Raw genomic sequence first — 72,089 nt, forward strand, 5'->3', positions numbered from 1 at the left:
TAAAGGAAATGAAGTTATGATATACTTCATTAAGTTCTGATATATATATATATATCCACATATACACCTTCTTTATACAATTTCCTGAAAACCTCTGTCATGTAAAGTATGGATAGAGTTTGTAATATCCAATGAATTTTGGGAAGAAAAGAATTTTGGCATAAACCCGATATCTTGCTGATCAGGCAAAGATACCAATAAGTAACCTTTTCTACTAGTAAATGGACGAATTCCCCACTGGTCATCACCCTGGTCGTAATAGGACCTTATGCTGGACTGCCACTCAGCCACTTATGCATTTGATGGACTCCCACTGAGCCACTTACACTATCATGGACGCCCACTGAGCCCATGTTGCTTATGCCGACTCAATAGATGGACTTACTTCCCGAACGTTGGGTAAGTAATCAATTCATTTACCAAAACTGCAACCGTGTTGCGAATATAAAATACACCACAGAGCCGGATCCCTCAGGTTTTGAGCGAGTATTTAAATCCCCTTAAAAAGGAAGATCTTAAATATAAAAATGAGTTTTGGGATCCGCTCTAACTTTTAAAAATCATTTTGAAGACTCGAAAACACTTTAAAGAGTGTTTGGAGTAAAGCTGATTTAATGAAGTAAATCAGTCCCCAGAATATTTAGAAAATGTCTGAATATTATTATTTAAATAATATTCCCATAAAGAATAATCTTTATAAAAATAATTGAAGTAGAAGTATTAAAACTTATACTTGAAACGAGTATTAAATAACCAAAGATATACTTATACGAAAGTATTATCTTTATTTGAATAATCGAAAATAAGTTTGATTATTGACACCTTATTCTTTAATAAAATAAAGAATATATTGCAGTAATAAGCGGAGTCATAATACCTCGAATGAATATTATAAATAATATTCATAAAATAAAGGAGTCATACATCCTCAAATGAATATCCAAGTAATATCCAATAATAATATAAAAGAGTCATAAGCCATCGAATGAATATTCAAATAATATTCATTTAATAAAATAAAGAAATCATAAGCCCTCGAATGAATATTCATAATAATATTCATTAAATAAAATAAAGAAGTCATAAACCCTCGAATGAATATTCATAATAATATTCATTAAATAAAATAAAGAAGTCATAAGCCCTCGAATGAATATTCATAATAATATTCATTAAATAAAATAAGTTATCGAATAAACCTTATTCGATTAATAGTTTTGAAAACTATAACCATATATATATATATAAATATATATGTATATGGTCCCACATTTTTGGTTGATAGAGAATCAAAGCGGATTTACCAAAGAATCACGAAATGCTATGGTTCTTGCATATGATTTCTTTATTCAGAAGTCATTCGTGAGATAATGTACCTCCTTTTCCTAGTTATAACAGAAAAAGTACAGCTGGTTGGATCCAGCCTATTCTTGAAATAAACAACTCGCACACACTCCCTTTCCAAAAAAAACCAATACCCCAAGCACTACACTTAGATTTATTAGATTTGTTGCTAAAATATCGGTATTAAACCCGAAACTCCCATATATACAAAATCTACTCGGGATCCTCGACTCCCGGTTTAGAAAATATTTTCACCTTTGGGTCCCTATACTAAGGGTATATGCAAATTACCGCTATCCTCTAGCATAGGTATTATCAACTGAATCAACAGATATATATGGAAAGAATACGAAACAGGCATGCATATATATATATACCATAGCAGCATGCTTCAATATATTGCAACATTTGCTAATTAACCAACATGCATCTATCGCAAGATAATGCAAATACATAGATACATCACAACAACAGTATCACGGATAGAAAACTTGCTTGAGCGACTTGGGGTGATAAAAGGCTCGGGACGAGTCTGGTAACCTATAAACAACAAGTAAGTTGGAATTAAACCAAAGTCACTTGTAAATCTATACTTTAACTAACTTAGACTCTAACGCTTGTTTTGCGCTTACTGACTCGCTTAAGTCACTCGGGTACCCTCGGCTCCACCATTTTTAATAATTTAACCTTTACGAGTTTTAAGGCGATTCCTTCGCGAGTGTCTTACCAACTTCCTAACACACTTACCATAAATGTTTCATGCATTAATTAACCCTTTTTGGTCTTTAACCTTTGTTTCAAAGTAAGGCGAGGGGAAAAGTTTCGTTCGCGAAACGCCGTTACTTGAAACGGTCGTTTCTCCTAAACCGTGCATCGGAATCGAACGAACTACATATAAAAACGAAGCTCGTAACATGAGCTATATAAATATGGCAATGGTCATAATCTAGCAGGGGTTTCTCGGGTCCTAATGTTATGCACAAAAACAGTCTAAAGAAAATCGGACGTTACGACGGCTATGTTTACGCGATTTCCCAATTTTAAACCATTCAAAACCAACCCAATTCAACCTCAAATCCAACATACAACCAACATCCATCCTTATCACATCATAAAAACCCCAACCAATTCAATTTTAACATTCATACTTATGCCTAAGCTTAACTTTAACCATACTTAAGTTCTTTTAATCAAAACAACAACATTTACCATTCCATTTCAATACCAATTCAATCCCAAACTCTAAATCACCAACATCAAGCTACAATATCATCCTACTAATCAAAATCATCTTAAAATACATAGGAATCTAGGGTTTGGAGATGGTATACCTTCCTTGAAGTGGTGGGAGGAGCTAGGAAGCCTTAAGAAGCTTTGAGAAGTCTTAGGAATGCTTGGATCTTCAAGGAAAACAAGAAAAATTTCAAGTTAAAAACTTGAAAACACTATTCATAGTCTTCTTCTTTGATTAAATGAAGAAGATGGAGAAGGAATTGATGGCTTAAACTCATGATATAGCCCTAACTAAGCATGAAGATGATTAGGGAATTAACTCACCAATTTAGGAAGCTTGGATCTTTGATTTTTGAATTTCCTTGCCTTTTGAATAGTAAAAAGCCGAGAGCTCTCAAGAACAAAGCCTTGGTTTCTTTTTGATTTTGATGAAGAATGAATTTACTTGTCTTGGTTGATTTTTTTTTGTGTTTGATTTAGTCAATTACCTTGTTGCCCTTGAATTTGTGTGGTTAAAAAGCCACCACACCTCCTTCCTTCCCATGTCATGCCTATGTCATGTTGTGATGTCATCTTTCCCTCTTTGTCCTCCTCTCATTGGTTGGGTGACATCACTCCCTCTAATCCCTTTGCTTAACTTCCTAATCGTTTGCCTAATGACCGCTGATCTGTTATACGGTTCGCTTAACTTTCGTTTTCGTTTATCGTTTGAAGGATCATACCCGGGATCTTATTACTTAGGTTCCCTTAACCTTTCTCAATACATTATATTCCTTTTTATGATCCTCTATTATAATCCTTTAATTTAAATCCTTTTTATCTTGTTACCTTATACTCAATTCTCTCCGTATCTAGTGGATTTCCGGGAAAAATCCAAGTGTTCGGAAATTGGATTCTGACGATCTTTATATACACTTATATACCACATAGAGTACTAATAATATCCCAGAATATCCATAACAGAACCCCTACATAGTGTGACATGAAAAGTTTTCTCATTCAGCTAAAACACTATTCACAAGGGTTACAAAAAGTTGAAAATTTTGGGGGTTATTACAGACGCCCTCTAAACCCGGGTTAGAAGTTTGGGGTCCACAACACGCACGCATACCATATTTAAATATGTGTATAAAATATTATATGCATTGACCCTTCTTTACACAACCACGGATCATAACATGTTAAAGTATAAAAACAAGCCACCACCTTAACTTTTATTACATCGTACCAAAACCCAATTAGTTCAACTTACAACTGATAATGATATTGTCCTTACAATCTTGCATAACTCATCTACAATGTAAAACTTCTACTAGCTCGATCCAACTTAACCTGGAATCTCAGCTCGCACACTGGACTGGAAATCCTCGTTACCAACAATTTTCTTTTCAACTGTTGAAAACATAGAAATGTTTGCAAGAGTGAGCTAACTTGCTCAGCAAGTTATAATAACAATAATTGAGGTTAAACAATAACCACTTGAAATGATTCAGAAGAATCAAGTTTCTGAATAAGCAATGATTATAATTGGATATTCACTTTTCATTTTAAAAACCAAGGTTAGGCTGCTGATCAGTCACGCACTAACCCTGAGCAAGGCTCCCAGCTTTGCTCTATATACTGGATCCAAGGCACGCATTGGCCTATTATGACCACGAATCTGGCCGGACCACGAATCTGGTCCACATTTATAAAACCATCCAATTCTAAAACAATTAAATATGATAACCAATATAAATCAATAAGTTGAATCATAAACAACATTTATCTTGAAGCATAGGGTGATGCACAATACCATGAAGGTATAACAAGGAATTCAAAAAGATTGGCTTTCAACCAAGAAAAGAATCAGAAAGTAGAAGACCAAGGTGTAAGGTCCCGTAAGAGGGCTATTTTAAGCTAGAAGGGGGGTTGAATAGCTTAATTACCAATTTAAAAATTGTTGTGGCGTTTTAAAAATATTTTATCCCTTTTTCAAACTTTACCGAGTGGTTATGCAGTTTATATGTGCGGAAAATAAAGTGCAAGGAAAGAAAATACCATACCGTGATTTTATCCTGGTTCGCGATGGCGCAACCTCTAATAGATTCACTCACCCCTACTCCAGTCCCCGAGCTCCTCTACCGGACTCGAAATTTTCCCTTATAATAAACTCGCTCCTTTAGTAGGCGGAGAAGCCTTTACACCATTTACAAGTATTTGTCTTGGTGCGTAACACAAAGGTCATCACCTCAAAATAAATGTATTACCTACACAACTTATCTTAGAAAATAACTCCCCGCTATTTCTTCAAAGTTGTTGTAGAGCCTTTGTGTGAACTTGGATTCCTTAGCTTTTGCCGTTCTTGGATCTTAGTGATCTAGTATTGGGTCTTTCCTCTTCTTCACGATGTGAAGACTACTACCTCCCTGTTAGTACGTCTAGGACTTGAGTCTTAGAACGAGAATCACCTCACGTCACTTCACCTCACTACAAAACTAATAAGACAATCCACGAAACAAACACAAGTAGGAAAAGATTTGTTTTGAACTAGTATGTTACTGTACTAGCCCACAAGTAGTATAATATCCAAATAAGAATATTAAAACTAATTAGTTATACTTGACTTAGAATAATACAAGATGGTCAAGTATATTTATAATTACTCCTTTATAGATTTAATAAAGTTGTGGAGTAATATGAGAAGTCCCTTTTTATATTAAGCACTTATGTCTTATGACTTCTTGAGTATTCTTCTTCTTTCGATTAAGTATTTATGGATCGAAGAATACTTTACTTACAACCTCGGAGTTGTAATTTTACCTTTAAGTTATTAACTTAAGGTTTTAAGGTATACTTATATATTGACGATTATAAGGTCAAAGTATACTCTTTTAACTTCAAGCACGTTTATAAGATTTATGATTCTTAGCCAAGATCCAATTAAATAAGTGCAAATAATTGGCTTAAGATTGTGCTTTCGAAGTTTGGACGAATAATTACGAGTATTTTATAGATATCGTAGTATAACCCCACGGAACACTGAAAGATGTTAGAAGGGGCTTATACGATATGACTCGTAATTGTTTATATATACGATATGTGTTAGCCAAGATCCAATTAAATAGCGTAAATTAATTGGCTAACTCGTGGATTTGATTCGTCCTTAATTTTAATGGATGATTACGAAGTGTTTATAGATCGAGTTATAATCCCCCAGAACACTAAAGATGTTAGAATGGATTAAAACTTTGCTTTGTAATAATTTATGTGCACAAAATGGTTAGCCAAGATCCAATTAAATAAAGTGCAAGTAATTGGCTAACTCGTGAACTTAATCTGTTTTAATATTTGACAAATTACGAAGTGTTTATAGATCGAGTTATAATCCCCAGGAACACTAGAGATGTTAGAAGGGGTTAAAACTTTATTTCATAATATTTTATGTGCACGGACAATGTTATCCAAGATACAATAATAAAAATAATTGGCTAACTCGTGAATTTGGGTCAAATATAATCTCCCCTTTGGAGATAAAGTACTTTTGTTTATAGATCTTCTTTTTGAGATGATTTATGTGAAGATCAAGTACTTATTCGAATTCTGAGTTCGAATCTTAGTTCTCTTGAGAACTTTGTTTATAAGAGATCTTGTATTAGAGCTTAAGATGAAGTAGAGAAATTAAGTACAAAGCTCAAATAAAAAGAACTCAAATAAGAAGCTAAAACTAACCACTTTTGAAAAACGGTCGGAAAAGTTTGCCGAAAAAATTTGCCGGAGGTTCGGCCGGATTTTGGCACTTTGGTCGAACTTGGGCAGCCCTTCGGGAGGTCGGGAAGTGGTAGTGGATGAGCTCACTTGGTGAGATAAAGTTTGGTTGGGTGAAGCTAAGCTTGGGTTTCAAAAACCTTGTATATATGTAAGTATATAGAAGAGAGATAAGGTTTTTGAGAAGAAGTGTGTGTATAGAATTTGAAAGAGATGAAGAGAAGCACTTCTTGAAAAAATCCCGGCAACTTTGTGGCTCTTTAGCTTGAAGAAAATGGGTTGGGTTGGTCAACTTTAGTCAATGGTAACTAGGTCAAACGTGGTCAACTGTGGGACCAGCTGCCTCGATTTTTATGCCCGGACAAAAATTTTCTGAATGCTACGAAACTTATAAAATACCTTTTAAACGATCCATACTAAATTTCAAGTCATTCTAGCATGTTGAAATATTTTATCTAAAAATAAAACTGTTTTGTCAACCTTTCTTCTGAATAAAAATATCGTTGGTCTTGAAATAAAGGAGATGGATCTTTTGAAAAAAGTTTTGACTTGTATAAATACTTAAAATATATTTCCTAATATATAAAATATATTTGGATGATAGGAAATGTGTTTGAGTATTTTTGAATATTTTTCTCCGAGAAATGCTGATTTTACGAAACGGGAGAAAATTATTGTAAGTATTCATAAATGAGTTGCAGAACTGGATATTAATATTCCAACCTTGAATATTAATATTTTTTGAATAAAAACTCTTTTAATATATGTAGAGATATATTTTGGAGTGAAGAGTTAAATATTTTTGATATAGCACGAGACCTCTAAAGAATATTTCTGCAATATTCCTTATTCGAGCTTTTTGCTATATTCCTGTTGTAACACAGATCTAAGAAATATCATATCTTGATGTTTCTTCTTTGATCATATTGCCTTAGAGATATATTCCATAAAGATATAGTTTTGATATTTTGCAAAAATGGAATATCTCTTTTATCTGTTTAAAAGACATGATTTTGCTAGTTTGACTTTTTGACTCTGATTTGGATCAATTAAATTCATGTCCTAATGGAGAGGATCTACATGTTCTTAATTTTATGTTTAATCGTACAAATACCAAAATAAATAATATATCGAAGATATCCTTTCAATCTTCCTCTTTTTGGTATTTGCCAAACAAACATAAAATTAATAGTGTGTGCTTCCCCTTGGTGTATGCATGAATTTTTGAAAAATATTTTGCACATAAAGCATTTATGTACTTAGAGATTAATTCTCTTTCTTGAGATCCTGCAAAATACTTTATTAGATGCATCATACAATAATAGAAGCACAGTTAGATCCTTGTTTATAAAAAAGATAACAATTTTCTAAAAATTGGAAGTTAGGGGTCCAAATCTCTTATACTTGTTCAAATTGATCATAATTTCTCTTCCCCTTTTGTTTGGTATATGCCAAAAAGAGTGTATATTTATGAGGAAGAGTTGTATCTAAAAGTATTGACTAGGTAAGCATGACAATTTGATCATAGATCTAGTCAAGTACATATATTTTGATCAAGTAGGAATTAGATGCAAGATATTGCTGATCTGTTTTTGCATGTATTGAAAGAAAACAGTTGATGCAATACTGTTGAGATATAGTCAGTTTAGCAAATCAAAATAGAAGAACTGTTTTAAGCATGCATGGTTTAATTTAAAATATAGGATGTAATGTTTAATAGCCAATACTAATTATATCTATTAGTAGTTGATCCCTTTTCAATTTGATTTCCAAAGATTGTAGTCAAAACAGTTTTTATAAGAATAATTTCATGATCATGTGAGTTAGCCGCCTGTTTGAACTTATATTTAAATATCAGTTAATTAAGATTTAGCAAGTTCATTTCATTTTGATAGATTGCATGTAACTTTAGACAACTTGTACTAAGCCAATTTTATTATTAATTTTTTTAGTCTGGAGTATATCTTGATGCATAAGAACAAGGCCTTAGTGTTTTACAATCTAGAATACATAATTCTGCAATCACAAATTACAAGAACTGTCACTAATACAATCTAGTCTTTTGGTACAAAATCTAATACTAATACAATCTTTGTCTATTTCTAGGTCTAAGTAATAGACTACATAATTTGAGATCTAATACAGACTAGTTGATGACATTACATTTAATAAGGTCTAATACAAACTAAAATTATATCTTGAATGGATCCAATTTAACAACAGCAGCTAAGCACAGATTTTACAAAGTTGACCAACTAATACAATCTAGTATGACTGATTGACTAACCAGAGACTATACTTAACACATCAGACTAATAGTGAAATTGAGAACAAGGTGCACATACCTTTAGAATGGTAACTGGGATGGTTTGTGCATTGAGTAGTGTGAATAATATAGATAAAATATATAAAGGAAAATGTTCTTCTCACCTTTTATACCTTTAAAGTGAGCTTTCCTTGAATGCATTGTACTGGAATTTATCAAATTCTATATATTGGTAGATTCTCAGAGATGTATATTTCCTGTAAATTAGTTTGACATAGAAAGCAATTGCCAGTAATTTACATAACTGTTAGCTGTATCAGAATAAAGTACTGGAGTATCTGCAAGAACATAAATGTTCTTTTCAATTAATGTGGTTTACTGTTTGAATACAAGTGATTATATATCAGATCTAAATCCTACACGAGAAATAGATTTCACTAACTTATATTTTTATACCAAAAAACATAAAAATGTTTAAAGTCAGATTTGACTTTGATCCTGCATAGAATGGTTAGTGAGTTTAAGAGTAAACTTGTAGTATAATAATGATAGAGTATGCAACACCAGAAGTAATAGAATGCAGAGTATATTACATAGAACAAAAGTATTCGTATCAATCAGTGTGGTTCACTGATTAAATAGAACAAACTTCTGCACCTATGTTAAGAGATTACAAAGCCTAAGGAGTGCATACACTCCAACAAATCCAAACACAGTTAAACAACAATTCAAGATTACAACCAACACAAAGTCTGATAAGTTACAAATACATCAGATAATAGCAAAATAGGTACATAACAGCAAGTACCAGCACAACATCACAGAGCAGACTTCATCACATAGCAGAATCAGGTAAGTAAACCAATCACATTTCCAGCAGCATCACATATATGAATCAAATCAGGCAAATTATCAATCAGTTGACCTTTAGCACCCACATTAACATCTTCTAACTCATGAATCATAGCAGTGTTATCATGCATAGGGACTTGAAAGGAAGAGACAATGTCATGATCATTCATGCAAGGAGTTCCTAGAGTAGATGCAACCAAATGCTCTAAATATAAAATCCTATATTTGCAAGAGGCAGTGAGACTCTCTAATTCTCCTACTTTTTCTTTAATCTCATTATTTTCTTCCTTAACCCTCTTAAGTTCAAGTTTTAGTTCATGAAACATGATTTTGACAGACTCAACTTAGACGGAAACACATCTTCCTCTCTAATAAATTGAGGAATAACTGTGGGAGTTGCCTCTTGAGGCTCACAGTGCATCAGGGGCACTTGTGGCCTAATGTGTTCATTAGTGATTTGAGAATCAGCAAGATTAGAAAATGTTTCTGGCATGTTAATGTTGCAAAGTGCAAAGAATGATGAGATTAGCAAACCATAAGGCATATAATCTACAAGATGTGCATTGATCATGTTTAGAAGAATAACATAAGATATACTGAAGTGGATTTTATTTGTGCATAAAAGATACATGATTTTCATATCAAAGAAATCAAAGTACTTAGTTTGATTTGGTTTTGGCATAACATTTGTCCTAATGATTAGAGTAAGATGCTGAAAAGTGCCAGTGAAGTGTTTGAAATGAATACCGCAATTAACATCACAGAGACCATCAGGAATGTCAGATTTACAAAAAGTGCCAAGCATTAGTTCAAATTCAGATTTGTTAAAAACAAACAGAGAGAAGATATCCTCACAAGGAAACTCACACAAATGCAAAGGTAAATGCAGTGCCCTATTAATGCTTTTGTTATCAACACAAATGACCTTTTTGTTGACTGATGTAGTGAAATGCAGTATGCCATCTACCCCTTTTATGATATTCATGTTACAATAGAACTTTCCCATGAGGTGTGTGCAGTAGTGCTTACCTAAGTTATGTTGGGAACCACGGACTTAGGGTGTTACTACGTTTTACGATAAAGATTACGAAAAGAGGATTACCTTGTTAATGGTTGATTCCACGCTCTTCTATTGTATTCCCAAATTCCCTTGAGCGAAGTGTGGCCTCCGTCTTCTCAAGTTATCCTCTCTTCTTGCTCCTTGGTGGCTACAATATGTTTTCACACAATTGCCAAGCAAGAAGAGAATAAGAATATATATAGGCTACAATAGGGACCATGGATAATTAGATTGGGCCTTCTAATTACATCTTGAGCCTAGCCCAATGTAATTAAATATTAATTCAATCCACTAAAGAATTAATATTTGCACTACCTTTCCTAATACCGTAATTTAATTAATTCGGTTCCAATATTATTTGCTTATTAAATTCCCCATGTTTAAAATATCATATGTCCATTAATTAAATAAATTACTGATAATTTATTTAATTAATATCTTTTATCCTTGATCATCCACTAAACCTTTATTTAATTATGCCAGAATAAATTCCACCTGCAGGGTTTCACATAATTAAATCTTTTTGAGCTTTCAAGGGGACATCATTAACCCGAATATTATCAGGACATGGATTCCTTCAATAAATAATATCCACCATGTATATAATTCCATCACCCAAAATATAATGATATAATTCAAAAGAATTATTTCATATATAAATCAAAGCATGTAAATAATATACACGTGTCAATTACTATTTCCGGATTAAGAACCTAAGCATTAATAATAACATAGAATCTTAGTTCTCCTTCTTAATCAGTATTAAGGGAACAATTCTAAATTTGATCCTGTTCAATATACACAAAGTATACTAGTATTATTTATTAGTCAATATAAACTAATCTAAATAATACTACAGCCATACCAGTGGATTGTCCAACACCACCTGTGCTGTGAACCTTATTATATTATATAACCGTATTTAACAATCTAATATTTTGTATCCCATTTGATACTAGATTGTTCACAATATATAATATTAGACAACATGTAAACATTCAAATGATTCTCAAATAAACTGGCCAGAAATAAATGTACATACTTCAAATAAATATTTTCAGTATACACTAACAATCTCCCACTTATACTCAAAATATTCTTTGTGTACATAAGTGTTTATTTAATCCACTATTACATAAAAATCTATGTGTCCATCCATCTGACTCCTATCGCTTCCACATGCTTGTCAAAAACCTTGGTTGGCAAGCTCTTTGTGAAAGGATCTGCTCGGTTGTCTTCTGATGATATGTGAGCCACAACTATATCCCCTCGCTTTACGATTTCTCGTATGAGATGATACTTACGTTCAATATGTTTAGCTGCTTTGTGGTCTCGCGGTTCCTTTGAATTTGCCACATCACCAGTGTTATCATGTTAGATATATTTGATAATGTCATGGCTAATATGTTTTATGTTTAGCTTTCAGAATCTTACGTGAACAGGATAAATCAGTACTTAACTGTTGATCAGTACTTATACTGGAAGTCAGGACTTAAGGATATCAGTACTTATATTATCAGGAGATAATCATCAGAAGATAGATATCAGATCTTATGTGCTGAAGGACAATCAGATAAGGACAGTAGCTGATTAAAAGAAAGAAGATCGAGATAAACATAAGAAGAGATATGCATGAAGAAGGAATTCCGTGAAGAATGGAATACTTGGAAGAAAAGATATCTGATTGATATATTTTAGGAAGCAGAATTATATTCCATATCAATTAGCCATTATCTTGTAACTGTGTAGTATATAAACACAGACATAGGGTTTACACTATAAGTGTTATCATTATTAGAAAAGATTATTCATTGTAACCCTTGCAGCTCTCGTGATATTTGTTCATCACTGAGAGGTACAGTTCCATACTGTAACAGAGTTTATTGTTTCAATAAAGTTTGTTTTCTGTTACTTAAGTTCTTAAAGTTCGATTTGAGTGTACTATACACTGTATTCACCCCCTCTACAGTGTGTGTGTGACCTAACAATTGGTATCAGAGCCTATCTGTTAACATACATACAGTTAAAGATCCAAACACAATCATGTCGAACACAGAAACTCCAACTAAGCCTACCACAACTGAGGAACCACCAAAGACACAAATTCAGAGTCGGTATGAGACCATCAGAGTTCCCATACTGAGACCATCCGAATATCCCATATGGAAGGTAAGGATGACCATGTTCCTAGAAGCAACAGATCCAGAATACCTTGATAGAATCAAGGAAGGTCCTCACAAACCAACCAAACTCGCTGTTGCAGTTGCAGGTGAAGCAGCAAAGACCGTACCAAAGGAGAAGAGTGATTATACTGCTGAGGACATAGCATCAATTGCTAAGGATGCTAAGGTACGACACTTACTGCATAGTGCCATTGATAATGTAATGTCAAACAGGGTAATCAACTGCAAGACTGCTAAGGAGATATGGGATGCTCTAGAAACAAGGTGTCAGGGAACTGACACAATTAAGAAGAACAGGAAGACAATACTCACTCAAGAGTATGAACACTTTGACTCAAAGACTAATGAGTCATTGAATGATTTATATGATAGATTTGTCAAACTTTTGAATGATTTGTCATTGGTTGATAAAGAGTATGATCTTGAAGATTCAAACCTTAAGTTCCTGTTAGCTCTTCCTGAATGCTGGGATTTGAAGGCAACGACAATAAGAGACAACTACAATCTTGATGAAACAACTCTTGACGAAATCTATGGAATGCTCAAGACTCATGAGCTGGAGATGGAACAAAGAAGCAAGAGGAAAGGAGGAAAGTCAAGGACAGTTGCTCTTAAGGCTGAAGAAGAATTCCCCAAAGCAGCTTCCTCAAAGAAAGACAAGGGTAAAGCTCTTTTCATAAAGTCTGATACTGAGTCATCAAGTTCTGAGAGTGATGATGACTCAGATTCTGAAAGCTTGCCTGAGACTGATGCTGATGAGGAGATGATGAAGCTGTGTGCTCTTATGGTGAAAGGAATCACAAAGATTGCATACAGGAAGTTCAGGAAGGGAAAGAAATTTTCCAGGAATGATGATATTAATGAGTTAAGAAGATATCTTAAAACCATGTTTGTTAGCTATAGAGATCAAACTTTAACATGTGAAAGATTAACTTCTGAAAATCTTGCATTTAAGAAAATGAATGATTTCTTAGAAAAAGAGTTAGTCATGTTCCATCAAACTCAGAAGGATAGAGATGATGCTTTTTATGTTAGGAATGAAGTGCTAAAATTAAATGAATCTCTAAAAACTGAGTTAGAAAAGGAAAGAGAGATTATCAGGACTTGGACTAACTCTGGCAAAATAACTCAAAATCTGCTAAGTAGTGGAAACTGGAAAGAGGGCTTAGGTTATGGAGAAGATAAGAATGATAAAGGAACTGAAGAAATTAAGCCTGTTGTTAAGCAAAAGCCAAAGTTTAAACCTGTTAAGTTTGTAACTGTAAAGTCTGAAAATGAGAAATCAGAAGTTAAAAAGGAATTAACTTCTGACAAACTAAAACAGGAAAAGACAGCTGAAGTGAACATAGGCTTAATGACAAAGGAGCAGCTTAAGCATAAGCTGAAAGATGTCAAGAATGCAAACAAGGTAAAATCACCTAGGAAAAATAGGAATGGAAAGGAAGGTGTGAATAAAAGCAATGATTATAAACCTGTTCCTGATGCTCCTAGGAAAACATGTCATAACTGTGGAAGTTCTAACCATCTGGCTTCTTTTTGCAGGAAGAATAAGAATATTAACTCCTTACCTTCAAAATCAGGAGTTAAGAGTCAGTCTGTTAGATACAAACCACAAAATCCTTGTTTTCATTGTGGTAGTTTATGGCATTCCATTTATACTATGATTATTATCAAATAAAACCTTCTTTGAAGAAAGTTTCCATTTTTCCTTCTAGTGTAAATTCTGATTCAAAGTCTGATAGTGTAAGTTCTGATAAGAAAAATGTTAACATAAACTCTGATGCTAAATCCGCTGCAAATGTTAACAAACTTAATAAGGCCAAAGGATCCAAGCAAGTCTGGGTCCTTAAAACTAATAATTAGTGGTCTTTGTGATTGCAGGGCAACAGGAAAAATATTCTAGTTCTGGACAGTGGATGTTCAGGATATATGACTGGAAATAAGGCCCTGCTATCAGACTTTGTGGAGAAAGCTGGCCCAAGTGTTTCTTATGGAGATGGCAACATTGGAAAAACATTGGGATATGGCAATATCAATCTTGGAAATGTCATAATTAAACAAGTAACTCTGGTCTCAGGACTTAAACACAACCTACTGAGTATAAGTCAAATCTGTGACAGAGGTTATCATGTTGATTTTTTTGAAGAACACTGTGAAATTGTGAGTAAATCTAAAGGCAAAGTTGTTCTGAAAGGATACAGATGTGGTAACATTTATGAAGCTAAGCTTTCAACAAGTACTGATGGTTCTGCAATCTGTCTGTTAAGTAGAGCATCAATTGAAGAAAGCTGGAATTGGCATAAGAAACTCTCTCATTTAAATTTCAACAATATAAATGAACTGGTCAAGAAAGATCTTGTGAGAGGATTGCCAAACACAGTATTTTCTCCTGATGGTCTTTGTGATTCATGTCAGAAAGCCAAACAAAGAAAATCTTCATTCAAGAGCAAGACTGAATCATCAATTCTTGAGCCTTATCATCTTATACATGTTGATCTATTTGGTCCAGTAAATATCATGTCTATTGCAAAGAAGAAGTATGCGTTGGTCATAGTGGATGTCACCAGATACACATGGGTGTATTTCTTACACACAAAAAGTGAAACTGCATCTATCTTGATTGATCATGTCAAACAGCTGGATAAAATGGTCAAAGATTCTGTGAAAATTTTAAGGAGTGATAATGGCACTGAGTTCAAGAATTTGATAATGGAAGAGTTCTGCAAAAGCCATGGAATAAAGCAGGAATTTTCTGCTCCTGGAACTCCACAGCAAAATGGAGTTGTTGAAAGGAAGAATAGAACTCTCATTGAAGCTGCACGTACAATGCTTGAAGAAGCAAAGCTTCCAACCTATTTCTGGGCTGAAGCTGTGCAGACTGCTTGTTTTACTTAAAATGCAACACTCATTAACAAGCATGGAAAAACACCATATGAGATGGTGAAGAAAAAGAAGCCAAATCTGAAATATTTTCATGTATTTGGATGCAAGTGTTTTGTTCTCAAGACTCATCCTGAACAACTATCGAAGTTTGATCTAAAAGCTGATGAAGGAATCTTTGTTGGATATCCACTTTCCACAAAAGCCTTCAGAGTCTATAATTTGAGAACAAAAGTGGTCATGGAATCTATCAATGTCTCTTTTGATGACAAGAAGATCACTGGTCTTAAAGATTTCATTGACCATGATCAGCTGAGATTTGAAAATGAAGACTCATATTCTGATACTGAAAATCCTGACAGTCTAAATCCTGATACTGCAAACTCTGATGGATTAAACTCTGATGTTATTGAAACTGTGGTGACTACGTTAAAGGAAGATGCACCTATGCAGGGGGAGCATACTCAAGATCCTACCACATCTCAAGAAACATCAGAACATGCATCTGGCTCTTCAAGTTCTGATTCGTCAAGTTCTGATAAGCCAAGTTCTGATAGTGCTGAAAATCTAAATACTGAAGAATCCAACTCAGAGAGCATAGTTTCAGGGAGAGCATCAGAAAATGAAAATGAAGATAGCATGGATCATGGGGGAGCATCCAGTTCTAGAGAAAACCTTCCATCTGCAAGGAAGTGGACAAAATCACATACACCTGATTTGATAATTGGAAATCCTGATGCAGGTGTCAGAACTAGAACAGGCACTTCAAATGAGTATCTTTACAATTCTTTTCTCTCTCAGACTGAGCCAAAGAAAGTGGAATAAGCTCTTCAAGATGCTGATTGGGTGCAAGCAATGCAGGAAGAGTTGAATGAATTTGAAAGAAACAAAGTCTGGACCCTAGTGCCAAGACCAAAGAATAGATCTGTTGTTGGTACAAAGTGGGTATTCAGAAATAAAACTGACAGTGATGGCATAATTACAAGGAATAAGGCAAGGCTGGTTGCAAAAGGATATTCTCAACAGGAGGGAATTGATTATGATGAAACATTTGCACCAGTTGCTAGGTTAGAAGCCATAAGGATATTTTTGGCTTATGCTGCTCACAAAAAGTTTACTGTCTTTCAAATGGATGTGAAAAGTGCTTTTCTCAATGGAGAATTGGAGGAAGAGGTATATGTTGAACAACCTCCAGGTTTTGTAGATACCAAACATCCAGATTATGTCTACAGGCTTGATAAAGCACTTTATGGACTTAAGCAAGCTCCCAGAGCATGGTATGAGACTTTAGCTCAGTTTCTTCTGGAAAGTGGATTCAACAGAGGGACAATAGACAAAACACTGTTCTACCTCAACCATGGAAAGGACTTACTTCTGGTCCAGATTTATGTTGATGATATCATTTTTGGATCTACAAATGACAAACTTTGCAAGAAGTTTGCCAAACTAATGCAGTCAAGATATCTGATGAGTATGATGGGGGAACTTAGCTATTTTCTGGGCCTTCAAGTCAAGCAGAATGAGGAAGGCACTTTTATTTGTCAAACCAAGTACACCAGAAACTTACTAAAGAAATTTGGAATGCAAGATTGTTCAAGTGCATCCACTCCAATGGCCACTGCGACAAAACTGGATAAGGATACCGGTAAATCAGTAGATATTACTGACTACAGAGGTATGATTGGCTCTCTACTCTATCTTACTGCTAGTAGACTTGATATCATGTATGCTACCTGTCTTTGTGCAAGACTTCAAGCAGATCCAAGAGAACCTCACTTAACAGCTGTAAAAAGAATCTTTAAGTATCTTAAAGGAACAGCTGCTCTGGGATTATGGTATCCTAGAGAATCAGATTTTAAACTAATAGGTTACTCAGATGCAGATTTTGCAGGTTGCAAAATTGACAGGAAAAGCACAAGTGGAAGCTGCCAATTTCTTGGAGGCATATTGGTTTCTTGGTACAGCAAGAAACAAAAGTCAATTTCCACATCAACTGCAGAAGCAGAGTATATTGCTGCAGGAAGCTGCTGTGCACAGATTCTTTGGATGAAGAATCAGTTACTGGATTATGGGTTAACATATTTCAAAATCCCTATTTACTGTGATAATCAAAGTGCTATTGCTATGACAGGTAATCCAGTTCAACACTCAATGACAAAGCACATCAGCATCAGGTACCACTTCATCAGGGAACATGTGGATGAAGGTACAGTGGAATTGCATTTTGTTCCCACAGATCAACAATTGGCAGATATCTTCACAAAACCATTATGTGAAGCTACTTTTACAAGATTGGTAAATGAACTTGGAATGGTTTCAGGTTCTTTCTCTAAATCTGCTTAGACTTGTTCTGTGTTATCAGACTTTATGCTCAGTATTTACAGAATTAATCTCATTGTATATTCTGTGCTTAATTGATAAATGTCTTTAAGTACTGACTGTTGTCTGATATATGTTCCTAAACTCTGATAAGTGATTTGTTTGTTCTAGTACCTATTAATCCTATGAGGATAACTGTGCTAGATAACTGACCTAGTAGTCTTCAATAAACAAATGATTCCATGTAAGAAGTAATTATTTCAGTGGAAATCTAATGACACTAGCAAATTCTGATAAATGAGCTTAGTTAAGTTTACTTTGTATATCTTATTACTAAGTCACAAATTAGAATAATGCTACTCATCTGTTAAGTTCTGATACTAGTAAAACTGCTGAATGTACTAAGTGCTGATAAACCTCACTTATCAAAAGAAAAAGCAAAAAGATCAAAGAATAAAATCAGGTACTCCTTTGAGATCTAGAGTAAAAATGTGGAAGGGACGACCCAAGTGCATTGCTGGTATTAAGTAAATATGCATTAGAAAAGCACAATATTTTCTTGGTGACTTTTCACACTCTATGATTACTGGAGAAATACTCTGAAAATAGCATAAATTCTAATAAACAGTCGTGACTCACTTACACTGAGAAGCCACTGTAAAATAGAATTGCAAAAGATGCATAAAATTAGCACAAAACAGTTGAGATGGACTCAAGCATGAACTCATTTATCAGTAGGTTTCAGGACAATGACAGATCTTTAGCAAAATTTTAGTTATGCCTTATTTCTAAGATTACTGAAGTGAATCAGACTTTACTCTTTGTCTGTTTTTAGCTTAATGCACACACTAATCACTCCATCTGAATGATGAAAATTTCTGTGGTGGTCTATGTTATTTTAGATAAACAGTCATAGTGTCATTATTGCACAAATTCTGAGGACAAGTTCTAAGTTACACGTTCTGATGATTAAGTTCTGACTGTCCATAACTCAGAACTTGTATGAGTATTTACTAAGATGGGCATTCCTTTTTCGAGTTAAGAAATTATGTTCTGATGACTGTTAAGTTCTGGTATAGGTCTAAGTTCTGATTTCTCAGTCTAATCCTTTACTTGGCTTATCTGTGAATAAAATTTGATAACAGTCTCAGTTCGAACTAGAATATGTTGAAGTGGAAGATTAATAGTCACTATGATTAGGATTAATGGTATTTCGTACTTGAACAGTCCACTGTTTCTTGTGTCTTGTGCGGTCTAGACCATGATTCCTCTTTCCAATGTCTGTTATTCTTTTTCAAAGTCTAGGGAGACGAGGTAGAATTAATTCTACCTGTCAGCATTAAATATCTTTGCGTCTCTTGGCATTCTCTTGCCTATATAAGCAGCCACTTCACATTAGTCTTCTCATCACACTTTTATCACAAATTCAGTCTTGTTTTTCTTTTTCTATCATAAATGGCTGAATTTGGCTGGTTCTACAATTACGGTGATGAGACTGTGCATGTCTTTTTGAATGGAATTCCAACTCCCTACCCTATCACCAACATCCCTCACAATCTCTGGATTCAGTTTCCAGAGGTTATCAAACGTGATCTGGTGGCCGTTCGAAGAGACCTTCATCTTCGTCGTATCCGTCAGCAAGAGCGAATCATACGACTCGCCATCTTGTTCGTCGAAGATAGGAAGAGGAAGATGACTTAATCTTGTCTTCTTCCTGTTCTTCTTCATCCTCAGCTTTGTCAGGCTTCTTAGCTAGGACTAAAGCTGTTGATGTTAGGATTAGAAGCTTAGGGAAAATCTTGTATAAGTATTGATGTAATTTCCATTTCATAAATGTATTGTCTTGATATATTAATGAAAGTTATTTTTACTTCAAGATTTTGTCTCTGAGTTATTTCATCTTGTGTTGATAAATCCTGATTGATGTTCTGATGACCATATATATTTTGTTTTATATTAAGTTCTGATTCATTTTCAGCACTTACTCATCTAACTTATCTTGGTCATTTTCATGTGATGTATTTTCAGAATATTAATGATGCAGTGAAAAATATTTCAATCAGTACTAATGGTTTCAATTTTGAATTAAAACTGTTTCTCTTGATTAATGGAACGGTTTTTCCTTGAAACAAGGCAACTGGGTAAGTAATGATTCCTATTTTCTCGAGCCCAGTAACTGACCGTTATTACTGCATGTCTGACAGGTGTCCAACGGTAACATTTTTTTTGTTCAGAGTATAAGTACAATAGAGAGAATATTTCTTTAATCTTTTATTTTCTTTATACTTTATCTCTCTCCTTACTTTTACTCTCTTTCTCCTTCTTTCTCACGTTGGTTTTTCATACAGACATTATCTCAAACACCCAACAGGCATACTTGAATCTCAATATTTTTTTCACATGGCACCAAAGGATTTAATCATTGATGGAGCAAAGTTTGTTCCAAACAACTATGCTGTAATTCTTGATCATGCTGAAGCTCCATCTGAATTGCACTTTGTGCAAGATCTTCTTGCACATAGTGAGGTTGGGTATGCATTAACACAGCCTGAATTCTTTTCAAGCCAACAAGTTCTGAGGTTCTGGAGGACTGGAGTTTTTGATGATGGTGGTAAACGTGGAACTCCCAGTATTATCTTCCAAGTGGGTGATTCATCCTTTGTAGTCACTCCTGGTACAGTACGCAGGGCTTTTACATCTTCCAGAAGATTGTACTTTCTCAATTCCAGAGGACTCAGCCCTTCGGGAGTTAATGGCTGAATTGGGATATGAAAAGAGTCTGACGAAACTTGGACAGTTGAAATGGGCTAATATCAGAAGAGAATGGAGTTTCTTCTTTGATTGCATCACCAAAGCTTTTGGGAACAAATGTTCAAATTTTGATGCTATCCCAATTCTGAGTCAGCACATAGGGTATGCTATTATTCATCAAACTCATTTTGATTTTGCAACTGGAATAATTGGTTTTATTGGGGATAGGATGACAGAGGATCGAGATGTTGTTTATTTTGCTAGATTCTGTCAACTTATTTACACTTACTGTACTGATGAACCTCATTTAGTTAGCACTCAAACCCCACCTTTTAAGGTTGCAAAACGATACTTTAATGACCTGGTAAATGCTGATACTAAGAAATAAGTGGTTAGACCATTACAGATTCCTAAGTCTGTAAAACAGATCCTGGTAAATGCTGATCCTGATACTTATAGATCTGTTTACTCTAATGTCCAACCAACTCCAAACACCCAAAATCCATCAACCTCAGTACCTACCTCTCATTCTACTCAACCTACCCTCAGAACTTATCTCAAATCCTATCTCTCCACTTCACAGACTGCTCAACCTTCTTCTTCAGCACCTACTGTGAAGCCTACATCCTCTAAGCCAAAGAGAACAAAGACTGTTCCTCAAACACCTCAAAAGAGGAGGAGAATTACTTTGAGAGATGAATCAGATTCTGAGGATCAGATTCCTTCTTCAGAACCTGTGGTAAATGAAGCTGAGAAAGCAACTTCTCAGAAGGATTCTGAAATTGGGGGTTCTAGGCTTCTCAAGAGGCTTAGACGAATGATAGTTCCTGAAACTCCCAAGGAATCCAAATCAACAAGGAAGTACAAGAAACAGAGGGCACAAAGGCCAGTTTCAGATGATGAGGAGGAAGCAGCTAAGGAAGGGGATCAGGAATCTCTGATCTCACAAGACAAGGAATTTGCTCCAGTCACTTCTTCTCCATCAACTCCATCTCAGGAAGTTGTATCTGAGAAGGCTAACTCGCCATCTATGTCTCTTGTTGATCCAGGCACAAGTGCTGAAATTGATATTCAGAACCTGGTTGTGCCTGAAATACTTTTCATAGAAGCTCCAACAGCAAATACTCCTTCCACAACACCTGTTACTGATGCTGTTCAAACTCCAGAGTTATCAACAACACCTTCTCTACATCAAGATGCTGATGATCAGATTTTAGGTGAGCATCAGGATATGGCTGTTGATCAGAACTTAGTATCAGATCAGCAATTAGAGGATGCTGAAGCCTCCATTGCTACTCACACTGTTGTCTTATCAGAAGATACTGATTCTTTAAGTTCTGATGCTGCAAATGTTGGAGATACTGGTGAAGCTGCTCCAACTGTAGATGTTGATGAAGCAGGTCCTTCAGGACATACTCCTCCACCAACTCTTCCTAAGTCTGAACTGGTAAAGGAGTTTGTTATCAGGGATGCACCAGTGCCTTGGAGTGAAACTCCTGCAGGTCAGGAGTGGACTAAGGAATGGAACTCCGTTTCATGTGTTCCAAATGCTTTACATCTTGCTGAGCACTTGACTAAAGCTGATGAAATGTTAAATTCTGATGATTTTAAAACCCAGCTTAGAGTCACTGCATTGAGTACTAAACATCTACAAGGTCTTCATTCAACTACTCATGCAGAGCTACACAAGATTCAGGAGAACTTTATCAAACAGGAACAAGTTTGGAAAATTGATAAGAAAAAGTTCTTTCAACCTACCATTGACAGGATTGCTTATATTGAGAAAACTCAAAAGAAACAACAAGCTCAGATTGATCAAATTCTGACAAATCAAGCTTCTCAGCAATCGCAACTTACTGAAATCCAGACCTCAGTGGAACTACTTATCTCTCTTTTACTACCTGCTGATGCCAAAAAGGGGGAGAAGGTAATTAAGTCCAAATGCAAAACCAACAAGACACTGCAAGGAAAGGATGATGGAAAAGATGACCAAGGAAACTCTGGAATGGGTAGCGGTCATAGTCAAGGTAGAAGGTTTACATCAAGACAAGCTAGTCACAGAACAAGTTCTGATACTGGGAAAAGAATAAGTTCTGCTGCTGGTAAAAGGATAAGTTCTGATGAACTTCTAGATCTTGATGAGGAAATGTCAAGACAGTTATTTCTTCAAGAAAATCCAGGAATGGACTTGGAAAGTTTAAAGGAAGAAGAAGCCAGACTTAAATCAGAGAAAGTCACATCTAAATCTGAAGCTTCTGGTAAAAAGTCACTTCCAAAACTTAAAGGCATTGTGATCAAAGAAAGGACACATACTGAAGCAACATTGGCTAGATCACATCCACAGATAGATCCAAGATCCAAGGGTAAAGAAAAGGTTGGTGAACCTATCAAGGGTTATGTACCTCCTGAGGAAGAAGAAATTGCTGATGAAAAAGATGATCTTGCTCTGACTTCAAGAAAAGTTCTTAAAACAACCTCTGACATGGCTCAAGTTGTTCAGAGTCAAGATATTGTAAGTTCTGATATTCAGAAGAAGCAAGTAACCTCTGACAGAGCTCAAGTTAACTTGATATCAGAAAATAGATCAAAGACACTCCTACCAGGATTCACTAAAGCAAAACAGACTCAATCTTTGAAGACTACTGCAAGTGGTTTTGAAGCAAGAGTAGTTACTGGAAAGGAAGCTAGAGATAAAACTGGATTGGGAAGTGCTGATGAAAGAAGAGTACACAACACTACCAATGATCCAACTTCCTTGAGTGAACCAGGTATTGGAGCAACTCCTGAGAGATTGAATCAACTGGAATCTGTACAGATGGTTTACCATACCTACTTGAAAGAATACATCATGTTGTATTTCATGACAGATGGTAGGGTTTATCATATAAGACAAAATGCCATTCCTTTGAAGTATTTTGAAGAATTGGAGCATGTATTTTTCTTACTTCAAGTGGATGACAGAATAACAGAGACTGCTGCAAACTACTTAAAAGAACAGATTCAGAGACAGAAAAGGCTTTATTCTGTTAAGTCTGACAGCATATATGTTCCAAAGTACAGAGATCACAATGGTGATATTGTTGATATGAAGCCTAATACTGCACAGATCAGAACGTATCTTGGTATTAAGGGACTTGAATTCAATCTTGAGTCTGACAAAGCTTATGTCATAAGAATAGATCAGGAGTTGAGAAAAGCAAAGATTAATGATCTCAGAGCTGCAATCTTTCAAATTGGTGAAGATACTGCAGAGCTTAAAGATGTTAAAAGGAGAATGATTGATGAACTAAGATATGCTGAGAAATGTTTGTTGAAGAACTATCTCAGAACAACTCCTGACATCAGAGAGATCAGAAAATGAAGAAGCCAAGTCGAAGATCTACAACTGCTTAAATTCTGATATTTATACAGATTGAAGTTGTTATCAGAACTTGAAATTGGTAAAAACTTTAAGGACTGTAAATTGTAGTTATCTAGTCTATTTCTCATGCATTTGTACTTAATGTTTTTGACATCATCAAATATCTGTTAAACTTGTATATTTTGTTAATTTACAAGTTGGGGGAGATTGTTAGATATATTTGATAATGTCATGGCTAATATGTTTTATGTTTAGCTTTCAGAATCTTACGTGAACAGGATAAATCAGTACTTAACTGTTGATCAGTACTTATACTGGAAGTCAGGACTTAAGGATATCAGTACTTATATTATTAGGAGATAATCATCAGAAGATAGATATCAGAACTTAAGTGCTGAAGGACAATCAGATAAGGACAGTAGCTGATTAAAGGAAAGAAGATCGAGATAAACATAAGAAGAGATATGCATGAAGAAGGAATTCCGTGAAGAATGGAATACTTGGAAGAAAAGATATCTGATTGATATATTTTAGGAAGCAGAATTATATTCCATATCAATTAGCGATTATCTTGTAACTGTGTAGTATATAAACACAGACATAGGGTTTACACTATAAGTGTTATCATTATTAGAAGAGATTATTCATTATAACCCTTGTAGCTCTCGTGATATTTGTTCATCACTGAGAGGTAACAGTTCCATACTGTAACAGAGTTTATTGTTTCAATAAAGTTTGTTTTCTGTTACTTAAGTTCTTAAAGTTCGATTTGAGTGTACTATACACTGTATTCACCCCCTCTACAGTGTGTGTGTGACCTAACAATAAATATTTTTTTTATTATTCTTTTCATTCGGGAAATTATATCGGTGGAATTTATTTGGAAACCCGAATTTTGGCGGGTATCGATAAATTTTGATGCTGTTGACGATGACTTTTAGCGAGTCAACAGTGGACGGTGATGACGTTGTTCTGAGTCCTATAAATTAATAAATAAATACGAGCATAAACATAAGATATAATAATATTAATTAGTTAGTTAAATCGGTGTTTGGGATTTGTGAAATGGATTTCGATTGTATTGGTGGAATAAATTGTTGGATTGTTTGTTGTGATTTGACGTCGAGTTGCTCGACGGGTAGGCCGATAAACAGTGGAGGTGCTGCCCGAATTTTTGGAAATTAAATTCAGAAATTCGGGACATACCCTGTAATTATCGGAACGTCGAACGAGTATAAATAAGTATATCCATATATTCTGTGCGAAACTTGACTGTACGATGTGATAAACTATTTTGCCAAATCGATAACCCTGATTTCGTAAAAAAATTCGAGTATATGTATTTTCTGGAAATGAACATCAAAACAATTTCTCGAGAACGTGAACCCTGACTGTTGGATGTGTTATTGTATTGTAATAATGTATATAATTACGAGTTGGGTTTGAATATCGTTGGGTAGGATTGGTGTCAAAGATATGTCAAGCATACTTAGATGTCTAACATAGGGTATTTCGGCTCTGTAGGGTCTAGTTGAAGTACTCCAGAAGTGAAGTCGAACTAAGATAACCTAGCGATCAGTCGACAAGCGTGTCAAGGTTCCAAGCGAAGGACCTGAACTTTGAAGTCAGATCCAAGATAGTCAAATAGTAAAGCGATAAAGCCTGAGAGTCTGAGTCGGCTCAGAATCAATTAGTATCGATTGTAAAGCTCTGCAAGGCAAGTACCCTGACCATTCTTTTATGGTTCAGCATATGTGAATAACTAAATGTTGTACTTTTATAATGGAACAGAAATGTTTTAAGTTACGTATCCCCCGTATTTGAAATGTTGTTTAAAATTCTGTTTTGGGGAAAAGTAACTTCTGAAAATACCTATCTCTAAATGTGATATAAATGAAAAGAGGATTTGAATAGTGTGCTGTGACAGAATTGGTTTTGAAAATAATATAAAAAAAAGATAGGTGATAGTGATTTTGGAAACTGGATAAGGAGAATGTTTTGATCCACCTATGTCGTGGAACTTTGGAAAAAGACAAAAAGGGAATTCGATTAATCTATTGGAGTTGCGTAAGAGGCCCGTTATTCGGTAACGGCCCAGCATGAGGTTGCGTAAGTGGCTAATTGGGTTGTGCATTCTATTTAACCGATTAGTCCAGCGTGGGGGAAAGACCTAGCTAGTCTTTTCCCAAGTTTTGGAACATATTTTATTTCTGGACGGCCGCTAGTCATTATCCGGTGAGGGTAGACTGATCAGCTATCTTCACCCGTTAACGTCCAATAGATTTGATTGATTCAGTTTTGAAATTGTTTAACAAAGCAATGTGTTTGAGATAGATGATTTTGTGGTTCCAGTAACGGAACAAGTGATTGAGGTTCCAGAAACTAAACAAATGATTTTGGGTCCCCGTAACGGGATAATGGTTTCATGGTTCCTGTAATGGAACGAAAGGCTTGAAAATGGAAATAGCATGCTAAAAATTAAACAATGATTTTGTTTATGCACATCACACGACTGTTAATCTTATTTTACAGAGCATGCTAGTTTTGATATCCAGTTTATATCTGTTTTATATGTTTCTGGCAAGTTATGAATTCTGTTCCTGTAACTGTTTTACTTTAAACTGTTTTACTTGTTACTCATATAGTGGTACTGCTGAGCAATTGATTGCTCACCCTTGTAGAATGTTTTATATATGTATTGCAGATGCCTAGGAGATTCTTGCGCGGTAGTCAGGGCAGAGTTCCAGCTCCTTTCGTGTCAGGCTCCTCTGAGGTAGTTGTGTTCAGACCAGATGAGGTCTGTTGAGTTGCTGCATTGAATTAGTGATCAGGATTGTGTAGGTAATTTGAGTTGTGTTAGTTGAGCAACCTAAGTCATACTTAAACCTGGAAAAGGTCTTGGTAGAGGGGTCGTAGTATATGTAATATTAATGAGTTAGGCTGAATTATGATTGTTATTATTGTTGTTGATGACGTCAACTCCAGACCCCGGGGTTGAGGCCGTCACACTAACTTTCTTTAAAGAAGGTTTTATTTGATAATAATCATAGTACAAACTATGATATTCCTTACAAGTATAAATGGAATGACATAAACTACCACAATGAAAACAAGGATTGTGTGGCCTATATCTAACAGACTGATTCTTAACTCCTGACTTTGAAGGTAAGGAGTTTATGTTCTTATTCTTCCTACAAAAAGAAGCCAGATGGTTAGCACTTCCACAGTTATGAAATGTTTTTCTAGGAGCATTAGGAACAGGCTTATAATCATTGCTTTTATTCACACCTTCCTTTCTATTCCTATTTTTCCTATGTGACTTTACCTTGTTTACATTCTTAACATCTTTCAGCTTATACTTAAGCTGCTTCTTTGTCATTAAGCCTACGTTAACTTCAGTTGGCTTTTCCTGTTTTAGTTTATCGGAAGTTAATTCCTCTTTAACTTCTGATTTCTCAGTATCAGACTTTACAGCTACAAACCTAACAGGTTTTACCTTTGGCTTTTGTTTAACAACTATAGGCTTAATTTCTACAATTCTTTTATCATTCTTATCATCTTCATAACCTAAGCCCTCTTTCCAGTTTCCACTACTTAACAAATTCTGAGTTGTTTTGCCAGAGTTAGTCCAAGTCCTGATAATCTCTCTTTCCTTTTCTAACTCAGTTTTTAGAGATTCATTCATTTTAAGTACTTCATCCCTAACATAGAAAGCATCATCTCTATCTTTCTGAGTTCGATGGAACATGACTAACTCTTTTTCTAAATAATCATTCCTCTTTTTACAGGCAGATTTTCAGAAGTTAATCTTTCACATGTTAAAGTTTGATCTCTATAACTAATGAACATGGTTTTAAGATATCTTCTCAACTCATTAATATCATCAGTATGAAAGGCATAAGTAGTTTGAGGTACCTTTAACTCAGCAGCTTCAGAACTGCTATCAGCATTTGCCATCAAGGCATAGTTCACCTCACTTTCAGAATCTGAAGTGTCTGTCCAGCTTTTTTTCTTTGTGACAAGAGCCTTGCCTTTGTCACTCTTCACTTTCTTGCAATCAGGAGATATATAGCCTTTCTCACTATAGTTGTAGCATTTGACATTTATGTAATCTCCTCTGTCAGACTTCCCTCCTTTGCCTTCAGATTTTCTGAAACTCTTCTTATCAGAACTTGCACCTTTCCTGGAAAATTTCTTTCCCTTCCTGAATATTCTGTATGCAATCCTTGTGATTCCCTTCACCATAAGAGCACACAGCTTCATCATCTCTTCATCAGCATCCATCTCAGGAAAGCTTTCAGTTTCTAAGTCATCATCACTATCAGAATTTGATGACTCAGTATCAGACTTTGTGATGAGCGCTTTTCCCTTGCCTTTCCTTGAGGTAGCTGCTTTGGGGGATTCTTCCTCAGCCTTAAGAGCAACTGTCCTTGACTTTCCTCCTTTTCTCTTGCTTCTTTGTTTCATCTCAAGTTCATGAGTCTTGAGCATCCCATAAATTTCATCAAGTGTTGTTTTTTCAAGATTATAGTTGTCTCTTATAATTGTGGCCTTCAAATCCCAACTTTCAGGAAGAGCTAACAGGAATTTAAGGTTTGAATCTTCAAGATCATACTCCTTATCAACTAGTGACAAATCATTCAAGATTTTGAAGAATCTGTCATATAGATCAGTCAATGACTCATTAGGCTTTGAGTCAAAGTGTTCATACTCTTGAGTGAGTATTGTCTTCATGTTCTTCTTAATCAAATCAGTTCCCTGGCATCTTGTCTCCAAGGCATCCCATATCTCCTTTGTCGTCTTGCAGTTAATTACCATGTTTGACATTACATTATCAATGGCACTATGCAGCAAGTGTCGTACCTTAACATCCTTAGCAATTGATGCGATATCTTCAGCAGTGTAATCACTCTTCTCCTTTGGCACAGACTTTGCTGCTTCACCTGCAACTACAACAGCGAGTTTTGTTGGCTTGTGAGGTCCTTCATTGATTCTGTCAAGATATTCTGGATCTGTAGCTTCCAGAAACATAGTCATCCTCACCTTCCATATGGGATATTCAGATGGTTTCAGTATGGGAACTCTAATAGCTTCATATCGACTATGGATTTGTGTCTTTGGAGGTTCTTCAGTTTTGGTGGGCTTGGTTGGAGTTTCTGCTTCAGACATGATTGTTTTTGGATCTTAAACTGTTTGTGTGTTAACAGATAGGCTCTGATACCACTTGTTAGGTCACACACACTGTAGAAGGGGGTTGAATACAGTGTATAGCACAATCAAATCGAATTTAAAGAACACGAGTAACAGAAAACAAACTTTATTAAACTCTGTTACAATGTAGAACTGTCCTCTCTCAGTGATGAACAAATATCACGAGAGCTGTCAGGGTTACAATGAATAATATTCTCAATAATGGTAGCACTTATAGTGTAAACCCTATGTATGTGTTTATATACTATACAGTTATAAGATAATCGCTAATTGATATGGAATATAATTCTGCTTCCTAAAATATATCAATCAGTTATCTTTTCTTCCAAGTATTCTATTCTTCATAGAACTCCTTCTTCATGCATATCTCTTCTTGCATTTTTCTTGATCTTCTTTCCTTTCAATCAGCCGCCTTCCTTATCTGAAAGTTTCCTTTAAGTCCTGATATTATTTCCTGATAAATATCTCCTGAACCTTAAGTACTAATAACTTAAGTTATGACTTCAGTATAAGTGCTGATATCCAGTTAAGTACTGATTTGTCCTGTTTAAGTAAGATCTGAAAACTAAACACAAATTATATTAGACATGACATTATCAAATATATCTAACAATATGTATACTAGGGTTGTACAAATAAACCGCTCAACCGCATCCAACCGCTCAACCGCTCGCAACTGAACCGCATTTGCGGATAATCGCGAAACGCGGGTTGGTTGTGGATTTAAATTTTAAAAACCGCTCATTTGCGGTTTGGATGCGGTTTTAAATTTTTAAAAATCGCAAAACCGTAACCGCAACTCGCAACATATATTTATAATAAAATATATTTCCAAAAATGTAGTTCATATCATATAAATTGATAAGTATACACATTTATCAACTAATCTTAGGTTAATGTTAAGACTTCATTCATCAAATTCACAATCATTATAAGATATATAACCAAACAAATGAAAAATATAATTAACATGTAATTTTTTTTATCATTTTCTTTTTTTTTTCTCTCGCCTCCACATTTTTGTATGTTTTTAATATCCTTACTCCACACGGAGCATTAGTTTATATTTTATTTTTGAATGTAATTTATCACGTAACTTAAACTTCAATTTATTAATATTTCAAATTTATTTTTTTGCAAATTATTAATTATTTTAAAATAAGTGGTTGAACCGCAAACCGATCCACAATAACCGCAAATTCGCAACCGCAAATGACGCGGTTAACCGCAACCGCAAATGCGGTTGCGGATGACAATTTTTTAAAACCGCTCTTCGCGGTTTGGTTCAACTTTTACCCCAAAACCGATCTGATCCGAACCGCGTACACCCCTAATGTATACACACACTTACACACATAAATACATACTCATATATTCTTATTAGTCATTAATTTACATCGTTCTCCAATACAACAACAAGGGGTTTGATGAGCAATTTGATTAATATGATAATTATACCCCTACATTTAATATCTATATAATATTTATTTTATCTCATCATTTGATAAGTGTATTTTATATCTACTTGGAACGCTTCATTTCAGGCTTAAGTTGGTGTTTTGGGCCCAAGTATCTGGTGTTTTTTATGTGTTTTATATGTTTTTGTGAATTTGGAGCTTGAGCAATTGCCAAAGTTAGATACCTTAGAGAGATCCTTAATAGGGGAATCAGTTATTGAAGATGAAGAAGGAGCAGAGCAACTGCAAGTTTTGAATGCACCTCCATGGAAAAGGAAGTTGGATATGCCATTCGATTCCTTGGGTTAGCAGAGCTGAAAATTTCTCAGGAGCGTCTTGAATCGTCTATTGAAGAAGCTCCCTCACTTGGCCTCAAACCGTTGCCAGATCATTTGAGTTATGCATTTTTAGGTGCACCCCCTAACAAGGGGTTGGAATATATCTATGATAATCTAAGAGGTGACCGACCGGTTCCTCCCGTGCTTACAGAGGATCCCTCTCGTACACCACAGACAGTTGATAGGTTTGGTCTTGGTGATGCACAGTATAGACGGTTGATTCGGCGTATTATGGCCATGCATGACATCAACCGACGTTTTGATGAAGATTTGACACACGCTCTCGGTACTATTTTCTGAGACACTGGTGTTGAGGTTGATTGGCCACCTGATCCTCCACCCGAAGAGGGTGATCCTCCCGACGACTAGGAATGCCTTATCTCATTATTATTTCCTTCAATGCGGACATTGAAAATTTTAAGTTTGGGGGTGATAATGTAAGGATGGGTAATTGTGTATAGTGTCCGTATAGATTCATGTTGCATGTATAGTTGTTAAGTCATATTTGTTTAGCATATTTGTTCCTGTTATTACGTGAGTTCATTTAGTTGCATGTGCATGCATATAACATGATCATGTAGGATGAGTTGTTTCTGATTGATTGGTTGATGTTAATTTGAGTGTAGTAATGGCGAATCAGAGGGTTATTTAAGTCCTAATGAATTGATTTGCATGCCAAAATTTTTTTCCCCCAAGTCTTATAGGTTGCTTTTGAGCTAGATCATGATCATACTTGTTTATTTGTTGAGAATTTAATCACTTGGTTATATTTAGAATTTTTGGTATTCTCGTAATGACAAAAGAACACTGAATTTTTAAACTGGAAAAGCAGGATTTCATTGCTAGTTGTGAATAAGGCTAGGCGTCAAATGGCTAGTAGCCGGCTCATATTTTTATGAGTAGTCTAGGGTTGAATGAGATGGAGCGAAAAACACTCATTCAGAAATTGTTGAAATAAAAAGAAAAAAGAAAAAAAAGAGTATGTGTTATGCATAATTGATCAAGAGTGAGCTCTTTAATACTCGAGTTATTTAGTTCTAGGGACTTTGTGCCTAGTGACCTAAAGCTTTGATAGTCTGGGATCCGCTAACCTAACGCTCGCTACATAGGTATTATTGTATAAGTCTTTTGGGACCTCACTCATTGCACGGTCAAATAAGCATCTTTGTTATGTATTCAGTAATAACATGAATCCTTGTATAACTCTAGTAGAAGTCATTATGTGTTTATCGTCTATTCAGTTTATAAACTCTTGATTATTTTGATGATAGATAAGTTATGGTTATTTGATCTAGTATCGAGAGTATATATGTTAAGCGTCGCACACACGCACATTTCTGGTTTATGAGTTGATTTGTCAGATTTATTCAAACTTTGTTTAGAGTCATTGCATTATTACAGGCGCTGACTTATATATTTGGTTATGGTTATTCTGAGGGGATTGATTGCATTATCATTTAGTTGCATTCACGTAGTTGCATTCATGCATTAGTTTTGTAGTTTTTGAGTCTGTTTATGCTTGAGGACAAACATCGATTTAAGTTTAGGGTGTGATAAGTGGAATTTATATCTACTTGGAACGCTTCATTTCAGGCTTAAGTTGGTGTTATCTGGTGTTTTTGATGTGTTTTTGTGTAATTGCATTACAGACATTAGTTGGATGAAGAAAGGAGCTTTTTAAAGGAATATGCTCAAAAGAGATCAGAATTGGAAGCCTAGTCCATTCTCAAGTTGAAGAGAATCTTGATAGCTTCGCGTGGACTATTGAATAATCAAATTTCGATGAACGAAACTCAAGTTACGAGCAAAAGAAGAATTGAAGTCAAAAATGGGCAGAAGCTCCGCGGGCCCGAGCAGCTTCCCGCGCGCCCGTGCCCAGAATGAATTCACCCCGCGCGCCCGCGCCGCCTGTTTGTCAGAAAATCTTGATTTGAGTTGAATTCTGAGAAGTTGAGAGTCTTGATCATCCTTAAGCCTATATATATCAACAAAAGATCGTTTTAATAATAAGGAGCCAAGGGAGAGCAATACAAAGACCTAGAGAGCACAAGACGGCTACGGAGAAGAAGACTTTTGTATTCTTCAATATAGTTGATACTTTGATGCTTGTTTTCGACTTGTCTTTGAACCATAGAACTCTTATATTATTTATTATCATATTTTTATCGGAACCCATGATGACGATGAGTTCGATTATGAACTAATCGTTGTCATGGGGTTCCAACGGATTTATCTATGGATTTCAATGGTTAATTGTTTTATAATCTTTAGTGTGTGGTGATATATGATTTCCTAGTTTGGTTGTACTTATTCATTTTTGATGCGTAGATAACATCTAAGATTGTTTGTTAATCTCTATTGAAGCGACAGTGAATATTGAGGTTTAGAACTTGCCATGCTAGCCTATGTTTATGTATGAGTTGACATGCATAATTCGTGGGTAATTTTAACCATCTTATTTACCCTATGTAATCACGATAGATAACTTGTTCTTAAACCATTATGTTTTTAATCTTTATAGACATATAGGGACTAAGCATAATTGGTGTTTATTCAACTTCTATCTTAATTGTGGATGTTTGATAGTTAGGGTTAAAGAACATAACTTTGAATGAATTATTTAATGAAGTTAGAATCCCATGTTTATTCTCATACAAGTAATTCAATCGTAATTTTCTTAGTTAATGTTTGATAGTATAATGTCTTAGTTAATCAAAATTCAATTTCTTATTGTCTTACAATTGAACGATAACCATACATTGTTGCATAAGCGCATAATCTAAAATTAACCTAAACCAGTCCCTGTGGGAACGAACTTGATTTATATCTATGACTACTTGTTATCGCATACGCTTGTGTGTATTTTCGCGTTAGAATTACAGCGAACATCATTCATTTATCAAAAATTATTAATTGTTGTATAGTTAATATGTGCATACATACATTAATATATACATGCAGACATACGTACAATAAATATATGCATATATATAAATTAATACATAAATACTTGCATACATACATACATACACACATATACACATACATACACATACATATATACACACCCATATGCATACACACACATACATACACACACATACACACATAGATTCATACTCATATATTCTTATTTGTCATCAATTTAACGTCATCTTCCAACACAATGGAATGACCAAATATTATATTAAATTATATGACCTGGTGGCTCCAATGATTGACACTCACATTTTTGACACTATCAAGAAAATGAAGAAGAAGAAGGCCCCTGGGCCTGATGGGGTAAATGTCGAGTTCTTTCTTGCTACTTGGCACATTACAGGTGCTAGCTTTTGTGCAGCTGTTCGGTACTTTTTTTTATCATGGCTTAATGCCCTCGGGTATAAATTCTACTTTTATTGCCTTGATTCCTAAAGTGGTGGCTCCAACTAGAATGCAAGACTTTAGGCCAATATCTTTATGCACTGTTTTATATAAGTGTATTTCGAAGATTATAACCTCTAGATTATGCCTACTTTAGTGGACATTTCTCAATCTGCTTTCATTCCGGGTAGATCAATTTCTGACAATATTCTCATGGCTCAAGAGTTATTATAACGACTCGTGTAATCTTTTTGAATTATTTAATTGTGCAATTATGGAAATTATCAAATAAATAAAATATGTGTGCTGGTTTTGACCGCTATGTGTTGTTTGATTATTATCTATATGTGATTTATAGTGTATCGGGTTGTCCGCACGATTAATTATGGGATCGTATTGAATTGTTTTCACTTTTAAAAGTGGATTTAGTGCAAATTTATTTGCATAAATATTGGGAATGTTTCTAATTTTTTTATGATTTTATAATTACACTAATTATTTTTAGGATTTTATAAAATTGAGAAATCAATATTTTATTAAGTATTTATCTTTAAATGATTTTATGACTGCTTTTATTTGTAAAATCCATATTTAATTCAAGAACTCTTCAAAAATTATAAAACTCATATTTATTTAAGTTGGGAATATTCCAGGAATTTTAAAATTATTTTGGAAATTTTCGGGATTAATTTCACCCGCGCGTTGTTTCGTTTATTTGTTAAACGCGAGCATAAAAGTGCATTTTAGAAATCGTTTTAAAATTTCAAAATTTATGTTTTTATAAACTTCGGGATATTTTTAATATTTTAAGACTATTTCGAGGTTTTTCTGATTTATTTTCATGCACGGTAATAGTCAGTAATTGTACAAATCAGCGCCGAGCAGAGGGCCTTCGGGTATAAACATTACCACGTGTCCTTTTATTGGACACGCGGCTGGGCTATAGACAGAAGGGGGGGGGGCTTATTTCTTCTCCCTGGTTTTACTTGGCCGACTATAAATCTCTCTTCTCCACATCTCTAATCTCTTTCAATTCTTAATTTTCTTTTCTCAAGAACAGATACATATTGGGTACCCGTAATTTTATCGCCGTTGACGATGAACTTCGGTGAGTCAACGGTGGACGGTGATGACACGATTCTGAGTCCTAATATTTTAAATAAATAAAATTCGTGTGGTGTTTTATTCTGGATCGAATTAGTACTTAGTAAATATGGAATCGAGGTGATTGAGTTGGATGTGATTATTAAATTGTATCGGTAATTGGAATTTGTGAGTTGTGATTGATTGTCGTGTGTTAAATTGGATTGCTGTTATTGAATTGACGTCGATTGATGTTTCGACGGGTAGTCCGATAAACAGAGGAGACGCTGCCCAATTTCCGGAAAAATTTACCTACAACAATACGGGCGCGTATCTAACGATTATCGGGACGTCAAATGGCTATATAGATATATATGTGTTCTATATGAAACTTGGTTGCACGATGTGATAAATAATTTGCTAAACATCCATAACCCCGATTTGTAAAATTACAAGTATACGTATTTTCGGAAAACGAACATCAAACCGATTTCTCGAGAATGTGAACCCTGACTGTTGGGTGTGTTGTTATATTATAATAATCCATATAATTATGAGTCGGGTTTGAATATCGTTGGGTAAGAATTAGTATCGAGGATATGTCAAGCATACCTAGACGTCTAACGTAGGGCATTTTGACCCTGTAGGTTATGGTCAGGAACCTGAAAGTGGACGATGGACTAAAGATAACATAGTGGTCAGTCGACGAGCTCAGTAGAGTTTCAACAGAAAGACCTGAGTGTCGAAGTTGAATCCAATGGGATCTAGTGGTTGGACGTTAGAACCTGAGCAGCAGAGTCGGCTCAGAGTTGATCAGTAATAGTTGTAAAGCCTTGTAAGGCAAGTACTTCTGAACTTTGTTTCAAGATATATCGCAAATATTTTTGAACTGTTTCATAACATGTCGCTATTATTCAAAATAACTCCTGTTTTATATTGCAAGTGCTTTAAACTACTTACCCTTGAACCCTGATCTTTCTTGATCTTGAGCCGTAAGCCTTATTCTTTGTAAACCATCCTTTGTTGATCCTCAGACACCAAACTACACAAATATGATACTACTCCCCAAATGTATAATACCAAGCACCAAACACTGGAAGAAAATTGTTTGCAAACATAGAAACTTTTATATCCCAACCAATCCATATAACACCAAAGAACTATACCTTGAAAAATCATTACTGAACTAATACCTGATGCTTATACAAAAGGAAAACCGATTCTTATACATACCCTGAAATACCCTTGAGATATCCATGAATTTCCTTACGTTTTTATGCAAATGTTTAACCATCATCGATTTATGATCTTGTTTTATTGAATCATATTGTTATCATATTGAACTGCTTTAGGATTGGATAATTTTTATATATGTGGACCGGATTCGTGGTCAGACCATACCAATGGTCAAGTTAGGACAATGTGTGCCTTGGATCCAGTAATTAGAGCAGTGCTGTGTGCTTGCTCGGGGTTAGTGTGTGACTGATCAGCAGCCTAACCTTGGTTTTTAAAACTTAAAATGAATATCCAATTCTAATGATGAGTTAAAAAGAATCTTGATTACTTTGAATCATCTCATTTGATCATTGTTTAACCTCAGTTATCACTATTATGACTTGCTGAGCTAGTTAGCTCACCCTTGCGATTCTTTTATATATTTTACAGTTGAAAAGAATATGGATGATAGTGAAGTTCCTCGGTCCAAAGTGCGGGCTAAGATTCCAGTTGAGTTAAATCGAGCTAGCAGAAGCTACATGCGGTATAGAAATAGTCATATTGTAAGAATGATTTTATTATCAATTGTAAGTTAAATTAGTTGGGATTTGGTACGTTGTAATAAAGGTTAAGATTGTGGCTTGTTTTCATACTTTAACCTGTTGTGATCCGTGGTTATGTAAAGCAGGGTCATTGCAAATAATATTTCTTATTCAGGTTTATATATTGTATATTTGTTGTGGACCCCAAACTTCTGACCCGGGTTTGGAGGGCGCCACAGTTATTCGGAGGGTATGAAAGGGAGACTGGGGTGCCCAAATGTGCTCTTAAGATTGACTTGCACAAGGCCTTTGACTCTGTTCATTGGAGCTTCATTTTAGCAGTTTTGAAAAGAATGAGATTTCCGGATATCATGGTTGGTTGGATCAAGGCCTGCATTTGTTCTACTAGATTTTCTATCAAGTTAAATGGGGTTGTTCATGGCTACTTCAAGGGCACCAAGGGCCTTCGTCAGGGGGATCCTATGTCACCATATATTTTTGCATTAGGCATGAATATTCTCTCTTGTATTCTCAACAATACTCCCGAGGGCTTCAAGTATCATTGGCGTTGCAAGGAGCTTCGACTTACTCATCTATTTTTTGCTGATTATGTTTTGTTTTTCTCCCATGGTTCCAAGCAATCTGTTCAGCACATTATAGACTTGATTTCTACTTTCTCAGGTTGGAGTGGGTTGGCTCCAAGCATTACTAAAAGTACTAGTTTCTTGTGCAATTGTGATGCTAACTTTACTAGTTGGTTTGACACCTTGTCCATCCCTCGAGGTATATTTCCTGTCAAATTCCTTGGGGTGCCTCTTATTTCATCCCAACTGTGTGTGAATGATTGTATGCCTCTAATTGAGATTACCTCTAGATTGTATTCTTGGGCCACTCTATTACTCTCTCTTGCAGGAAGAGTTATGCTTATCAAGTCAATTGTTCATGTCGTAGAAGCTTTTTGGTGCAATCACTTTTTGCTGCCTGCTTCTATACATGCCACAATACAGTATTTACTTACTAGATTCTTGTGGAAAGGAAATATTAACCACAAGGGTGGAGCCAAAATAGCTTAGAACATTGTTTGTCTTCCTAGAGAGGAGGGGGGATTGGGGCTCAAAAACATGGTAGACTGGAATCGGGCTCAAATTGTTCACCATTTGATCAAAGTGGTAACCAAGTCTAGTTCTCTCTGGCCTAAGTGGGTGAATGCCACAGTGTTGAAGCATAAGCATTTCTGGACATTATCAATGCCTACAGATTGTTCCTGGATTTGGCGAAAAGTTTTGAAGCTTCGTAGAGTTGCTCTCCAATTCCTTACTTACTCTATTGGCGGGGGGAGTGATATTTCTTTATGGTTTGATCCTTGGTGGGGAGGTATTTGTTTGGCTGATACTCACAACTCTCCGATCATTTCTCAATGTGGTTTATATCATAATGCTGGGTTGAGCAGTATCATTCTTAATGGTACTTGGAGACTCTTGAGGCTCAATCCTAGGCATCACCACTTGGATCCCTTGCTAACTCAATGGCTCCAAGCTTTTGACTACCCAACTGTCAACTCCAATGGGATGGATACCCTTCTGTGGGATGGCATTAATGCAACCAAAATCAAGACTTGGCACATATGGAATTCGATTAGAAGCAGGGGATACTTGGTGCCTTGGTATAAGGCTGTTTGGCATCGCCTTCGGGTCACTCGCTATGCTCACCACCAATGGCTCCTGTGTCATGGTAGACTCAACACACTGTCCAGATTGCATAGATTTGGCATTGTAGATTCTCAACAATGTTTTCTTTGTATTAGTGGTAGAGAGACAGATTCGCATTTGTTTGTTCATTGTACTTATAGCAGGTGGATTCTGTCTCGGCTCCTTGGCATGTTGGGCATCTCGATTGTTGGGGATACTTGGCTATCCATGCTGATTAATCTGGCTGATATTCAGGACGGGCCTCGGAGTTTACTTGCTTTGTGCCTGGTCCAGGTTTTTTGCTATCATATTTGGAGGGAACGCAACGCGCGTGCGTGCACACAACAAGGGCGTCTTTGGCCTATCAAAGCTCTTGCAAGGGATGTTGATTGACTTGGTGGCCAGGCTCCATAATTCTGTTTGGTTTAGTAATTTAGCTTGTACTAGGCCAGATTTACATTCCTGTATTTCTTGTATTTCCTTGTAGTTAGCATTTTGTTGTTCTTTTGGCTTTCTATCCCCAATCTCCTTTTGAGATTGGCTATAGATAGCACCCTCTCTATGGCCTGTCATAGAGCATAGGGTAGATCCCTGCTGTTCCTTGGTTCTTTGTTGATATATACTTAAATTAGCAAAAAAAACAAATAAATAAATAAAATAAAATAAAATAAAATAAATTATCTATACACATATGTACGATTTATACTTCTCTGTTAATGGTTATGTGACATATATAATATACACCCACCGTTCCATAGGTTGTTAACGTTGTTAAGGGGGTTTCTCGAGCAAATTAATTCATATGACAAATATACCTCTACATTAATATCTATATAATATTTAATTCACCCCGTCATTAATTTATTAAAATTTATCAGTTGTTGTATAATTAATATGTGTATATATACATACATACATATATACATACAATATATATATATATATATATATATATCTATACATTACAGGGACATATACACACATATATAATCATATGTTCTAATTTGTCATCAATCTAAACTCGTCCTCCAACATAATAAAATGGAGAAATATTATATTAAATTCAATGGAATAAAAATTAAATAAACTATTTATACAGATATATACGATTCATACTTCACTATTAATCGTTCTATGACATATATCATATACTCTGACCATCCAATATGTTGTAAATATCGTTGTTAGACACAGAGATTAAAAAAAATGAATTATGTCGAAGGAAAATAAGAAAACGGGGGTAAATTTTGGAGTTATTATAAAGATAATATACTATTTTAGGAAATGTTAACAATCTGTTGGAATATCCCAAAATAGAAAGTTATTGGGATGAATAATATCATATGTATCCAGTTAGTAAACTTAGAGTACCAACGTCAATTACCTATATAGTATAAACCATCAACCACATTTCTAACACATAAACACATTAAATAATTAAAAACAAATGAATTATTATCTTATGTTTAGAGTGATTGATATACATCAGACACACATAATCACTTGTATTTATTTTACATTTTAAGCATTAACATATGACAAATACTATTTAATTATGAAGTGACAAAAATTATATACTAACATAATTTATTATTGTCTGCGAATTCAACATTGCAAAAATAGCTCAATCACTCGTGTTCATATGCATAAATAAATAAATTGTTCATTCATGAGATAATAATATAAATATATCATTAATAATAAATAATTTCAATTACCTCAATCTAAAGTATGGACAAGCATTGCATAAGTTATAAACCTAGTTTAATTTAAATCTTGTTACAGTAGATTTGATCTGAGTCATCACAATAGAAAAAAAATAAATAAAAGGTAACCAAAGTAATATGAAGAAATAGGAAATCGGAAATATGTATGTATGAGCTTCTCTAACTGGGCCCGGGTGGAAAAGTAATCCACGTGTAACAGCCAATCAGCTCCCGCCACAAGACAGCATTTCACAATATATACACTATTGATATATGATGGGGGTTAATCGGTAATATTAAATATGTAAATATAGAAAGGTGAAAATTGGCAATTTTATTTTATAACGGGGTAAAATAAAGGGGGGTAAGTAAAAGGTAAAAAAGAGGAGGAGGAAGTGAGGCGAGGCCTGGCCTGCTACAAACAAGTCTCCCCTTCGTCTTCACAGAGGCCCATACTAAAACACACACACACACACACTGGCCTTTAATGGAGGACTCTTCTCTACGTTACGCATTTGGCAATGTCTTGTGTTTCTTCATTCTCCTTCTCATCGGCCTTCTCGCTTTCTCCATCCGTCTTTTCTCGGTATCCTCTCTCTCTAGATCCGATCCGCTTCAATTGATTTTAATATGATTGATTACTCTGTGTTTACAGGTCATTAAATACGAGAGTGTTATTCACGAGTTTGATCCTTATTTCAATTACAGAGTCACTCAGGTATCCCGCTCCTTTCAACAATTATATATTTGTTAATTCCACCTATCCACTCTTTTAATTGTTGCCTCATTTCAGTTTTTCCAGATCAACATTTTTCAGCTTGTGGCTAACCCATATTTACGAAATTATAATTATTCGTTATAATATCATCTTATATACTTATTCAAATATCCTTTTTTAGATTGATTATTTGAAATGCAAAAAAAAACATATTCATGTCAATTTAGGCTTAATATCATTTGTGGATAAATTAAGAAATAATTGAAGGTGAACATTTTCCCAATATACTAAACACGTAAGGTGTGAATTAAGCTTTGGTTAGCCATACGAGAGAATTGAATAAATGATATGTATACAATGATAATATTTAAGTAGCGTAATTTATTCAATGTGCAAGGTCAAGTTCCAATACAAAAAAAGAAGTTAAAATAGATATATATTCCCCTTTAATTCTATATATGCATGTTCGAATTCCAACTGATCTTAGCGTCAAGGCACTGCAGTGATATGTTTTAATAGAAATTAACTCTAAATATTATATCATGCCATTAAGGTTTCTTTTTAAAAAGTTACTAGGAAGCTTATTGGCCCATAATTATTTTACTACAAAGTGTTTTTGTATTCTCTCGGTATTTGTTTTGGTCAAAAATTTAATTTACATGGTTTTTGGTATACTGGATAGGTGTTCACCCTCATTCGCTATTCTCCATAAATAATAATTGTCTATGCACATATCGGCATATGAATGGTTTTTTTTGTCAAACTATTAATCCAAGAATGGATCGTCAAATCAGGATACATGATAAAGTTTTTTTGGAAAATTGTCTGCAGACAGTTTCCTAAATTTCGCGTAGCAACGACTTCATAAATGTTGATTTTTAGTTTGTAGTGTGGCAACAATTGCGATAGTTCGTATTTAAATCGTTCTTGGTTCCAACATGTCGCTGAAAGAAAGATTAGTTAACTCACGATACTAGCTTTAAGTAGTTCTACTTAAAGGTGCTGAGCTGTTGAGATAATATTTTAGTAACGCTGATACTAGATTTCAGGCTTCAGTTACATTTATAAACCAAATTCAAGATGCAACATATTTTAAACTGTAGGAGAAGTTGATTAAGTTCTGAATATGAGGACTATGAAAAATATCTGATAAATGATTCCTTTTGTCTGATTTACCTTTTTCAAGTGATGAATATATATTAGACATTATAAATGCATGTATTTTTATAGTTATAAGAATGTTTGCTGATTTCAGTTTCTCACAAAGAACGGAATATATGACTTCTGGAACTGGTTTGATGATCGGACCTGGTAACTGTTTTTATTAGTTTTTGAAGAAAGTTCGTATATAGATTATTCTCCTGGTTAAATTATCACTGGCTGAGATTGTACCCGTTTTTTGTCTTAAAGGTATCCTCTAGGTCGTGTAATTGGTGGAACTGTTTACCCTGGATTAACATTAACAGCTGGAACTCTATGGTGGTGTGTATTTGTAATCAATGCTATTATTCATGTGCTTAATACGAGTCAGTAATAGTAGCTATCCTCTTACTCCTTTGAAGCTAATAATTTTAAGTCCTTGGGTTTCCAGGATATTAAATTCTTTGAATATTCCATTATCTGTGGAGACTGTTTGTGTCTTCACTGCTCCCATATTCTCTGCTTTTGCTGCCTGGGCAACCTACTATTTGACAAAGGTTTGTTTTCTGATTAGATATATTTGTTTTCTAGACTGTACGTAGTACCTACATTCATTGGCTGGATTATAAATTTATTTGACTGAGATCCACACTTTATGTCATAACCTCTGTCCAGGAGGTCAAGGGCACAGGCGCAGGACTCGCCGCAGCAGCTCTATTGGCCATGGTAAATCTCCCTTCAAAAGAAGAATGTTTTTTCAATTTATTTTTCTGTTTTCAGACTATTTTTGTTTAACTATTTTTGTTTAAACTTTAGTTAAAGAAAATTATGTTGTTGACAAGGCACATATATGCATTCTGCTTTTCTATCAAAAGTTTTTACAGTGATTAATAGAAAAGGCAATAGAAAATTGACATTGGTCTTGTACTGGTTTCGCAGAAAAAGCCCATGCTATATTTTTCTTTTTCATTGTGAATTGATAAAGTGCAAATTGGGCAACATTGCAGGATCGCATCTAGAAATTTTTCAATAACAATTATTGTTCCTGCCTACTGCTATCCAATAATATTGAATCATCTTTATTTGTATATATTAATTGTACTTGGATTATATCCCTAGGGTTTGGTTGTGCTTTGTGAATTGTCATCTACTTGTATGGAATCAGAACACCCTTTCAAATCTTATAGTTTGGTTGTCCAGTTACTTGAAGAAATATATGTTCTACTATGTTTTCAGTTTTCACATATTCGAAAGTCTATGGTAATAGTACTATTGAATATTATCATTTATGCACATTAATCTGTATAATTGATTCTATGCAGGTTCCATCGTATATATCTCGATCTGTTGCTGGAAGCTATGACAATGAAGCTGTAGCTATATTTGCCCTTATCTTCACTTTCTATCTTTATGTAAAGGTTGGCTTCATGTAAAGTTTTTCTTATCATCCTCTATAATTAAATTTATCATGTCTGATGGTTAAATCATTCCTATATTTCTGTCAAAGGTTATTTCCGGTTTGAACCTCTCTTATTATTTGTACTACTACTCTGACATGATAACTTTTCCTTCATTGTTTGCAGACCTTGAATACGGGATCACTTTTCTATGCAACTTTAAATGCAATAGCTTACTTCTACATGGTGAGCTTTATCTTCTAATATTGTAGGTGCTGCTTAAACCTGTGCTCGCACTTGTTTTTTGACTTCTACTATATCTTTAGAAATGTAACTTGCATCACTTTTCACTTTATACTTCCAGGTCTGTTCTTGGGGAGGATACACCTTCATTATTAACCTGATTCCAATGCATGCGCTTCTTTGCATCGTGACGGGTCGTTATTCTTCTCAGCTATACATAGCATATTGTCCACTTGTAAGTAGTGCTTCTGTGAAATCTGAACCATATCTAAGATGTATTTGTACATCAAATGTTGCTAGTAGTTTAGAATAATGGATCAGCAAAATAGGTTAATAAGTCTTTTGACTCATCTCTAACTTAAGAATTATTAGATTACTTGGAGTGAGCTAAGGAAATTAATGGATGATTGAACATGATACGTAACGTGCCTGCATAAAATAAAGACAAGATGAAAGAAGAGAGGAGAGGACCATGTGACTGTCCAAAAGTCTATACAGTTAGAAATATTTTGCTTTGATTAAGATTGACCGTGCTTTCCCTTTTCTTTGGGACAATATGAACGTGTAAATCTGTACGGAAGCCTAGCTCATGATCTGCAGGAGGTACCATTTGATGTCCTATTTACAAACAGCTTTTATTTTTCTGTTCCAGTCACTTGTTGCGGTCATTCCTAAATATATATTTTTTAATTATGCTTGAGTCTGAAGACATCTGCACTGCAAATAAATGTGTAGCTTTTACTTTGCGGTCTTTAGTGATTCTATTCTTATCATTCGTTGTCTTTTTATGTAAGCATTTTCAATTTTTTAAAATTAAAATCGTCGAAGACGACTAAAATTTTCTGTTGGACTTTCTTAAGTTCCGATTTACACTCATTGTAACTTGTGTTATTGTTCTATGTACAGGTTGTTTTAGGAACATTGCTAGCTGCATTGGTTCCTGTTGTTGGTTTCAATGCTGTCCTGACGTCAGAGCATTTTGCATCATTTTTGGTGAGAAACATATTTCTCAATTATGTACACTAAATTATCATTGATTAAACGTGTTACCCATTGATCACGTAAAAGTGTACATGCAACTAAATTATATTTCTGAGAAAAAAATCCCATAAAGTGTATCAGCTACACATAAATATCTATCTATCCCTTACAACTAATTTATGGTCTTTTGTCAAACATAAAATTGTATTTTATCATTAAAATGATTTTTTAATCTTTTTAACAAGAATAAGAAAGAGATTGTGTTATGCAAAAGTTTTCTTTTTTGGAATTATGTTTTACAAAATAAGTTAAGTGTTCAGTTGTAGAATGTACAAAAAGAAAATGTGCTACATAAGAGCAAGTCCAATGCAATTCTATAAGTGGTGTCATTTCTATAATTTGAAACCAAATGTCAAAAATTTCAACTCCAAAGGAGTTCTATACTTGGATGCAAATATGCATATATGCATTTTTGGTTCTAAATTTGAAACCAAGGATGCATTTATGCATCTAGCCACATCATCAAACTACTACAAATGAGATGAATGTTGTTGTGTTTTAAATGAAACTTAGGGGAAAGTAACAAAATTTAGGTAAATTAGGAAATATTTGGTTTCAAAATACATCTAGCATTGGAGTTGGAGTTGAAGTTTTATTTTAGCATCAAAAGACACATTTTGGTGCCAAATTATAGCAATAGCTATATCTATTTTGCATCTTGCATTGGACTTGCTCTAAGAACAAAACACATTTTTTGCTGCAGCAGAACAAATAACTATGAGCTGCTGATTAAACACACATGTAAGGGTATTATTCGTTTTCAGTTCTAATTTGAAGTTTGAACCTGACCTTATATCTCAGTACAAATCATAGATTATTTCTTGGAAACCAGCCAATTATATTACAAAATGATTGACTTTAACGTGGATAGTTTTTGAGGGCTATAAACTATAATAAAGTAGGGTACTTTATCAAAATCTTAGTTTGTATATATGATTTGTTTGTTGTCATATAAGCAAACGATTTTTGATTTTTTTGTCTTCTATATTACCTTTTAGGTCCCAGTTAAAAATCATCAGTTAATAATAGCAATATTAACGAACAGATTGCTCAAAAGTCAAAATGAAGCTTTTGAATTATTGCGTAATTTTTTTAAAATATAGTTTTAGAAGCTCAAAACGAAGCTTTTTCCAATCCCCGTGTATTGTTTGATTATTAATATTCCTTGTATTCTACTACGGTTTCTTAGTTTGGCTGTTCGGTTGTTTTACTTTTTGACATTACTGTCAATCTTACAGGTTGGTTTTTTTTTTTTTAACATAATCAATAACCACGCATCTTTCTGCAAAATTTTATATGCAGGTTTTTATTATTATCCATGTGGTGGCACTAGCATATTATATCAAAGGAATTCTCTCCCCAAAGATGTTCAAAGTTGCAGTTACCCTTGTTGTATCAGTTGGGCTGTAAGTTTCTTTTGCCTCAAGTTGTAATTTTTAGCAACATTAAAAGGTGATAAATAACAGATGATTGCAAAGTAAAGATGGGTTAATGACCAAGAGTTCTTGACGTTACTGGATTTATATTAGTGTAATATAAAGTTATAAACCAAATATAAATGTACCTCTACTGTCCAGAGGGTGCAAGTTGTGGATGGTTCCTTGTGTCTGCACTTATAGACATATCTGACACAATACAAGAAGCCTTGTAACTGATTTTTATCTATCCCTGATAATTTTCCAGGGTTGTTTGTTGTGCTGTGGTAGCTGTACTTGTTGCCCTGGTAGCTTCCAGTCCTACAAAAGGATGGAGTGGACGAAGTTTAAGCTTGCTTGATCCGTAAGCTTCATATTCTTGACTCATTTCAGTAAATTTTCTATAGTACCCATGTGATGAGGTACTAAATTCATTTACTGACTTTTCCAACTCCTTAAATGTTTTTGGATTGTTGGTCATCTAATATTGTATTAGAGCTTAGGTATACCGAGTGGTCTGAATTCCCGTTACCCCGGTATTTGTAATTCTGATTCGAATATTAAGGTTATGTTTGTGGGCTTTTAAATCCCAAAAATGGGCTCCTAACATATTTGGAATTTTGAGTGAGGTGGAGTATTAAATGATATAAATCCATTAAGCAGTTCGAGCTTTCACCAACACCTTGAGCTTTTGGGGAAGTTGAACATGTAGCAACTCATGTGTTATCCATGTAAAACTTTTAGAATTGATTTCGAGTAATCTGCTACCATAAAGTACCCCGTCAGGATAGAGTTGCTTAGCCTTTTCCTGGCTTACATTTGGTTAAGTTATACTTTTATCTGTTTTAATAAAATTATCTTATTATATCTAGCTAGATGATATCATAACCAGTTATAAATTCCTCGAATCAGTGCCATAGGAGTTTTTTTTGGTAATTATATGCAGTGCTTGTACAGACTCATCTGATATGTCATGATCTGGTCAAGGTCGCATTTTTTCTTAAATGTTGGAGTGGGAACAGCGGGCACTATTTTTCTGACTATTTATTTCTTACTTATGGTCACATAAGCAAAGTCCCTCGTGAAAGTGACAGTGCCTATAAGATCGCTTTCACACTCGTATCTGTAACTTGTGTATGGACATTTATCAAGTACTTTGCTGCTTATAATTCTACATGATTTTCTCAATTTGAAGATAAGCTTTAGTTTAGGCATTGGCTTTCAGTGCCCTAATATAATCTCTACTTAAATATAATATAATATAATATGTAAATTTTGATATTCAATACCCGTTTTGTTTAAGTTCCGGGCTTGTTTTATTTTTTACATGTTGGACCACCATTAAAATTTTTGCTTTCAGTTTTTCCAGAACTATATACACTGACATTCCTCCCCTCCATTTTTATCATTTGAGTTGTGTAGAACTTATGCAAGCAAGTACATACCAATCATTGCCAGTGTTAGTGAACATCAGCCACCTACTTGGCCTTCTTACTTTATGGACATTAATGTTCTAGCATTCTTGGTTCCAGCAGGCATTGTCGTAAGTTCTCATAATTGATTAATATTACTTGAGAATGTCAATGTGCCATATTAAATTAGGAAATTTTGTTCCATATTTCTCATATTAATTTTAATACTGGTTTCAATACTTTCCAGGCATGCTTTTTGCCGCTATCTGATGCAAGCTCTTTTGTGATCCTCTACATTGTGACATCAGTGTATTTCTCTGGTGTTATGGTAAGCACATAATAGCGACAGGCAACAACCATATATACATATATATAATTTTTAACTAGTTTACTAAATTTAACTCTTTGTTTGTCACAATTACAGGTGCGATTAATGCTTGTACTTGCTCCCGCAGCATGTATAATGTCTGGAATTGCTCTTTCTGAAGCTTTCACTGTTTTTACGCGTTCGATCAAATTTCAGTTTCCCGGTATATCACAGAGTCACCAGATTGATGTAAGTAATATACTTAATATATATTAACTAATGATTCAATATGAGCAAATTGCTCAATAAGGTGGTGGAGTAACATTCCTTGTATACCATGGACAATCAAGGCAGGAGATACTAGTTCAGAACCGTCTGGTGATGTTATCCAAAATGTTGTAAAAACTGATAAAATTGACGAGCCAGTAAAGGAATGGCCTTCAAGGAGGAACAAAAAGAAGGAGAAGGAGAATGTGGAAAAAACTTCTAAGCCTTCTATTAAGTCAAAGATTGAGAAGAGGCTTATGGTTTTACCTCTGGAGACATCTATAATTTCTCTTTGTTTGCTGGTGTTGCTGGGTGCTTTCTATGTTGTATGTATTCTGCTTCCTCAAATATCTGGAATATTTACTACTTCTTGGCAACACTCTCTAAAATATATCTTTACCATTTTTTTGCTGCATTTGTAGTTTTTTGATACATCTGTCACTTACCAAGAAACTAACAGTTTTCTTTAAATACTTCATTACTTTCTCTATATAAGATACTTACAACTTTTTAGCTGCTTCTTATGAATTTTTCCGTGCAATTAGAGATAAAGAATGGAAGAATTTTAATATACCAACATAAGAGAATTAGTAATTACAGGTGTTTCCTAAGTTACCCGGACCCTTCAATTTTGCCCTCATACCCGTGTCCATCGGACATGACATGGGTGTGGGTATGGGATCTGAGTCGGGTCCCTCAGATGGAAACCGGACACTTTGACCTTATTAAATATAGTTCAATATGATTTACAAGGTCTCACAACAACTTAATCCTCTTAATTCATTCTAGGGAGGGATGTCAATGGATTACTATTTTCATGTTATCCTTTTGATTTATGTTATAAATATGACATAAACAATTATGTATATGTTTACTTTATGGGGTAAAAGACACGAATTTACAAATGTAATGTATAAAAACTAGGTATAAATTCACTTATGTGAAGGTTATATGCCGAATCCCCGCACCCGTGTCCAATTTTGAATCCATATCCAAGGATCCTAATTTTTTAAAAACTAAGAGTCTGACACTTGGATCCACACCCGTATCCGACACCCGAATCCGAGTCCGGGTAACTTAGGGTGTTTCAGTTCTATCAAATACTAAGCAACACGTTCAGCTAACAGCCTAACAACAGTGCTAGTAAGGAGAACAATTTCTTGGTGAAAAACATTATTTTCTTACGTTTTTACATGCTTTTCTAAGTATTAGGGGGTGTGAGATTGATGATTTAAACACATATCCTTCTTTGATTTAGTTCCTGCTTTGGTGGCAATTATTTTTGTCGTTTGTAATCTCGTATTTAAACATTTTTCAGGGGTCATCTGATCTCCCATTTTATTTCTGCTGGTATATCCATGCTATGACTCTGTATGAGTCAAACTGCTTGGCTATACCTGCCTGTGTGAAGCATTGTTTTTTTTAATACAATTTACAAGTGCATATTTGGAAATTAATCCAATGAAACATATCTTGACGTCGTTAATTTTATTCCAAATGTGTGTGTGTGTGTGTTTTTTTTTGCTTATAATCCTTACTATGGCTGCTGGTCATACTTCATCTACTTTACCTTTTTTCACCTTGGAAATCTAATATATGCCTCTTCTTTAGATTCACTGTGTCTGGGCAGCAGCAGAAGCGTATTCAGCACCTTCTATTGTGCTAACGTCTCATACACCTGGTGGTCTTCACGTGTTTGATGATTTTAGGGAGGCTTATGCATGGCTAAGCCACAATACAGATGTGGACGATAAAGTGAGTTGCAATAAATATATTCTGAATATGCTATCTAATAGCCATTGCTGCTTTACCATATGCTTATTGTACTGAAGAAATCTTTTTAAAAATCATTAAATATGATATTATATTTCTGCAGTTCTAGATCTTTATTTTGTTCACTTAACCTACCTATTGATTACTTCTTTCAAACTAGAGCTAGTTGGGTAATTTAAGAAACAGAGAACCACCTGCTTTCTTTCAGGTTGCATCTTGGTGGGATTACGGTTATCAAACTACTGCTATGGCTAATCGAACTGTTATTGTTGATAATAACACCTGGAACAACACACATATTGCGACTGTTGGGACTGCCATGTCATCTCCTGAAAAGGCAGCTTGGGAAATTTTCAACTCTTTGGATGTAAAATATGTTCTTGTTGTCTTTGGAGGTTGGTTTCCAAGCTTTTTGTTCATCGATATGGCAGGACATCAAAGAAGATAAGAAATTTATAGGAGTATAGCTATAATAAATGTGACCTCACATTGCAGGACTTGTTGGCTATCCTAGTGATGATATAAATAAGTTCCTGTGGATGGTTCGTATAGGAGGAGGTGTTTTTCCCCATATCAAGGAACCTGACTATCTGGTACGGAAAGATCGTCCTGCATGATGTACTTGTTTATGTTCCTTTTAAATCATACAAGGGCTAAGGTTACATATACACAATACATACATTCATCTCATTATTCATCAATTACAAGCACAAACTTCAATCAGTCCTCTGAAGTCGTTAAAGTTCATTTATCATAATGATGAAATAGTCCAAAATGATTCAATAGTAGAATCAGATTTTTTGCTTAAAACATAGTAAGAGTTAACTATTTTGTTAAGGGTTATGTATGGCTAGTATTAACAGAGCCGTGCCTGTGCACAATCAGAAAAATGTCCCCAACAATAAAAAAACTGTAAGTATATAAATTAATCAAAAATTGCATGTTTAACATAATGTTAATAAATTTAAAATTAAAAAAGAATATTACACATACATAAATAGTAAGATAAAATAATTATAACTAAAATTTTAATCACGTAAAACGTAATTTATATGTAACCTTATTTAAATTTATATATATACATTTATTAATTAATTTAATTTTTAAATTAAAGTTTTTCATTAAATATAATTTTTAATAAATTAATAACCTCAAAGTGAAATTATTGAAAAATGATATAGTGTACAAGTTTTCTAAATGAAAACTAGTGTTCATCATTATATTTTACTATTGAAACTAGTAGTCTAAATTACTTATTAATTTTTTGCTAAATGTTTTTAAGTAATTTGAATCTTTAAGATTAATATAGTATATTTTAGTCTTGCTCAAAATAATGATTCATAATTATTTACATTTACTATTTTTCAACCTTTCTTCTATTTGTACATTTTTTTATTGGAAAAGAAAATTATACTTATTTTTTTTCAAACAAAGTACCTATACACATAGATCTAAAAAATGTGCCCCTCAAATTTGAGGGTCCTGTCCGTCAAACACCCTCAGGCATGCCCTGCCAGTATACTACTTAAGATACATCTAAAATGTTTTACAGTAAAATCAATATTTTTTGTTTTTTGTTTGAAAGAATCAAATATTGTAACCAAGTTTGAAGTGTTAATTTTTATGTGAAGGTCATGTATGGTTAGTATTTTATCGTAGAATAAAATTTTCTGCCTTGTGACTTGTGAGGCATCATTATGGTTAGTATTAGAATCATTTACGAGATTCTAGGTTTGACTATAAGACTTATTGTTCGCACACCTTTTATAATATTCTACTTTTGAATTTTATTTAAATTTTTGAATATTGTTGTTTCTTGATTAAGGAAGAGAAAAGGATCCAGAAATCGAGGTAAGCAAAATAAAAAAAGGTATATGCAAATGTGGGATTTTTTCTGGAGCTAAAAATGTGCAAGGAGTAAAATTAAAATAAATAGTTTTTTTGTAAAAAAAGGTTATGCAATTGCATGGGGTTATAAGCTTGTATATGCAACATGGCTATTTTTTCTAGGCAGCTTATTCACTTCGAGTTTCTTATAGTACATAAGTCTCAACTGATTCCGTTGTGGTCTAATTTTACATATAGACATGGAACAAGGTCTCAGAAGTCATATCTTCTTGAAAGTTGATCTTCTATGTCTGTAATGTGTGATAGAAATACATAATATTCTTCTCCGACCACAGATTCCGTTATAGTTTTTTGGTTCCATTTAACATATAAATATAATATTATGTCAAGTAAATTGTACTTTGATAATCGATCAAGAAGGAATCATTTTTACATCAAATATTGTAAAGTTTTTTGTGTGCTATACTAATGACGACTATTGTTATATGAATTCTGAACTTAAAGGATCATAAGAAATAAATTATCTAGTGCAAATGCCACCGCTCTTTTGCGGTTCTTCCACTGCTTACAGCAAAAGTTTTTTCTTATCATGGGTTGTCTTGAATTTGAGGATATTTGGCCTAGTGGGATTTGGAAACGGGGGAAATAGGACGGAAAAAAGATCAAACTAATAATTTTATATAAGAATATCTTGTAGCTCTATATTATAATTTTACAAATATCTCACAACTAAACTCATGTTTTTGTTGTTTCTCGAAGAGAGATGGCCAGTACCGGATCGACTCCGAGGCGACTCCCACCATGTTAAATTGTCTCATGTACAAACTATCATATTATAGGTATAAAGATGCTATTATTAATGAAGTCGTTTGTTTGTATTTTGGGGTTTTGCTTATTTATATTTTCACATTCCCAATTAACTACCTTTTTTCTGTCATCTTTCTTTAGGTTTGTGGAGACAGATGGTGGTAAAGGGTTTGACAGAGTAAGGCGGACTGAAATCGGAAAGAAGTATTTCAAACTAACCCATTTCGAGGAGGTATGACAGAACAGTTTATGATAATTTTCTTATATTGATTTCGTGGTAAACAGTACAATGCTTTAGTTGTGGCTTGTTCAGGTACATACTAAGTAGGTATGTTTCTGACTTCCTGTGAAACTAGAATAAAACAATGTGGAACTAGAATAAAACAAGTTAAAGTGTATTAATTCCAGGTTTTAACAGGAGTTCTTACTAAGTGTTAAGTTACCAGTTCTCCTAAAACCTCAGGGTGTTAGTAATTGGACTTGCCAGGATCATATCTCGTATAATTAACACTAAGCTTTACTGCAGTGCAGAGTAAATGAACTCAGCTGAGAGTTAAGCGAGCTGATAACAAGCACTTTATAAACAGCTCTGTTAATTAGCTTAACTACATTTTTTTAAACATATTTACTTGGGGATAAGGACAATTGTTTTGTTCCTATATAATTTTTTTCTAAATACAGTTCTGCATCTTTGTGGCTTCCAATTAATATAGGTATTCACAACTCATCACTGGATGGTCCGGATATACAAATTAAAATCTCCAAGGAACAGGATTCGGTCAAAGACAAAGAAATCCAAATCGGTACAATTTGCATGAGTCAAGATAATGCTTTCGTTCTTGCAGGGTATAATTTACTTTATAAAATTCAGTCCTCTAACATATTACTTATTTTTTTGCTCTGTTTGACTGGCAGAAATCTAGCTCATCAACAAACTTGAAAAGAAGCGGAACAAGGAAGAAAAATCCTTGGCATTGAATACAAACTTTATATCATATATCAGGTAGTTACATGTAGTAGATATAGGGTTGTATGCGAGGCAGAAGGATAGTTCATCAGTTTTCTTGCTATAGCAAAATGATTAATCCAAGTTTTTGCATTTTACTCCGATGCTGATTTTCACCTGAGTTGTAACTGTTGATACATATTTTTTATGAGCATAATCAAACAATTTTGACCGGGGTCCTCTTATGAAGAAATTGTTTCCATATTGTAAACATATGGATGAAGGTATACAATTTAGGATAATATGTGAAGTTTGTTAAATTTTGGTTTATCTTAATTTCAATAGATTTTGGGCGTTGGTTATCGGAGTATGCCTACGGTAGTTGTGCTTCCGTCAAAATCAACGTGAACTGGGTTCTTATCATATCTTCTCTTGGCTCAGTTTAGAAAGTTTAGGGTTGTCTTTTTATTTTATCCAAGTTAGGATGAAACACGGTACATATGATTTTTACTCCGAGACATCCTCCCTTCTTCTTTGGGGAACATTCTCCTGTGAAGTATATTCGGAAAACAAGTTAACAATTGTGCTGAATCTGATCATTCTCATCACCATTTATGCCTCTCTGGGTACAAAAGCGTCAAGTTGGGAAGGTCTATTGAGCTTAACAATGAAAATGAAGAGCACACACTTGCATTGGTATTAAAGAAGCGCCCAAAATATAATCCCCTGTTCTTTTGTGGAAACTGCGGAAAATGGCTTGGTGGCAAATTTTTTCCTCGAATGTAATGGCTGTGGAGTTGTCGCTAACATCTTCCAAGTGAGCTTGCATCTCTAAACAATATAGTACAAGTTAATAGTAGTATGTCAGATATCATTGTTTCCCACCATAATTTATGTTATTTGATTCCTATTTTATTAGTACTGGGTAATCTAGAAAGTATTTTCCCTGTTTTAAAATTTTACATATTATTTTTTTTAATCATTTGGAACGGTTAGCTAGGACCCGGGCTCATCGTCCCCTAATTCCGCCCCTGCATGAGGTTTTGTATAATCTACTGTACTATAACCTTGGGCTTTTTAAAAGAAAAGTTAAGTAGTAAAATTTATATAGAGTAAACCGCAGGTCAAACTAAATTTGACGATGAACATATAAATTTGTGTATTTTAGTTCTAATTTCAAAAAATAGTGGATCGACTTTAATTGGGTTTTAAAAAAGATTTCACATTAATATTGAAAAAAGTAATTCAAGTGATCTAACAGTAAATTGAAGGACAATATGATAAAGATTAACTTTATATATTCTACAATACTAAAACGACTCAAGTCCTCGAACGAAAAGGAAAGGAAATGTTACAAAATATGTACACAACCTACTTACAATTGAACAATATAAAACTTCATCAGTAGCTCTACTCTTGCATTCAATTTCCTAGTGTTTGTTCTTTCACTGACGATGAGGGGGACAGGTTTTCTTATTCTGTGACACGTCACTGTTTTATTTTTTACCAGATGCTGAAACAAATATATCTCAGGTTATCATCTCTGTTTGAACTGAAACACTCTGTTGTGCCAGATGGAATGAAGAGTCATGTGGAACAGATCATACTTTGCTGGTTTAGCATGCCAAAGAAAATGCTTTTGCACCTTCCGAACTGCAAGCTGCATTTCTAGGTACTTCTCTTGAGAGATGGATAAAAGTATATTTTTCAAGTTCGGAATGTCTTTCTCTGGTAGAATTATTGAGAACGCATCCCAATTTAGAACCTCAAAAAATGGCGGCACAAAATTGTCAGATATTATGACAGGTACGCACTCGTAAAAGAATGCTTCAACAACCCTAGGGCTGTTCACCTCATACCCTTTAGGACATAGACAGTACTTGCTACTCTTCATATGCTGGATGTAATTCATTTTACTTTCAACACCAGGAGGCATTGGACCAAATATCTTCATCTTGGGATCTTTGTCCTTCCAGTGCTTGAGCAATACTGGACGCAAATACCCATGCATGTTACCAGCATAGAAGGCAAGTATACGTCTTTGAGAAGGTGGCTTTCCTCCAAGGTCTCTTTCAGGATTTCTTGCAGATCGGACATATGTTTCTGGCAGGGAAACATCTCTTCCGATTTTGAAGCCTTCAGTCACATCAGTATTGCAGAGGGCTTTGATGCAGTGTTCCATGTGATGCCTTGTCTCATATGGAGCCTGAATGAATACAAGGTATATTAATATACATGATAGCAGAGTTCACAGTGTAGCTTGGAAACATCAAACTAATGGATGAGCAGAGAAGGCATTGAATATTACAATTTCATTATTAAAAATAAAGGCACATTATTTAGCAAAAAAAAGAGGCTCATTATTCATTTCAATCGATATTTCTTTACCATATAAAGAAGCCTTTCAATATTTATTAGTTGTGGCACCCATTTTATTTGGACAAAGAACTGCTCAAGCGGCTGATAGAAGAGAATCATCAATCAGCAGGATTCACTTTAAATACAAAAGAAATAGGGGAGTAAAATTTATAGCAAATTAAGGCTCAGTGAAGTAACTGGATATTGATTGGAAGCCTTATGTACCAGCTGTGAATGATGTGTTTTCTCAATTAGCCGGCATACATCAAATTCGGGGAATAGAATCTCGTAGTGAGTATGCCTATCAAAGGTATACATGCGAGAAAAGGGTTGTGTCACTGGAGACAAAATATGCAGAGACTAATTTCAGTTTAGAGCCAGCGATAGTAGCACTTAAAAAGTTTTGAACTCTTGATTCAATGAACCTCCTGTTGCACTTAAAACTTCACGAGACTAAGCAAATATAAAGAGATTGAGAAGTCATAACTCATAACTTGACTGAGTATGCAACTTAATAAACATTTCTCATCTAGTAACTTAAATTAACATTTCTCATTTGGCTTTATCTGGAGACCCTTATCATTATGTCGTATATTATATCTCCAAATTTGTGCAGGTCCCATAAATGTTCTTATTCATAGCAGTTAAGTAAGATGTAGTTTAATTACAAAACATATCTGTATATCTTGGTACCTCAACAAATAATTCATCAGAATTAAGGTACCTGGGAAGATTCATGAATTAAGACAGTTACGAAGCATACCCAATCATGGCAAGCAGCAAGGAAGTGATCTGCCCCACCAGTCCTGTTCCAAAAGGGATATTTTTCTGCAAGCTTCTCAGAGTAATTCTTCAAATACCCACGTAGACGTGTTCGGTTGTGGGAGTTCGGTACATATAACGTGCTCCCTAAAATCCGAGAACTGAAGGGCATATAAAACAAGTGTGCTTTCCGGGGATCCTTCACAGAATATTGTCTATTTCCCTCCATCAGTTTCATAAACCATCCCTCAGAAGCATACAAGCCCTTGAGAACAGGTTGATGGAAGATTGGCTTTTCCCCATCCTTGTATACATAAACTTTCAGTACACGTTCCATGATTTCATAGCTCCTGCCAACAAAATAATATTTCAAGTCAAAAAACTTTTTATGAAAGTTCACTCACTTCTTAGTTCTTAGTATCAGTTGTATTACATAAGCAACTTGGGTTTTATTCTTCTGAAGGTGAACTTTATTATAGAATTATAAACATAGAAATCAAGCAACTTTCCCTCAAAAGCAGAACTGCAGATAACAAAAAATTGCTAGGAACATCTTCCAAAATGACTGAAATTGTCCATTTGTTGAAATTACCTTCTCATGTGAAAATGGCATTGTTATCCTCCATTTGAAAAAGTACATAATAACCATCACATCCATTTTATGAAATGATTATCTATGTAAGCATCCTATAACTAGAGGTCTAACGTAAACATTGAGCCTAACATAAAACTGAAAAAAGTTTGCAAGATACATACAAAATTGAGCATTATTTTATGAACTCAACTCTCCTGTGAAACAGAACACTAACCTTTTAAAGGTGGAAATATTACGAAAGAGAGGAGAAAACAGTTCTGCGTTGTTTCTCACAATTGGAGCATTTTCAATTTGTGATTTTGCAGCTACAATTTCCTGGTCACGTGCTGAGGACCATCTTGGCCTCTACAGTTAATCCAAAGAAGTAAATCAAATCTTATCAAATCCAGAAATAGAATGATTAAAATTTTTAACCAAAGTTTTATACCATTGCGCGTGACGAACGACGATGCCTGAGTAACAAACGATTCATCTCCGATACTGATGTTATTGACCTTGGTGGCGTCATACACTTCATTTTCTTCTTAACAGGACTACTCGTGTTTGCCGAATCATTGAGCAAATTATTATTTGAACGAAGTATGAGGTCTCCATCATTTGGAAATTCTTCCAGTTGTCCCTTAGACAAGGAAATATTTGGGGTAGCATGGTTCAAGATGCTTACACCTGTTGTAGAATTACTTGGAAATGTCATGTTGATCAAGGAATTTACTTGCGTGAATTGAACAACAGATGGAAGAGCACTACCAGTTGTCACAAGCGTATCTGACGCAAGAGTTGTATTCAAATTTTGAACACCCTTTTCAAGAATGAAAGTAATCGGTTCCGCAATCTGTTTGAGTGAAAGGTTGGCCCTACTTTTTGTCATCGTTTCCGATGCAGAGACATCATCTTCAAAGTCCACTTCAATTCCTTCCATATCCATATCTGTCTCCAAGGGGAAGTTGTGGTCAACAATGTTATCATCAATATCATTGGTATCATTAACCGACTCTTTGATATCTGAATTAATGTTGCCTTCCCCAGTGTTGTCCTTCTCTCTTGGTTCATTATCAGCATCTCCAACCATCCTTAAAATAGTAACTTCAGATTCCGAGCCATTCAAGATGGAAGAACCATTAGTTATCATCAGATCCAGATGCGATTGTGTTGATGAAAGCATGTCTCTCCCCTGCACTGGGACCATACCATCGTGCAACAGAGAGAGCAGAACATTTCCATATGGAAGCATAAGGGATTGACAAATTAAATGAGTTACAGCTACTAAAACCACCACAAAAATCCATCTCCTTCTCCCAGTGAGAATTAGTGATTGGATTTGAGACAACAATTCCATATGAAATATATACTCAGTTCACCATCGTTGCGGCTAACAAGAATTGGCAAAAAGAGTACAATTTAAACCCAAAATGTCAAGGTTCTTGAAACAAATCAAAATCAGCTTCTAGCTAAAACTAGGGTGTGTACTAGTGCTGAGCAACAAAGGATCAAGAATGTAAAAGTTTCAATCTTGAGCTAAATTAAACATTTCAAAATACCAACAATTCATATATTTGCACACTTAACTTGACATAAAGGGTAGGTAGAAAACTAAATATACATTTGTTTTGAGCAAAACATACATACCACAGTAGAAGGCTAAATCAAGTTGAATGGGGGTGTAGCAAGCCCTAAAAGCCTGCAGATTTGAGGGGTTTAGCTTTGTATTTAACTACTTACAAGTTACAATCAAATGATGGAGTAACAAACAAATATCATCACTCTCATAAATGCACATGAGATCACCCCGTGCAAAGTGGACTTGTGCTTTGCTTGGCTTAATTAGTAAAATTAAAAATATTTCAAAAATTTAGTTAATTTAAGGTGGTTGATGAATCTTATAACTTGTAAGAATTATTCTTTTTTAAAAAAACAACATATTATTAAGAAAAGTTTTAGATTATAGTAGTAGTATAATTAAGTAATCCAAGTGACTCACCACTCTTGTCTTATGACATGTAGTGATAGTTTCTTCGTCGTCCTATTATGTTATTTTCGTCTAAATCATTATCTCGTTTTCATAATCAATTTAACACTATTATGAGTAAGAATATATTATACATCCAGGAGATGGAGGAGGCTTTTGCGAGGATTCAGATCGAGGAAGAGAAACATGATGGCCTGAGTTATGAAAATGATATAGAAGAGTTAAGTGAGATAGATACAAGATGGTGTCTTGTGGGCGTTTTCTCACGAATTCCCCTGTATAGATTTCCAGGAAACACAAAATGGCTTTATTGTGGAGGCCAGGGAGGCAGTTGTATGTCAAACCTTTGGATGGAAATAAATTCATCTTCTAATTTTACCATTTTACCACGAAATCGATATCAAGAGAGTAATCAAACGGAGTCCATGGACATTTGGTCGCTTTCATTTAGTACAGGTAAAAGTTATTCCTAAATCTTAATACATGATTGAACTTAGGATATATAGTTTAGAGTAAAGCTTTTTATGGATTATGATGAGATCATAATAGTGAGACCTAAAAAGATGATAACTTTAAATTTAAATAGTTCATGGTCATAGGATTACTAACTGGTAATTAATAATCCGCAAAGAGCTTGCTTCATTATGAAGGATGTCTGTTCTCATAGACATTTGTGTGGTGACACTATAGCTAGTATGTAGGTGCTTATTATGGAATAAGTTCACTAAACATGACTCACACAGCTGAACAACTGATGGAGTTCACCTACATACTAGCTCCATCAGTTGTTCACATAGTGATATTTGTACAAGTATCCTTAGACTTGAGGTCATCATAGTCATCTTGTGTACACTGAACTATGCTTTGGTTTAGTTCTTAGTCTCCAGGGATAATTATTAGGGCTCTTCTGGGTATAGGAATTTGTACACGAAGATAGTGGATGATCAATAAAGGATCTACCCCTTCCAGTGAAGGAAGCGAATGTTCAAGGCTGATCCACTTATGCTAGTTCAGGAATCTCTGGCCAGAGTAAATGAAATTAGAAAGGAGTTTCTAATTTGCATAGAACTACGCATAGTAAATGGTAAGCAAGTGATTGAATTAGATAGGCTTGACACGAGATCCATGCCTTGTATTTAATCGGGACATTGTAGGGTAGAAGGAGTTTATTGTACGGTAACTATTCACTGAATATGTTCTTGGTATTCTAAGTAGTGAATTCATATTATCCGGATAGTCGCGATATGCTGAGAAGTATCCCTCACGATGTAGAATAAATGTGATTAATTAATTAATCATATTTAATAAATTAGAGAATTTATATAAATAATGATAAAATAGTTTTATTATTATTTATTTCTACTACCGGCTTAATATTGAACCTACAGGGTCACACCATAAAAAGAGAATGATTTAAGGGTGGAGGAATTAATTAATAATGGCTAATAATTATTTATTTATGAAATAAATAATTAATTGGCAAATTTAATAATTGATTAAATGAGATTTAATTGATTATAAATTAATTAAGAAAAGTTCTTAATATTATTAATTAAGGATTTAATTTTTGGAAATTAAATCAAGAGAGAGAATTATTTCTAAAGTGTTTAGAAAAAGGATTAATAATTAAAAGGTGTTTTAATTATTAATGAGAATAATAAATGGGATAGTAATAATATTATTTATGGGAAAATTTCAGCTGAAAATTTTGCCTATAAATACACTATTATAGACCCTATTTTATTTGAACCCACATCAAACCCGAAAACCCAAAAAGTTTGGAAAACCCAATTCTCTCCACCTCCTTCTTCCTCCTTAACATCGTTTTCTTGGTGGATACCGGTGGAGTGCTTCACACTTGAGGAGCAACTGCTAAGGATCTCTGATCGTTGTCTCCGAATTATTTTAAAAGGTTAGATTCGATCCCTCGAATTTTTATTCACGATTTATATGCTTTTATTTGGATTTTGTATGTGTAAAAGTGTTTTACCATGACCCCGCTGCGTTAAAAATCCAACAACAGGAACGTCTTAAAGAAGGAGATAACCCCATAACGACGGTGATAAAGAAAATTTATTTATGGGTGCAATTGTATGGTATAAACTCGGGATTCACGTCACAACGTGTTGCGAAGAATATTGAAAATTACATTGATAGGGATCCAAACAACTTTGTGGGTGTTTGGACGGAGTTCTTGCGAATACGAGTATCAATACCACTGGATTCACCTATCAAACGAAGGATGAAACTAAGGAAATCAGACGGGGAGTGGTGCTGGGTGAACTTCAAGTATGTAGCAATTCCTACATTTTGCTTTATATGTGGCATAATCGGGCAAGGAGAACGGTTTCGTGCTACCATATTTGGTGCACTAGCTGAAAGTGTCGAAAAACCATATGGGGCGTGGCTTCGTGCGAAACCTAGAAGAAGAACTCATATGATGGGGGAGAAATGGCTACGAAACGGCGGTAATTTTCAGACGAAAAAATTCCGGTGCTGAAATGAACTTCTAAATGCGGTATTTTCTTAGTGACCCTTTGTAAGTCATATGTCATAGCCTATTTGTATATTCGAGGATTCAACTCAACTCAAATAAGAATGTAATAGGTAAATAGTGGATCGACCGTCAGAGAGATCTCGCAAAGTAATATCTGTCAAAGGATTCAGAAACAAGGTTCATCTACAGACTTGAGGAGTTAATTCACTGGAAGAAGTTCAAGAATTTGATCATGCCTCAGTGATATAAATCAAGATCGTGGATTTAATCAAGTGACAGAGATCTCGTCAGGGTATCATTTATTACAAGGATTTAATCTGAAGAAAATCAAAGTGTCAAAGTCAAGACATGAAGAAACGTCACGGAAGTTAGTCACTCATGAACCAGACAGTACATCGAGTGTCAACATTGAAGTGGTGGAATTGATTCATAATTTTCAGTGATTTTCAGAAGATCTGCAGAAGGATGGGTGCTGTTGAAGACTAGAATTAATTCTCTATTAATTAATTAAGTCATCTAATTTAATTAAGAAAATAAATTATATCTGCGAAGAATAATTTATTTATTAATTGAATTAATTGATTAATTAATTCTGAATTAATTTTAGGAATTTTCAGAATTTAAATTGGATTAAAAATCTGCATTAAATCAACAAGACAATTGAAAATGAACTAGCATGACAATCAGGATTGTCATACCGATTGTCATGCTAGGCCATTTTCAATAGTCTCACCGAAAGTTACACTAGGAGGAGGATTGTCATGCTAGTTCATTCTGATTGTCATGCTAGTTCATTCTGATTGTCATGCTAGTTCATTCAGATTGTCTTGCTAGTTCAATCCATTGTCCTACCGATTGTCTTGCTGAGCTTAGGATTGTCTTGCCAGTTCAATTCTATTATGTTGATTAAAAAGAAGCAGACAAGCAGCAGTTCAATTATCCATCCAGGGAAAAGAAGTCAAGAACATACAGAGAGAAAAAGCAGCCAAATATTTCATCTTATCTGCTAATTCAAAGATCAAATTTCTAGCTTGTAAAGTTAAATCCAATCAACTAGAAATCATTCTCTTGTTCTTGTTCAACAATCTAGCGGATCAAAATCCCTAGAACTTAATCTCAAATCGCGTTTAGCATTTGATTCTAATTATTGCAAAAATAGAAAAAGTTCATGTCGAATTTATTCTAGATTTGTGATAATTGATTTGAGATTAATACCTTGTAATCGATACAGTTGTTGTAACACCTTTCAAGTTTAATAATATTTTTATTTAACTTGAATTTTGTTTCACATTTTTTATTTCGCATTTAATTCGATTATTCGGTGCTGTTTGTATTCAACCCCCCCTTCTACAAACACATTGGGACCTAACAATTGGTATCAGAGCCTTCTGATTAACGAACAAATCAAGATCCTAGACTTTTGTGATTTTTCAACTCCTTGAATTTTTATTTATTCAAGAATTCATAATGACTTCACATAAAGTTGGAACCGTTAAAATTCCACAATTTGATAAAGAGAATTATATCATATGGAAGAAGAAGATGCTATTATTTTTACAAGTTGCAAATCCCAAATATTCAAACTTGTTAAAGAAGGGTATAAAAACTCCGATGGTTATTGAACCGGAGGTAATAATAGATGGTGTGGTGACTACTGAAGCTAGAACCTATCCAAAAGAGCCTGAAGATTTTACTCCTGCTGAGAAGGAAGAAGCCTCCTTGGATGCCAGCCTTCAATTAATATTAATTGATTCCCTTGATCCCTTGATGAACAGACATGTGATGAACTGTAAAAATTCCAAACACATGTGGGAAACTATTGAGGTGATTAATGAAGGCACAGAGGAAGTTAGGGAGAACAAGTTGGAAATCCTAACCTCTGAATATGAACATTTCAAATCAAATCCAGGAGAAGGAATTACTGAAGTGTTTGAGAGGTACAATGCGTTGATCAACAACCTGAACATCAATGGAAAGTATTATTCAATCAGGGAGGTCAACAAAAAGTTCCTTTTAACACTGCCAGCTCATCTTGAACATAGAATCACTGCCATTAGAGAAGCTAGAGATCTGAGTGAGATTTCTTTGGACAGGCTCTATGGAGTGTTAAAAACCTATGAGTTGGAGCAGATTCAACAGAAGGAAGTCTACGGGAAGGATAGAATGGTCAGCACATCTAATGCACTTGTAGCTGAAGGTCAACAACAACAACAATCTCAACAGTTAGAAAGAATGGTACAGTTTTCCAAGGGTGAGGAAAATGAGTTAGTAGCAGAATATGATCCTCCTACTACAAATCAATCAAGTGATGATTTTTATTCCTTGGAAGAGCTGGAGCAATTGGAAGATGAATCAATGGCCCAAATTGTCAAGAGATTCTCCCATGTCAGATTCAGGAGGAATCCCAAGCTTAAGTACAAGTCCAACTACAACAAATTCCAGAAAGGTGGATCTTCATCCTCTAACACCATCAGTGGTGGGTACAAAACAGGAATGGTTGATCGGAGCACCATTAGATGCTATAACTGCAATGAGTTGGGACACTTTGCCACAGAATGTAGGAAGCCAAAGCAAGTAAGAAAGAACTCTGAAAGGGCTTATCTGGCAAATGGAAGAAGCTGGGATGATACTGACAGTGAAGATGAAGATGAAGGAAATCTTGCTCTTATGGCTATTGATGGAAAAGCTTCATCGTCAAGAATAGAGGTAAAACTTTCTGATGCTGAAATGGTTTATCATCTAAGAGGTAACTTAGATTGTGCACGTCGTGATAATGAACTGTTAAGTTTACAGATCACAGACCTTGAGAAAGAGGTCAATGAATTAAGACTTGTGCACATTAATCAAGACAAATTAAAAGAACAGGTATCTTTTCTAGAGAATAGAGTTGACTGTTATAGAAAACTCAAAACTATTCTCAAAGACAAGATCACCGGTCTTGAGACTAAGGTTAGAGCCTACTTCAATTCTTGTTCGAAGGCTAAAGAGTTCTACAGTAAGCAAGCTGTTAATCAAACATCTGGAATAGGTTATGATTACAATGCTGCTATTGGAGAATTAGGCATAAACTCCCCTCCTCATGTATGTGCTAAAGGGAGGGAAGTACCACATGTGCTTAAGGGTGTTGATGAACCCCTCTATAAAGCATCAATTACTGAACCATTTGATGCGACCTCTTCTGTTATTCAAGAAGAAATACGTGCTGAGGATCATGCTAATGAGAAGATTGTTTCCAAGTCAAGTGAGTCGAAAGTTCCAGTCAAAGTTGTGAAAGCAACTGAGACTAACTCAGACACACATGAGTTGGATAACAATAATGCCATGTCTGCCATGCATAAATTGCCTGCTGTTAATCACTCTCATAAAGCATGTGGTGTTGCTAATTGTATGTCTTGTGCTTTTAATATGATGTATGCTTATTTTAATGGTAAGCATGTATCTAATGATAAGACTACTCCTCGTCAGCATGTGAATAACAAGAAGCATGATAGGTCTAAGACTGCTAGTCCTTCTAAGGCTAGAAAGGAGACATTTGTGCCTAAGCTTAAACATAAATTTGTTAACGCTGTTTACAAGGTCAAATGTTCAGTCATTGAGAAAGTTGAGGCAATTAAAATTAAAAATGTTGTTTTGCCTGACAAAGGACAGTTCTACAAGTATGCCGGGCCCAACCAAGTTTGGGTTCCGAAGAAGGTCTAATCCATTTGTAGTACAGGGCATTAAACAGGTGTAACCGGTAGTGTGGATTCTTGACAGTGGATCATCAAGACATATGACCGGAGATAGAGCCCTGCTATCAAATGTGGATTGAGAATGCTGGCCCCCTGGTTACCTTTGGAGATAACAGCAAAGGTTTATATGAGGGATATGGCTGTTTGCAAGCTGGGAATGTTATCATTGTAATTTTGTATATTGTGCTAGGTTATTATCAAGAAGCAGTATCTAACATATAGCACCAGTGACGAGACTTGAGAATATTACGATATATCAGACACCTGCTGCACATTACACTTGGAATTGTACTCTAGTAAGATGTGTACAAGTGTACTCCTGTTTGGTGAGTCAAAAGAGGAAGTCAGTGCACCACAGTTCATGGACTTTGCAGCTGCAGATCTATTGGACTATGCAATCTCTTCTTCACAATCTCACTTCAGGTTGGTATGAACTAGTATACTGCTCAAGCAATCGTCAAGGACATGGTATGGCACTCTAACAGAAGTTATAATTTTATATGAATAAGTAGAGTCGTCATATTAATAACTATCTTATCACTAAGCACAATCATATTGTTTTATATGTGCAGTGGTATATTGATTATGCAACATAACAATTAGTATCTAAAGTACTTGACAAGTATCGGTCAATGATATCTTGTTAACATTATGTTGCAGATATTTGTAAGTTTTTGACATGAATGAGAATTACTTAGACTTTACCCTAAGTGATAAATGTTTTATCAAAAACCCATTCATATTGAAAAACAAAATCAAACTTCTTTCTACATTAGTGATTTCTTATGTCATGTAAAATCTTTTGAAATCACTATTGTAAATCAATTTCTCTCTATTACCATATATTCTGTGTTACAGGTTCAGTCTCCAATGGCTTTCTTTCATTGACAGTCATGAGGTTGAAAACCCACAACGTCTATCCCAGACTGTAAAGACAAACACAGAAACAGAACCAACCAACACTCTCTTACCACTAAATGTAGTATGAATGAGCGTGAGGGAGATAGTGCCTTAGTGCACCACATAAGGAAGGTTCTGTAGTCAACCCAGTAGCTCTGTCTCCTACATAGATGAGTAGTATTTAAACCGAGACAACTGCTAGCCCCCATACATCTTCTCAAAAAGATGTAATGGCTGAAAAGGCACAAAAATAGTTACTAGATTCATTCTCTCAACAGGGTGCGTCTATTGAATTTTGCCTGTCAGCCAAGGTATCCGATGTAGTGTCACCACTTCAAACATAAATAATTCTTGATGCACAAGAAGAGGTTACACACACAAAGGATGAGTTGACGGAAACAAGAGTTTCGACCATTTTAAGGTCAGATTCGATTGTTCAAGGTTCGTTAGTGGACCAATTGCCTTTACAGGTGTTAGGAGAGGATACTGATCCAAAAGCCATATGTCAGTGGTCAGTGTCTACCTCCCCAGGCTTAAATCCCCTGGATGCATCTGCGGATAGTGGATCTGACATAGGCGCAGATCGGCAACTTGTCGATAATGATTCAGATATTACCTGATGAGTCACAAGGAAATGTCTTAACAGGCATTAGAAGGGAACTGTGATCTTTATGCTAAATTCTTTGGATCATTGTTTACCTTCCCAGAATTCAAATCTGGAACCCTAAAAGAGAAACTAGCAACTTGTAAATTATGACTCAGATTCATCTGACGAGTTTAACAAGGATGGGGATTTGTGAACTCCCATTGCACCACCTGTGACCTCCTTAAGGATGGCTAAGGTGATTTTCCTTGCAGGTACAGCTGGATTATGGAGCTATGAGAGAAGAGTGATACACTTGTGAGAATGAGTGTAAACACGAGTGGAGAGAAGAGTGAAACACATGTGAGGTACACTAAACAGAATCACACACTCACAGTGAGGTAGAAAGAAAAACTACTTGTTATTTCTTTTCCAACCAAGTGAAATATGAGAACTCCTTCAGACGACGGCATACATTCCTTCTTTAAGGGGGAGACAAAAGCTTAAGAAATAGTTTGGAGGATTCCTCAACTAAGGGGGAGAAATAGCAGGGAGGAAGAAAAAGATGTACACTACACCACACCATTGTTGTTTCTAACTACGGATCCTATTGTACGGGAGAGGTGGTAAACACAAGGTGATTTCCTAGTAAGGGAAGAAGCTGTTAGGGGAGTACCATTGGTTTTTATCTGCGGATCCTATTGTACGGGAGAGGTGGTAAAACGAAGGTGATCTTCTTTAATCAGTTGATTCTCATAGGGGGAGAAGCAAGAGATATGGGCTTCTCAACAGGAAATGTGGTTGTATAAATGAAGATGGAACTACTTGAAGATATGTTCAGTCTAGAGGAACATCTATTTGGAATCTGGAAAAGGTTAAATGTTATCCAGAACTTTTCTGCTATTTACTTTGCATTTCTGTTTATATCTTTTTCTTATTTGTTAGTTGAGTTATCCTCTAGGTATTTGTGTGTTATTGTCTAACAAACAAATAGGGGGAGATTGTAAGTCATATGTCATAGCCTATTTGTATATTCGAGGATTCAACTCAACTCAAATAAGAATGTAATAGGTAAATAGTGGATCGACCGTCAGAGAGATCTCGCAAAGTAATATCTGTCAAAGGATTCAGAAACAAGGTTCATCTACAGACTTGAGGAGTTAATTCACTGGAAGAAGTTCAAGAATTTGATCATGCCTCAGTGATATAAATCAAGATCGTGGATTTAATCAAGTGACAGAGATCTCGTCAGGGTATCATTTATTACAAGGATTTAATCTGAAGAAAATCAAAGTGTCAAAGTCAAGACATGAAGAAACATCACGGAAGTTAGTCACTCATGAACCAGACAGTACATCGAGTGTCAACATTGAAGTGGTGGAATTGATTCATAATTTTCAGTGATTTTCAGAAGATCTGCAGAAGGATGGGTGCTGTTGAAGACTAGAATTAATTCTCTATTAATTAATTAAGTCATCTAATTTAATTAAGAAAATAAATTATATCTGCGAAGAATAATTTATTTATTAATTGAATTAATTGATTAATTAATTCTGAATTAATTTTAGGAATTTTCAGAATTTAAATTGGATTAAAAATCTGCATTAAATCAACAAGACAATTGAAAATGAACTAGCATGACAATCAGGATTGTCATACCGATTGTCATGCTAGGCCATTTTCAATAGTCTCACCGAAAGTTACACTAGGAGGAGGATTGTCATGCTAGTTCATTCTGATTGTCATGCTAGTTCATTCTGATTGTCATGCTAGTTCATTCAGATTGTCTTGCTAGTTCAATCCATTGTCCTACCGATTGTCTTGCTGAGCTTAGGATTGTCTTGCCAGTTCAATTCTATTATGTTGATTAAAAAGAAGCAGACAAGCAGCAGTTCAATTATCCATCCAGAGAAAAGAAGTCAAGAACATACAGAGAGAAAAAGCAGCCAAATATTTCATCTTATCTGCTAATTCAAAGATCAAATTTCTAGCTTGTAAAGTTAAATCCAATCAACTAGAAATCATTCTCTTGTTCTTGTTCAACAATCTAGCGGATCAAAATCCCTAGAACTTAATCTCAAATCACGTTTAGCATTTGATTCTAATTATTGCAAAAATAGAAAAAGTTCATGTCGAATTTATTCTAGATTTGTGATAATTGATTTGAGATTAATACCTTGTAATCGATACAGTTGTTGTAACACCTTTCAAGTTTAATAATATTTTTATTTAACTTGAATTTTGTTTCACATTTTTTATTCCGCATTTAATTCGATTATTCGGTGCTGTTTGTATTCAACCCCCCCTTCTACAAACACATTGGGACCTAACACCCTTTCGGGGCCTTGGCTTGTCACATGAGTTTGAATTTCATATTTTCGTATGTGAAAAGATGTATAAATATCTTCATAAACCAAACGCTCGCTAATGAGATAGAGATAAAACAGATAAGCTAAGAAGTAATTGTATGATAATCTCATTGTATTTATATTTCTTGAGTATGTAAAAAGTGTTATGGAGATTAGACTGGAAGAATTTTCTATGAACAACCATCAAGTTAAGGAATAAACTCTGGAAGAAGATCAATCCTGATCATGCCTCAGAGAGAAGTGTAGAAGCTTGAAATTGAATAATGTTGTTTTTGGAAAAAAATTCTAAGTCATATATCGAGAAGTCACAGATCAAGATGTATAGAGATGTTTGTCGAGAAGTCAAAAATGACTTGTAGAAAAGTCATTCTACTTGTAGAGATTTCTCTCTGCTTGTAGATAAGTCCTAGGAGATATTGACAAGTCAAAGTTGTATGTAGAGAAGTGAAAATATCGACAAGTCAAAACTGCATGTGGAGAAGTGGAGATATCGACAAGTCAAAAATGTATGCAGAGAATTAGAGATATCGACAAGTCAAAACTGCATGTAGAGAAGTGGAGATATTGACAAGTTAAAACTATATGCAGAGAAATGGATATATCGACAAGTCATAATACTTATAGAGAAGTAGAGATATCGATTAGTCGTTATACATATCGATATGTGACTTTTCTATACATTAAAATAGACCTCGATAGCAACTCAAAATTCAGAATACAAACAACTTGAAGATCCAAGATTATCAGTCAACAAATAATTTTATCATTGAATTGGAAAGTCTACAAATGTAGCTTGAATAATGCAAGATTAAGGGCCAAGATGAACTGGACAAAGAAGGGTCACAAACATATTAAATTGTATGCAGATTTGATGCACTTAAAGTGGAAATTGATAAAAAGGGCTTTAGGATATATGTTAGTCCATTTTAGTGCAATTTCTGTAAACTGTGCATGTTGATCTATAAAACATGTCACGGTCCTTTGTTTAGAAGTAACAAAAACAGATCTAGAAATCTTGTATTCTCTCAAGAGAAGTAGCTGAGTTATTATTTTTTAAGAAAACATATTTATAGCATAACAAATTTGATTTAAATATAAATCAAGTGAGTTCTAATAAATTACTTGTGTCTTTTACATTCATTTATTTATCACTACAAATTAATATCTAGTTGTTGAGTTCCAAACCCTAAACATTGTCTGATTTTCAAGAAAGTATAATCAAGAAAATCAAGAAAATCAAGAAAACACATTCACTCCCTCTGTGTTACACTTCATACCTAACAAGTGGTATCAGAGCAAAATCTGAAAGTAAACAGATTAGATCTTGGAAGTATGAGTGCACAGAAACTTAGCAGTATCAAGATTCTTGTATTTGACAAAGTGAACTACACCCTATAGAAGAAGAAGATGATGTTGTTCATCAAGATGACTCATCCACTATATCTTGAAATTCTCAAGCATGGACCTTTCATTCCTATGGTGAGGGTACCTGAAGCAACTGAAGGTGATATAGTCATTCCTAGTCACTATGCTTCTAAAGATCCATCTACATACACTAAACCAGAAAAGGAGAAAGTTTCACTTGGCAGTAGCTTGTAACTCATTCTGATTGAGTCTATTAATAATTTCATATACAACAACATTATCAACTATTATTCAGCCAAGCAGATCTGGGAGAAGATAGAGATTCTATGTTAAGGTACTGAGGAAGTAAGGTCAAATCAAAGAAGGATTATGGTCTCACAAAATGAGGGTTTCATGGTTAAACCTAAAGAAGACATTACTGAGGTTTTTGAAAGGATAAATGACTTGCAGCTGCATGACAAGTTCTATGAAGCTGAGGAGGTCAACCTAAAATTCTTGCTTACTTTTCCTGACCATTTAAAACAAAAGATCTCGGCAAAAAGAGAAGGGAGAGATCTAGAAAGGATAACTTTAGAGGTTTTATATGTGTTAGATCCCGTAAAAAGGCTATTTTAAGCTAGAACGGGGTTGAATAGCTTAATTACCAATTTAAAAATTATTATGGCATTTTAAAAATATTTATCTGTTTTAAATATTTTACCGAGTAGTTATGCAGATTATAGATGCGGAAATAAAAGACAAGGAAAGAAAGTAACACACGCGAGATTTATTTTGGTTCGTGATGGCCAACCTCTAATAGATTCTCTCACCCCTACATCCAGTCCCCGAGCTCCTCTCCTGGACTCGAGTTTTTTTCTTAAAATAACCTCGCTCCTTTCGTAGACGGAGAAGCCTTTAAAACCCCAAAAATATTTGTCTTGGTGCGTAACTCTGGGTTACCACCTCAAAATAAATGTGTAAACCTACACAACCTATCTTAAACAACAACTCCCATTTATTTCTTCAAAGTTGATATAGAACCCTTGGTGTAGTCTTTTTCCTTCTAGGCTT

At 34.7% G+C, this 72,089-nt stretch overlaps 3 protein-coding genes across 5 annotated transcripts; 2 read left to right on the forward strand and 1 right to left on the reverse strand.

Annotated features, from left to right (window-relative positions):
* The first annotated feature begins 38,326 nt into the window (after positions 1-38,326).
* Positions 38,327-39,286, forward strand: LOC141660448 (uncharacterized). The gene has a single exon (XM_074467432.1). The coding sequence runs from the start codon at positions 38,327-38,329 to the stop codon at positions 39,284-39,286; it is 960 nt and encodes a 319-aa protein (XP_074323533.1).
* A 1,672-nt stretch (positions 39,287-40,958) lies between these two features.
* On the forward strand, positions 40,959-54,156 carry LOC141724600 (dolichyl-diphosphooligosaccharide--protein glycosyltransferase subunit STT3A-like). The gene is made up of 23 exons (XM_074526806.1): positions 40,959-41,185; positions 41,255-41,317; positions 42,573-42,628; positions 42,728-42,799; positions 42,909-43,014; positions 43,133-43,183; positions 43,780-43,875; positions 44,041-44,100; positions 44,219-44,332; positions 45,004-45,090; positions 46,441-46,544; positions 46,822-46,917; positions 47,976-48,096; positions 48,213-48,293; positions 48,390-48,521; positions 48,623-48,865; positions 50,151-50,294; positions 50,521-50,707; positions 50,808-50,905; positions 52,920-52,999; positions 53,109-53,199; positions 53,681-53,770; positions 53,883-54,156. Exons 1-23 carry the CDS (start codon positions 41,087-41,089, stop codon positions 53,943-53,945), a joined length of 2,334 nt encoding a protein of 777 aa, XP_074382907.1. The 5' UTR covers positions 40,959-41,086; the 3' UTR covers positions 53,946-54,156.
* A 1,035-nt stretch (positions 54,157-55,191) lies between these two features.
* LOC141724601 (putative glycosyltransferase At3g07620) lies at positions 55,192-59,844 on the reverse strand. 3 transcript variants are annotated; one of them, XM_074526807.1, is made up of 5 exons: positions 59,255-59,844; positions 58,056-58,997; positions 57,843-57,973; positions 56,996-57,383; positions 55,192-56,119 (listed from the first exon to the last, which is right to left on the reverse strand). In XM_074526807.1, exons 2-5 carry the CDS (start codon positions 58,962-58,964, stop codon positions 55,451-55,453), a joined length of 2,097 nt encoding a protein of 698 aa, XP_074382908.1. In that variant the 5' UTR covers positions 58,965-58,997; positions 59,255-59,844; the 3' UTR covers positions 55,192-55,450. The 3 variants fall into 3 exon arrangements, with proteins under 3 accessions (XP_074382908.1, XP_074382910.1, XP_074382909.1); XM_074526809.1 differs by having other exon boundaries at positions 58,056-58,294; positions 58,376-59,844; XM_074526808.1 differs by having other exon boundaries at positions 57,035-57,383; positions 58,056-59,839.
* Positions 59,845-72,089: the final 12,245 nt, after the last annotated feature.

Source organism: Apium graveolens, chromosome 5 (genome assembly GCF_009905375.1).
Source record: "Apium graveolens cultivar Ventura chromosome 5, ASM990537v1, whole genome shotgun sequence".
NCBI classification, from domain to species: domain Eukaryota; kingdom Viridiplantae; phylum Streptophyta; class Magnoliopsida; order Apiales; family Apiaceae; genus Apium; species Apium graveolens.

Coding starts and splice junctions, on each gene's coding strand:
- LOC141660448 (XM_074467432.1), top strand. CDS start 38,327: ATGGTAGACTGGAATCGGGCTCAAATTGTTCACCATTTGATCAAAGTG.
- LOC141724600 (XM_074526806.1), top strand. CDS start 41,087: ATGGAGGACTCTTCTCTACGTTACGCATTTGGCAATGTCTTGTGTTTC. Junction 42,629..42,727: donor TGGTTTGATGATCGGACCTG/GTAACTGTTTTT, acceptor TTTGTCTTAAAG/GTATCCTCTAGGTCGTGTAA. Junction 48,294..48,389: donor TGTATTTCTCTGGTGTTATG/GTAAGCACATAA, acceptor TCACAATTACAG/GTGCGATTAATGCTTGTACT.
- LOC141724601 (XM_074526807.1), bottom strand. CDS start 58,964: ATGGAATTGTTGTCTCAAATCCAATCACTAATTCTCACTGGGAGAAGG. Junction 57,974..58,055: donor GTCGTTCGTCACGCGCAATG/GTATAAAACTTT, acceptor GATTAACTGTAG/AGGCCAAGATGGTCCTCAGC. Junction 56,120..56,995: donor TAATTCATGAATCTTCCCAG/GTACCTTAATTC, acceptor GTATTCATTCAG/GCTCCATATGAGACAAGGCA.